General features: G+C 42.4%; 2 protein-coding genes across 2 annotated transcripts; both read right to left on the reverse strand.

The window, feature by feature from the left end:
* Nucleotides 1-1,964: 1,964 nt before the first annotated feature.
* Nucleotides 1,965-54,689, reverse strand: CMKLR2 (chemerin chemokine-like receptor 2). Its single transcript, XM_065880893.1, has 2 exons — nt 54,402-54,689; nt 1,965-3,513 (listed from the first exon to the last, which is right to left on the reverse strand). Exon 2 carries the CDS (start codon nt 3,483-3,485, stop codon nt 2,418-2,420), a length of 1,068 nt encoding a protein of 355 aa, XP_065736965.1. The 5' UTR covers nt 3,486-3,513; nt 54,402-54,689; the 3' UTR covers nt 1,965-2,417.
* Nucleotides 34,555-34,767, reverse strand: LOC136126127 (DBIRD complex subunit ZNF326-like). The gene has a single exon (XM_065881196.1). It carries the CDS (start codon nt 34,765-34,767, stop codon nt 34,555-34,557), a length of 213 nt encoding a protein of 70 aa, XP_065737268.1.
* Nucleotides 54,690-72,089: the final 17,400 nt, after the last annotated feature.

The raw sequence follows: 72,089 nt of genomic DNA on the forward strand, positions 1-72,089 counted from the left end.
TGTAACTTCCTGACCACCACCAGCTCTGTAATGTACTCTTGCCCCTGGTTGCTTCATCCCCTTCCTTCCTGCTCCTCAGCCTTCCTCTTTTCTCCCCCAGCCTTCAGAGTCAGTGTCTCCCTTTGCCCAAACTAGGGATGAACCTACAGAATTCTCTTTTCTTTCTTGGATCCTCCAGCTTTTCTCCTGCTCCTGAGAGCCTGTCCATTGAGGGTCGAGGGGGACACCAGAGTGGAATATCGCAAGCCCTGGTGGTGCAGGGGCGGGGTTCAAGGGTGCACAAAGGGCTGGAAACTCACAATGAGCCTTTCTCTCCTTGTCTTCCCTTAACCCATACTGAGTATGGCAGAAGCCAGGAATCTTGGGAACGACAGAAATTTGGGATAGGCTGAGCTATGCCACACATTTTTTTTCTTGGAATGATTTCCAAACCAGATCTGATTGTTGCATGGGGCTGACAGTAAAGAACAGAGCCAATAAATGATCTGATCTTAGCATTTTTAAAAACTATGAGATGAAATAAAAAAAGGATACCGATGCAAGGAATAACATAGCTCCCCTCACGACTTTCAAAATAAAACCGAGAAATTATAGAAAATTAAATGTTTTTAAAATTGCAGTAAATAGCAGAGTTTGTATTCATAAAAGACAGGGTACAAACAGAGACGTGAAAAAGGAGCAGGATCTTTAGGAAACCCCAACTGCAAGGACATAGATTTCCAGTGTTTCTTGACCTGCACACTGGAGGCCATCTCTTTCCTCCGAACAGTCTACATTTGTCTTCGCTCTCTCACGGCACTTACTACTGTCTACCTTGTTTTAGGATTGTTTTTATGCAAGTTTAATCTCACCCCCTATAAGTACCTTATGCATCTTGGCATCCCTCACAGTATCTGTCTACCATGGTTCTGTATAACTCTTATTCATCTATTTGCTAAAGGCATAAATGAATAGAAGTCAAAATACTATTAGTCTTAAGTGCAACAGATTTGCACCACGAAGAGGTCACTGACTTAAAGGTATGCTTTATTGGTCTTATAGGAATAGAAGGTAGAAATATATCAATACGTCATACATGCTTTATTTTCCTGAAATCATTCTGATATTGAGCTGGCCTATCTACTATCTGGATGTCAGTGTTTCATGTTTATAGCAATCTTATACTTATTTGCATATATACATACTCAGAATTTTCCAAAAACATTAATTTTTTTGGGGGGGGGCAGTACACGGGCCTCTCACTGTTGTGGCCTCTCCTGTTGCAGAGCACAGGCTCTGGACGCGCAGGCTCAGCGGCCATGGCTCATGGGCCCAGCCGCTCCACGGCATGTGGGATCCTCCCAGACCAGGGCACGAACCCGTGTCCCCTGCAACGGCAGGCAGACGCTCAACCACTGCGCCACCAGGGAAGCCCAACATTAATGTTTATAATGATATCATGGGGGATTAAAGATGGGCATATATCCCCATTGAGAGGTAGGGTGTATGTCCCCTCCCTTTGAATCTGAGCTGGCCAGTGACTGCTTTGGTCAATAGAGTACAGTGGAAGTGATACTGTGCCAGTGTCTGGCATAGCCTTTAAGAGGAGTAGAAATTTCCACCCTGGTCTCTAGAGCCCTACACTGCCATATAAGTCTGGCTAACCCTGAGGTGCCATGCTGGAATACCCGTGTGAAGAAAGGAGAGGAGAAGAAGGGAGGAGGGAAGGGGAGGAGAGAGAGGGGAAGGAGAAGGAAGGGAAGGGGATGGAGGGAAGGGAGGAGAGCCGCTCAGCCAGTCCCCAGCTGTTCTAAGCCTCAGCCAGCTGGGTCATCCTGGTCCAGCTGAGGCTCCGGATATCGCGAAGCAGAGAGGCAAACCTCCCTTCTGTGCCTTGTTTAAATTGCTGACCCTCAGAATTGTGAGATATAATAATAATAATCAATTGCTATTTTAAGCGACTAGATTTTGGGCCAGTTTTAACCTACTCTAACCAACTATTACTTTAATTCATAAATGCAAATACAGATTACATGAAATAAAGAAATTAAGTACATATGCTGTATTTTAAGACTGGGTCTAATAGGTTACTTGTGCAAAATTAAAGTGAGCTTAAGTACACATATTTTTATATTTTTGAAATTAGTCATATATTTAATATTAAGATTTAGAACTTTTAAAAAGTCATTAAAATTGAAAAAATAGTGTTAATTAATCCACTACAGTATAATTAGCAAGAATAACACAGATAATTTAAGTTGCTGGAAAAAAATGAAGATCCTTCTTATGTTTTATATCAATAGAAAAATATGAGGCCAATAAAATGACGAAAAACAATAAAAAGATACAGTCAGCTCTATGTCTTGGACCCAAACAATCCGAAAGCATCTGTCAGGGGACCCACACAAAAGCCATATGATCTGTGCAAGAGTAAGAATTCACTGGGCTGTTTCCGGGAGACACAGATTCTTGGTTTCAGAGCTCCTGAGCTGTTCGCTTACTGTGCCAGAACAGCTCACTTCCCACAGCGTATATTTTAGTATCTCAGCAACTGAGGCCCGAAAGCGTGCTTGGAACTTCTTACTAATTAAGACATAAAGAATGGGGTTCAAGCAACTATTGAGGAATGCCAAGCCAGTGGAGAGGGGGATTCCGGCCTGCAGCACCTGGTAGAAATAGCTATTGTGGTGAATCGTGAGCTCCCAAATGCTAAACAGGTGATAAGGAGTCCAGCAAATCAAAAAGGCAATGACCACAGCCAGGATGGTCCAGAAGTGCTTACTGGAGATCAGGATGCTTCGCTTCTTCACCTTGAAGATGAGGCACAAGTAGCAAATGCTCATTGTTAGAAGAGGGAAGAGGTACCCAACAATGACTTTCACCCAGGTCAGAATATGATGCCTCATCCACATGAGGTCAGGATCATGCTCGTGGAAGTTGTTATAGCAAAGAGTGTGGTTATTGAACTCCAGAGTGTCCCGGAAAAACAGGGCGGGACCACCCATTAGTGAAGCCAAAAGCCAAACAACTATAATAACAATCAGAGAGTTCCTTAGGGTCCGGTACCGATGAGATAAGACAGGGTGGATCAAGTAGATATAGCGGTCCAGGCTTATCACCGTCAGGAAGAAAACACTGGCAAACATGTTCAACTGGGCAATGAAGGAATTGGCCTTGCACAACCAGATGCCAAAGGGCCAGTGGAAATTCATGGCCACATAGGAGATGTACAGGGGCAAGAAGAGAAGAAAAATGAAATCTGCGATGGCTAGATTGAGGAACCAGAGAGTGGTGACTGTCTTCTTCCACTTGAATCCCGTAAACCAAATGACAAGGGCATTTCCTGGAATGCCCAGAACAAATGCCAAACAGAATAATACGAGGGAGACCCAGTGAATGACTCCTAGGTGTGCTCTCTCCTCCAAATCAGTCTCTGGGGAGTAATATTCCAGGGCATAGGAGTAGTTCTCAAAGTCTTCAAATAATGTTTCCTCTAGATCTTCCATGACCTTGCTAAATGCAGAATGAAGAAATCTATGGAAGCAAATTTAAAAAGAAAGAAAACAATTTTTAAAAGAACAAATGCTTAGTGAATGATACAGAACATAAGGATAAAAATATTTTACCTTAACAGACACTAATAACAATTTAGGACCAAAAGGGGGATGTAACCACAGAAGTAGAGGTTTTTTAAATGAGAGGAAGCTATGAAAAAAATACTTATTTGAAATATTTGGCAAAATGTTTCCTAGAAAAAAATGTACTCTTCCAAAATGGACACAAGCAGAAACAAAACCTGAATAGACTTACAACCATTAAAGAAATATCATATGTTAAAAAAATGTTTTTCATCTTATGAACTAGTATGTTAAAAAAATGTTTTTCATCTTATGAACTATTTCATCTTATGAAATAGTATATTTCTTGGTAGGACTTGTGATTAACACTCCAGGTGTCCAAGTCTCAGTGGACCTAAGTTTTGCTATAATTATTCTCAGAGCTGTGAGAGTTTATTTTTGTAAAGTATTCAGTAAGTGCTAAATTAAAATGATTGACTCTATAGGTACAATTCCTATGTTCATAATGCTTGTAGGGCTGACTAGAGAGAATCTAACATTCAACAAATATTTACTAAGTTCTTACCAGGCATTATTATTTTATGAAAGACGCAGAAGAAAACAGATGAATACTTATGTGGTGATGACTTCAAAATCCTTATTTGTACCCTGACTTCTTAAGATCTAGACAGAGTTCCAATTGCTTCTTTGGCTCATCCACCTGGATGTCACGGGCAAGCACTGGAGATTTTGACCCACTGTTTTGCACCCATGGATGTTTTGATTCTAGGTTTATAAATTCAAATATGTTCATCAGAATTATATCAATATGGAAGGCTTTTCAACTACAAGATATATTTTGGAATGAACTTGACTATGACCACTTAATTTCTATATTAATTTCTTATAGAGTGCAGTTAAACTTTATTTAAATTTTTTATTTTCCTGAAATTTCTTTGTTTTGAATGAAATCAAAGTAATTCTTTTCTACATTACAACAAAGATTTGATTTATTAATCAGTTGTATTTTGTTTATTTTTATTTTTTTATTTTTTGTGGTACGCGGGCCTCTCACTGTTGTGGCCTCTCCCCTTGCGGAGCACAGGCTCCGGACGCGCAGGCTCAGCGGCCATGGCTCACGGGCCCAGCCGCTCCGCGGTATGTGGGATCTTCCCGGACCGGGGCATGAACCCGTGTCCCCTGCATCAGCAGGCGGACTCTCAACCACTGCGCCACCAGGGAAGCCCTTCATTTTTTTAACATCTTTATTGGAGTATAATTGCTTTACAATGGTGTGTTAGTTTCTTCTGTATAACAAAGTGAATCAGCTATACATATACATATATCCCCATATCTTCTCCCTCTTGCGTCTCCCTCCCACACTCCCTATCTCACCCCTATTTTGTTTATTTTTATCCATACCAAATGTTATCTATTATAATTTCATGCAAAGTAAGTTTTCTTTTGTGGCCTTTTTGTTTTTTCCCCTGCTATCCAGTCCAGTTTCCTGCGTTAAGAAGACTTGAATGCCAATTTTTCAACCAAAAATGTTTACTGGGTGTAAATATAGCTTCATCAATTTATTTTGTGTTATTTCTATCTGTAGTATTCAAAATCAAGTAGAAAAAAGACTAATAGTTATATTCATTTCATGGAGCTCTAATCATTAATGGGGCAAATATGTAAGATTTGAGATTATAGTAGGGTTAGAACAAAGAGGTCAAAACATCTTATGTTGCTCACAGCCAGCTCAGACTCAATTTGACTAACACTAAATTCATCATCCTACCTAAAATCATTTGAGGAATCTAGCAGAGCATAGTAAAAAACAAAAGCACTTCATTAGCATTCTCCCAACCCCAGACCCAGCTAACTTCTCTTTATTTTTCAACATTCAGCTCAAATGCCACCTTTTCTTGGAAACATTTTCTGACATTACCTTCCCCCATATAATTATAATACATAATAACAACTATTATTACACACAATAGTCAATGCTATTGGGAATTTACTAGATGCCAGGCATGTGTGATCTAATTTGACCCGTGAAAGAATCATAAAGTGGATAAGTACTATTGTTATTTCCATCTCCAAGAAAAAATACTGACGCTTCAAGAAGCTTAGTGACTTTCCCAGTTTCACGCAACCTATAATTGGAGAGTCAAGACTAAATTCAAATCTGTTGAACCCAGATCCTGGGCTCTTAACCACTACGACATTCCCCTCTTCTGCCATACTTCTCTTATTGTACTTAATACACTATACTGTCATTGATTTCTCTTTGATTCCTGCCCTACCAAACTGTGAACTCCTTGAGAATGACTGTCATCTCTGTAACCCACAGTGCCTAGTACAGGTCTTAACATCTCACAGGTGCTCAACATGTGCTCAGTAAATAATTGGCTCTGCTAGAAAGCCTGTTCAGAACCAAATGTAATTTTAAAGCCTCAGGTGAGAGTTCGTGAGTTCACCCCTAAGTCACTCTCATTGCCAGAATCTCTCTGGCCTTGACCCACAGTTCTATCCTCAAGATCTAGACTTGTTCCTTGTCTTTGAGTCCTTTCCTTCATGTGTCCAAGACTGGCTTCTTTCCCGCTACCCTTTTCTTTCAGGTCTGGGACCTTACTCTGCCCTCTTCACTCCTTCTGGTAGCTGAAGCCCCTCCATGTCAAATCCTTGCCAGCCTAATCTCCAACTCCCTGTCTTGGTTTTCTGCCTGTATACTAAGGCACTCTTACCTTCCTGGTGCCTATGACCTATTCTTTTAGACTATGAGCAATTCTGAGGTCAAATGGCCCTAAATCACCTTACAAAACCCTAAGCAGTGAGTAGATGGAACTTGATTTCCCAAATACAGAAAAGCCAGTGGAGGACTTCTAATTACACAAAACCACTATCCTCAGCAAGTCAGGAGCTTACAAAGTCATTGCTGACTGTGCTGAGCCAGAATGGTCGCAGGGCCTGCTGAAGGATTCCAACCACCCCTCATCCCGTTTCTCTTGGGGCAGGGGGAGGTACCTTGAGGATGACTGATTTTTCTGAACAGAATCCCTTCAAACAGAAACCCTTGTTCCAGAGAAATTCCTAATCTTCCAGAAAGCAGATGAGTAGGTTAGATGCAATGAACAGTTCAGGCTTGGAGAAAGATCTTCAAGAGGAGCTGAATACTGTGTGGAGAAAAGGGAACCCTCCTGCACTGTTGGTGGGAATGTAAATTGATGCAGCCACTATGGAGAACAGTAAGGAGGTTCCTTAAAAAACTAAAAATAGAACTACCATATGACCCAGCAATCCCACTACTGGGCATATACCCAGAGAAAACCACAGTTCAAAAAGACACACACACCCCAGTGTTCACTGCAGCACTATTTACAATAGCCAGGTCATGGAAGCAACCTAAATGCCCATCGACCGAAGAACGGATAAAGAAGATGTGGTACATATATACAATGGAATATTACTCAGCCATAAAAAGGAACAAAGTTGGGTCATTTGTAGAGACATGGATGGACTTAGAGACTGTCATACAGAGTGAAGTAAGTCAGAAAGAGAAAAACAAATATCATGTATTAATACATATATGTGGAATCTAGAAAAATGGTACAGATGAACTGGTTTGCAGGGCAGAAATAGAGACACAGAAGTAGAGAACAAACATATGGACACCAAGGGGGAAAGCAGCGGGTGGTGGGGGTGGGGGTGGGATGAATTGGGAGATTGGGATTGACATTTATACACTGATGTGTATAAAATGGATAACTAATAAGAACCTGCTGTATAAAAAAAATAAAATAAAATTCAAAAAAAAATTGCAATAAATGCAGCTTTTTACAGCATTATACAAAATAAAAAAAAAGAGGAGCTGAATACTGCCTAGCTGAATCCTTCACAACAAATATAAGCTAGGAATTCCCCTCGGACTTGAGTAGATGTTTTTGTGTGCTGGTGATGGTGAGAGGGAGGGGTGGGATGAAGAAAAGTGAGAAGTAAGACAGAATTCAGCAACTATCCTACCAAGCCCTTGGCTAGAGGCAGTTAACCCTTGAGGGCATATTCTTGCTTAATTATTGTACCTTGTTTGTATATTGCTTTGTAGTTTATAGGCACCTCCAGATAGAATTTCCAAACCTTACTTAGACCTACCCAAATATCTAGAGACTAACTAACTGTATTAGTTTCCCAGGGCTACTGTAACAAAGTACTCTAAAGTGGATAGCTTAAAATAACAAAGTTATTGTTTCAAGGTCTGGAGAAAACTGAAATCAAGGTGTAGGCAGGGTTGTTTCCTTCTGAGGGCTATCAGTGAGAATTTGTTCCACGCTTCTTGTCTAGATTCCAGTGGTTTGTTGGCAAACTTTGGCAGTTCTTGGCTCGTACATGCAACAAGATGTTTTGACCTCTTCGTTCTATGCCAGAGTCTCGGGCTTTCCCCTACCCTCTTTCTCTTCTTCTCATTGGCTGAATGAGGATGCAGTGATGAGCCATCATGCACCAGGCGGATAAGGAAAACATGATTGTTCACAAGATAGAAGCTTGAGTCCCTGGATGACCTCATGGAGCAGAGCTGCCCTACTTCTCTGAACCACGTCCTTCTGGATTACTAAGTGAGAAAATATTTCCCCCACTATTCTTTTAAAGCAGCTGAACCTGTATCCTAACTAATATACCTTCTCTAGGCTTTGACTTTAAGCACTGTGGTGGAGACTTGTCAGTGCTCACCTCCTATGAAAGATGTTATAAGAAACCCTTGAGGTAGGAACTATTCCTAACAATCGTCATGGCTTCCGGAAGAAAGAGAGGGGAGCTTCCCTTAGGGAGAGGAGAAAGAGGGAAAACCTGGCTTTGTAAGGAGGATCTCTTTTACCCCAGCAATGGTCAGGGAGCCATTTAACGAACATGCTTTTTAGCCATCAAAAGAGAATGTGCGAGAGTTTTTGCAGTTGATTCAATTGATTACGGTGGGCTGGTAAGACTCCTGCTTTGTAAGGAAATGAGGGGCAGATCTAGAGTTGTAATAGACCTATGTTATTTGGGCAGAGTTAAACAACCTCTGCCCTTTATTTCATAATTTAAACGTCCCAAGGGCAGGGAACTTTAATGGATGCAACATTCCAAGTTGGGGAGACAATGGGATTTGGGTAAACCAAAGAGCAGTGGACTTGCTTTCAGTGGAGAGCGGCTACTCAGTTCCAGCCAACTGCTTCCACGTGGGAAATGAGGGCTTAGTGTTGCCAGAGTTTTTGACAAATGGCTGAATATCTATATTTTTAATGTGAAAAGTTTCCAACTCCTAAACTACTGTTTTAAAACGAAATAGTTGTGGGCTGTATTCAGCCCAGCTATAAATTTGTGACCTCTGGGGAAGGCAAACTCTTTGAAGGCTGAGCTTTTCAAAAGCATAGGAGGAGGCTATACATTAAATAAGACAGGAACAAAAGGACAAACGTATGATTGTTTTTGTATGCATAACTATTCAGGTTCATAGAGACAAAAAGTAGAATGGTTGTTGCTAGGGACTAGGGGAAGACTGGAAATGGGGACTTATTGTTTAATGGGTACAGAGTTTCAGTTGGAGAAGGTGAAAAAGTTCTGGAGATGGACAATGGTGATGTTTGTACAATGATGTGAACGTATTTAATGCTACAGAAGCGTACACTTACAATGGTTAAAATGGTAAATTTTATGTTACATGTATTTTCCCACAATAAAAAAGGAAAAGAAAAAAAGAAATTCAGAGAAGACTTTCTGGAAGAAGTGATCTCTGTCTTGTCTTATAATTAAAGAATTGAATAAACAACACACACATATATAGTTTTTATCTTCTGCGTATAAACATAGTAAAGGTTCATTGTAGAAAAGTTAGAAAAGTATAAAGTACAAAAGGAGAAAATAAAAATTGACTTCCATAATCTCAAAAAAACAAACAAACAAACAAATAAATAAATATAAAATGGAAATAGAAACTCTGAGTTGGCCTCTGAGAATGACGTGCCTCTTTGTCCCAGCAAGGCAACCATAAGATTTTATGCTACTCGGGGCCTCTCCATAGATCCTCATTTTAACCTTCTCCAATTTGATATAAGAGATTGACTATAAGAGTTGAGACAACTCTTTTTTTCTCCAGGAAAAAAGATGCTACGTACAAGTTCCTAACCTTACTGGCTTTCTGTTAGAGTTACTATGGAGGACCATGACAAGAAAGGCAAAGAAATGGATCATAACCTAGAACCAGAGCTATTCCTTGGAGCAGTAACAAAGCTGGTTCTCAAGAGGAATGGTGAGTAAACTCCCTGCTAAATGACCCTCACCCTGTCTTCTGCCACCTCTCATTAGATCCCTATGTCCCTGCCTCATCATTGCTCTAAGTCCCACAACTTGGGCCTTTCAACTCCTACCTGTAAGCTCTGCTCTGCCCCAAACTTGAACTCAAATATGCTCCTTGTTCAAAGTGTAACTTGGCAGTCATGCTGATCCATGGTTCTCTTTCTACTTCATTCTCTGATTTGGGTAACTGGGTTATTGCCTTGTCGCTCGTCCTTGCTCCCAGGTTCCAGTTTTGGATTGCCATACCTTAGGTCCTCTGGAGAACACTGACCTCTGTTACCACATTTCCGTGACACTGCTCCTTTGCTCTCTGGGAGGATCCATGCTTCTCTCCTACATTGGTTAGACTACTGACTTACCACCCCAGGAGGCATTGCTCTGACACTAATTCTCATCCCTTATTACCACCATCTGTACCAGCGGTACTCAACCAGGGACAATTGTGCCTCCCAGGGAATATTTGACAATGTCTAGAGACATTGTTGATTGTCACAACAGGGGATGGAGGATGAGGGGGGAAATGCTACTGGTATCTAGTGAGTAGAGGCCAAGGATGCTGCTAAGCACCCTGTAATAGACAGCTCCCCACAACAAAGAATTATCTTGCCCCAAAAGTCAAGGATGCCAAAGTTAAGAAACCCTGATCTACACACACTGAGCTCAGTCTGAACTCCTTTCTTCTATCTCTTGCTGCTGAATCTGCTCTTTTCCCGTGGGCACCTTCATCTTGGGAGTCCTGGCTTGGCCTGGTCTGCTCTATCCCGCTACCAACCAACTGTGTTTTATAGAGGTTGCAAACTGTTAGTCTGTGTGTTGGTCTCTGTGTCTGTGGTTGAAAAACTGTTAAAGATGTTTGGTGTAGATGCTAATATTAAACATTAATAGAGGGCTTCCCTGGTGGAGCAGTGGTTGAGAGTCCGCCTGCCGATGCAGGGGACATGGGTTTGTGCCCCGGTCCGGGAAGATCCCACATGCCGCGGAGCGGCTAGGCCCGTGAGGCATGGCCGCTGAGCCTGCGCGTCCGGAGCCTGTGCTCCGCAATGGGAGAGGCCACAACAGTGAGAGGCCCTGTGGGGCCTTTAGGGACTTTCCACCCCCTCACTTGTTCCCGTAAACCAATTCTTCTCCCTATCGTGCGCCACTCCTTCTCCCTATCGAAACCAATTCTTCTCCCTATCGTGCGCCACTCCTTCTCCCTATCGAAACCAATTCTTGGAGTTTTTCAGTTGACGGGGACTTGCCAGACAGCGGGTAATTTTCCAGTTGCCCGTAACAGGTATACGCCCTAACCGCCACAATGAACAGACAACTATAACGGCCAGAAGGTGGGACAAAAGTTCCTAAGCCAATGAATTCAAAAGTCACCACATTTACCCAATCATTGTGAGAATATACCCGCCCTATGAGTAAATAAACCTATAAAAAGTATGTGATTCCGCTTTTAGGGGTTCCCCATCGGCCTCCTGCGTGAGGTTCAGGGAACCCCGGTGCATCGGCTCCTAATAAACCTCTTGCATGTTGCAGCAGCTCTCGACTCTTGGCGGTTCTTGGGCGAGTTGGAATCCCTCGTAGACCGTTTGGGTCTAACATTTGGGGGCTCGTCCGGGATCCCCTCTCGCCCCCGGGTCACAAGAACATCGGGAGTCGGAGGTATCAGGTAGGCTCGAGCCCAATTGTCTGTTTGTTTGTCGTTTGTTTGTTGCTAGCCGCCATTAGGAAAAAGCCGTGCGAACCGGCTTGCTGTGGAATCTGTATTGGACTCCTGGCTAGGCAGACGTGCCGAAAGCTGGTGTCCACGGGCCCCGGGGGACGCCCTGGTGGTCCATCTGGAAGGAGAAACAAATTTTGTCTCCCCTTCATCTGGTTCTGGCAGGTTATATAAGCTGCCATCTGAATTTGAGTTGGTTTCGGGTTTAAGTTCGCGGCGGCTGGTTCTGGCAGGTTATATAAGCTGCCATCTGAATTTGAGTTGGTTTCGGGTTTAAGTTCGCGGCGGCTGGTTCTGGCAGGTTATATAAGCTGCCATCTGAATTTGAGTTGGTTTCGGGTTTAAGTTCGCGGCGGCAATATCAATGTGTGTCTTTTGAAATTTTATTGTTTTTCTGTACTATTATCTTTCTTTTGACGGACGACAATGGGACGAATTATGACGACTCCTCTTTCTCTTACCCTAAGCCACTGGACTGAAGTTAGGGCTAGGGCCCACAACCTTTCGGTAGAAGTAAGGAAAGGAAAATGGCAAACGCTGTGTACCTCTGAGTGGCCTACATTTCAGACAGGGTGGCCACCCGAAGGATCTTTTTTGTTAGATAAGGTTGGGCTAGTCAAGTCTAGGGTCTTTAACACAGGACCCCACGGACACCCAGACCAGATACCATATATCTTGGTCTGGGAAGATCTAGTTCTCTCCCCGCCTCCGTGGGTCCGGCCCTTTGTTTCCTCAACAGACACGTCTGCATGCGCTCCAGCACAATCGGAGATATTGGCCCTGAAGAAAACCCCAGACACGGAAAAGTCATCTGCTGCCCCGGACCCGCCAAAGGCGATATATCCTGACCTGCAGTCTGATTTGCTTCTTCTAGATTCCCCACCTCCTTATCCTCCGGCCCTAAATCCCATGTCGCCCCTAGGACCCCCAGCTTCACAACCCTCCGCACCAGTAGGGCCACCTGTTATGGCGGAAAGGGGGGGTCCCTCGGCGGGCACCAGAAGCCGGAGGGCTGTTTCCCCGGATTCTACTGCTTTACCCCTTAGAGAATATGGCCCCCCTGATAACCACGGGAATAGGCCCCTTCAATACTGGCCCTTTTCCTCTGCAGATCTTTATAATTGGAAGATGCATAACCCTACTTTCTCTGAAAACCCACAGGCTCTTACTGCTTTAATAGAGTCTCTTGTCTTCTCCCACCAACCCACCTGGGATGATTGTCAACAGCTCCTCCAGACTCTCCTCACAACTGAGGAGAGGCAACGGGTTCTCCTGGAGGCTAAAAAGAATGTGTTAGCCGCCAATGGACAACCTACCCAGTTGCCTAACGAGATTGATGCCGGGTTTCCACTCGTCAGGCCGAATTGGGACTTTAATACCCCGGAAGGTAAGGAGCACCTGAAAATGTATCGCCAGGCTCTGGTGGCGGGTCTCCATGGAGCGGCCAGGCGCCCCACGAATTTGGCTAAGGTAAGAGAGGTAACTCAGGGGCCCCAGGAATCGCCAACCGTGTTCCTAGAACGCTTAATGGAGGCTTTTAGACGATTCACTCCTTATGATCCAACCTCTGAGGAACATAAGGCCACCATAGCAATGGCTTTTATTGACCAGGCGGCCCCTGATATTAGAAAGAAGTTACAAAGGCTGGATGGCCTACAAGGTTTCTCCCTTCAGGACTTAGTAAAAGAGGCAGATAAGGTATATTATAAGAGGGAGACAGAAGAAGAAAGAGAAGAAAGAAAGCAGAAGGAACAAGAGGCTTGTGAGGTAAGATGAGATAAGAGGCAAGAAAGACATTTGAGTAAGATACTGGCCACTGTAGTCAGAGGAGGAAACAGTAGAGACAGAAATAGACAGAAAGGGCGAACAACGGATAGAAGGCGGCCATTAGACAAGGACCAATGTGCCTACTGTAAAGAAAAAGGTCATTGGGCAAGAGAATGCCCTAAAAAAAGGAACGGGGGAAGGATCACTAAGCCTTTTCATCTGTACGTGGCCGAGAATAAAGGTATTGCAAAGGGAGTACTAACTCAGAAACTGGGCCCCTGGAATCGCCCGGTTGCGTACCTATCAAAGAAATTGGATCCTGTGGCAGCAGGATGGCCCGCCTGTTTAAAAATAATCGCCGCGGTGGCCGCTTTGGTCAAAGATGCTGACAAACTGACTTTGGGGCAGAACCTAACGATAACAGCCCCCCATGCATTAGAAAGTGTAATTCGCCAGCCACCCGACAGATGGCTAACAAATGCCAGGATGACTCATTACCAAGCCCTGCTGTTAAACTCAGATCGTATTAAGTTTACCTCAGCCACAGGACTCAACCCGGCCACCTTGCTACCCGACCCTGACCTGGAAAGCACTACCGTCATCCATGATTGTCAGGAAGTACTGGCTGCAGCACACCGTAGCAGACCAGACTTGATGGATCAGCCCCTCCCCAACGCCGACGTTACCTGGTTTACTGACAGAAGCAGTTTCCTAGAGGAAGGTAAGCGTCGGGCGGGAGCAGCCGTGGTAGACGGGAAAGAGGTCATCTGGGCAGCCACATTACCGCAAGGGACATCGGCCCAACGGGCTGAACTAATCGCCATGACTAGAGCATTGGAACTAGCAGAAAACAAAAAGGTAAACATCTATACGGACAGTAGATACGCATTTGCTACCGCCCAGGTCCATGGGGCCATTTACCAACAAAGAGGGTTGCTCACCTCGGCGGGCAAAGAAATTAAAAACAAAGAAGAAATAGTGGCACTGCTAGCTGCCCTCATGCTCCCCACTAAAGTCAGCATCATTCATTGCCCCGGACACCAGAAGGACAATACCCCGGTGACAAGAGGCAACAACATGGCAGATAGGGTGGCACGAGAAGTGGCTCTATGGGAAATCATACTAGAACTATCAGATGAGAGTCCTGGGAAACCAAATGATAGGGGAACAAGTACCCCAGCCATAACTAAAGGAACATTATCTCCTCAACAAGCAAAATCCATGCTACAACAGATTCACAGATGGACACACTTGGGAACCAAAAAGATGATGTCCCTACTACACAAGACAGGTTATGATACCCCTGGACTAACTAAATTAGCTGAGCAGATTGCACGAGAGTGCATTCCATGCCAACAGGTAAACTCCCATAAAGGAAAACTTGAGGTCGGAAAAAGGCTCAGAGGAGACCGCCCAGGAGCCTATTGGGAGGTCGACTTCACTGAAATACGCCCTGGAAGGTACGGTAACAGGTATCTTCTAGTTTTTATAGATACCTTCTCAGGATGGGTAGAAGCTTTCCCGACGAAGGAGACAGCTACTGTGGTGGCCAAAAAGATCTTAAAAGAAATTTTCCCCCGGTTCGGGGCACCAAAGGTAATAGGATCAGATAATGGTCCCGCCTTCGTCGCCCAGGTAAGTCAGGGTGTGGCCAAATACCTGGGGACTGATTGGAAATTACATTGTGCCTATAGACCCCAGAGTTCAGGACAGGTAGAGAAAATGAATAGAACTCTAAAAGAGACCCTAACTAAATTGTCCATAGAGACTGGCGGTACAGATTGGACGGTGCTCCTTCCCTTAGCCCTGTTCCGGGCTAGAAATACCCCCTCCCGCTATTATCTTACTCCATTTGAAATACTATACGGGGCTCCACCTCCTCTTTTTACGCTAAGGAAAATATTAAGTCCTGACTGTCAGAATAACACTGACTTATATGCTAGGCTGTTGGGACTCCAGTTGGTCCAAAAGGAGGTGTGGTCCCAGCTGGCAGAGGCTTACCGACCAGGAACACCAGCAGAGGCTCATCCCTTCCAAGTCGGAGATTCCGTGTACGTCCGTCGGCACCGAACCCAGACTCTAGAGCCTCGGTGGAAAGGACCATACATCATCCTGCTCACCACCCCCACGGCTATAAAGGTAGACGGCATCGCTGCGTGGATCCACGCTTCACACGTGAAGGCCGCACCAGCATCTGCAACATCGGAATGGCGAGCCCAAAAGACCAGCAACCCGCTCAAGCTCAAGCTTCTGCGATCATCAGATTTATAACTTTAACTTTGTTACCCCTACTGACTGTGAGTAATTTTAGTCCTCACCTGCCCCAGCGTTTAACCTGGCAGGTAATTTCCCAGACTGGAGATGTAATATGGTCTGTTAGCAATATCGCTCCCCCATGGACCTGGTGGCCAAACCTTTTTCCTGATGTTTGTAAACTGGCCATAGGGGCTCCCGGTTGGGATTTAGAAGACTATTATGATCAACATAATGTTCCAAAAATTTTATCAACTAGAGCTGATTCCTCCGGAAAGGGTTGCAAAAACGGGATTCGGAGGACTGGGCTCAGAGCTCCTGCTTTCTACATATGCCCCGGGTTCCATCGCCACAGGTCCCTTAATTATAAATATGGAGGAACTGAAAACTTTTATTGCAAAAGCTGGGGATATGAAACCACAGGAGACACCTATTGGAAGCCCACCTCTGGCTGGGACTTTATTAAGGTGACAGCCAATTATACACACCCAACCAACCCCTTAACTTATAGGCCTGAATGTACTAAATGGTGCCATCCCCTTAAGATTTCTTTTAGTGAACCAGGAAAAAAAGATAAAAAACTGGATAAATGGCCATTCATGGGGAATCAGGTTTTATAAAGAAGGATATGATGATGGATTACTAATGACCATCAAACTAAAAATTGAAACCCCTACTCCAGTTCCTATAGGCCCCAACCCTGAGATAGGGCACTCTTTGCTACCTTTGGCCCCTCCCACAGCGTTACCAGAGATAAGAAACCAAACTTTTGAGCCAAAAGGAATGACAATCAAGCCCAAGACCCCCCGGGACCGAATGCTGTCATTGGTCCAGGCGGCTTTTGAGGTTTTAAATGCCACAAACCCGGAGGCTACCAAATCATGTTGGCTTTGCTACGCTGCTCCTCCCCCTTATTATGATGCTATAGGATATAATTCTAATTATAATAATGTTAACACTCCAGATCAATGTCGATGGAAACAAGAAGGAAATAGTAAATTGACCCTGGCCTCAGTATTAGGAAACGGTACATGTGTAGGAACGCCCCCCTCATCCCACCGACATCTTTGTGCCAATTTAAGCCTCCCACAGGGCTCAGGGTATCTCCTCCCTCCTCCGGATGGATGGTGGGCATGTAACACAGGATTGACCCCCTGCATTTCTTTAGAGGTCCTTAAAGCTTCAACCGATTTTTGTGTGTTAGTTCAGCTGGTCCCCAGACTCATTTATCATTCAGATTCATCCTTTCTAGATAAATATGAGGGCAGAGGAAGGTTTAAGAGGGAACCCATAACACTCACCCTGGCTGTACTCCTAGGACTAGAAATGGCAGCCGGGGTAGGAACGGGTACAACAGCCCTCATCCAACAACCCCACTATTATGATGCCTTAAGGCAAGCTGTAGATGTTGACCTCCGGGCGTTAGAAAGTTCCATAACTCAGTTAAAAGAATCCCTCACCTCGCTTTCAGAGGTGGTAATGCAAAACAGGAGGGGATTAGATCTGCTGTTCCTTAAGGAGGGCGGACTATGTGCTGCACTAAAAGAAGAATGCTGTTTTTATATTGATCATTCTGGGGCTATTACCAAAACTATGGACAAACTTAGGGAGCGCCTGGACAAAAGACAACAGGAAAGGGAAAATCAAAAAGGATGGTTTCAATCATGGTTTGATAAATCTCCCTGGCTTACTACTTTAGTTTCCACCTTGTTAGGGCCCCTCATTATTTTATTGTTGCTCTTAACTTTTGGACCATACATTCTGAATCGCCTGATAGCCTTTATTAGAGAACGCATTAGTACGGTACAAGTTTTAATGCTAAGGCAACAATACCAAAACTCGCAAAAAGAAACTGAAATTCCATGATTGAAATTAGTTACAAAAAAAAAAGGGGGGGAATGTGGGGCCTTTAGGGACTTTCCACCCCCTCACTTGTTCCCGTAAACCAATTCTTCTCCCTATCGTGCGCCACTCCTTCTCCCTATCGAAACCAATTCTTCTCCCTATCGTGCGCCACTCCTTCTCCCTATCGAAACCAATTCTTGGAGTTTTTCAGTTGACGGGGACTTGCCAGACAGCGGGTAATTTTCCAGTTGCCCGTAACAGGTATACGCCCTAACCGCCACAATGAACAGACAACTATAACGGCCAGAAGGTGGGACAAAAGTTCCTAAGCCAATGAATTCAAAAGTCACCACATTTACCCAATCATTGTGAGAATATACCCGCCCTATGAGTAAATAAACCTATAAAAAGTATGTGATTCCGCTTTTAGGGGTTCCCCATCGGCCTCCTGCGTGAGGTTCAGGGAACCCCGGTGCATCGGCTCCTAATAAACCTCTTGCATGTTGCAGCGGCTCTCGACTCTTGGCGGTTCTTGGGCGAGTTGGAATCCCTCGTAGACCGTTTGGGTCTAACAGCCCACGTACCACAAAAACAAAACAAACAAAAACAAAACATTAATAGACTTCACAAAGATATTAGCTTCTTTTGATAATTTGTATCATCTGGTAATAATGGGCCTGTATTTTCTGTAGCAGCATTTGCATTCCTCTCCAGACAAGGTATGTACTCTGACTTGCCATGGTCACCACCACTTCCAAATCACTCATTTATGACACTTTCCAGGATGCTGTCAGTACTTGAATTTGAAGTCTTTGCTAACACTATGCCTTGTACATAGTAAGAAATAAAATTACTGGGCTTCCCTGGTGGCGCAGTGGTTAAGAATCCACCTGCCAATGCAGGGGATGCAGGTTCAAGCCCTGGTCCGGGAAGATCCCACATGCTGCAGAGCAACTAAGCCCGTGCGCCACAACTACTGAGCCTGTGCTCTAGAGCCCACAAGCCACAACTACCGAAGCCCGCATGCCTAGAGCCTGTGCTCCACAACAAGAGAAGCCACTGCAATGAGAGGCCTGCGCACTGCAAAGAAGAGTAGCCCCCACTCGTCCCAACTAGAGAAAGCCCGCGCGCAGCAACGAAGACCCAACACAGCCAAAAGTAAATAAATTTAAAGAAAAAAAGGAATAAAATTATTGAAAAAAATAAAACTATACACATATGAGGGTGCAAATGAAGTGTGTGATAATGCAATCTCAAGGTAATATCTGCAATCTCAAAGTAAAAATGTGGTCTGCAAAGAAAGGTTGCTGCCTTGGGTATTTCTGCCAATTTAAATTTAAGGACGTACATTTAAGAACATGTATTTTTTTTTTTTAAGAACATGTACTTTTAAACTTTTAAAAACTGATGTTCTGCTGTATCATCCATCATGACGTGTTATACTGATCTGTTTATTCTTAATGAGATAAGAGAGAAAGAGCAAAAAGAGGTGCAGAAAGAAAATATGGGGAAATTTGCCCTCAGTTTCACCATGTGGCTATATATATACATACACAGGTACATACATATGCATATATGTGTAAATATATATATGTATATATATATACACACACTACTTTTTTTTCATATTTTATTTTGTATTTTTATTTATTTATTTATTTATTGCGGTACGCGGGCCTCTCACTGTTGTGGCCTCTTCCGTTGCGGAGCACAGGCTCTGGACGCACAGGCTCAGCGGCCATGGCTCACGGTCCCAGCCGCTCCGCAGCATGTGGGATCTTCCTGGACCGGGGCACGAACCCGTGTCCCCTGCATCGGCAGGCAGACTCTCAACCACTGCGCCAACAGGGAAGCCCCTTATTTGTTTTTTTATACAGCAGGTTCTTATTAGTTGTCCACTTTATACATATTAGTGTATATATGTCAATCCCAATTTCCCAGAGATGCAGAGGTGAAACTAGAGGGACATCTGGGCAATAGAAAAAAGCCTTGCTAGGCAGTAACCAGAAATGAAGATGGGTAGCAGGCAGACTTAGGTCTTTAAATCCAGGTTTAAAGGAAACTGTCATTTATTAAATAGGAAGAGTCAAACTGTCTTGGCTGGCAGTGACTTTCCATTGAGATGTCATATATTTTTCTCAGGTTAGAAGAGCACAATAACAATGCCAGGATGAGGCTTCAGACTTGACTGAAAAGAGGAAATAGCTACTGTATTTGTCTTAAACCATATGTGTTGCTGAAAGGCAAATAAATAATTCTGACTGAAATAAAGACTAATAAAGATCTATATAACCTTAAATCTTTTGAGTAGCCACTGAAGTGAGTGCCAAGCTGCATTGTGGACATGAATATAAACAGGTCCACCCAAGTCCATTAGAAATGTGTGAAAAATGCTTGGTGTGGAGCAAAGTTCAGAGAAGCATCCCTCAAGTTTGTGGTTTGGTTTCCAAAGAATGTGAAGAGGCATATTTACTACAGGGATTCAGCTGCTGTGAGGAACCAAGTTATCACATTCCTGGGTTACATTTACTTCGATACTCAAGTGACAAATATCTAGTTCTGGAGCACAGAACTGTTTATTGAATTAAACAAACTGGTTTCTTATCTATGCAGATTTAATAGATGGTAAAGCTGAAACTCTTTTCTGAGTAAACAGATTTCACTACAAAGAGTTCGGGCAGAAAGAATAGTGATAAATAGTCTATAAAATCCAGATGATTTGGGGAAAGGACGTCTGGTAGAAATGTGTATCATTAAACTTTTAAGTGTGGTTTTAAATGAGGCTTGGCTGTAGAGGGAAACATTTTGTTTATCCACCTTGACAAAACACAAAGATTCTTTGTGGCAGAACATTTGGTGAATGCAGAGGGGTTCAATTTAGTTCCATATCGTTGAGTTGGATGGGTTTTCATGGACCATTGCAGAAATGTATACCTAACAGAACCTTAAGAAAATTTAGGCTCTTATCTGCTTTGATCAGAGAGAAGGATTTGGTGTTGCTGACAGTTGTCTACGTGGATTGCCTTTGTAGAGTTCCCCATACACCCTGATAAAAAAGAACTCAAGAATGTATCTTCTGGGCTTCCCTGGTGGCGCAGTGGTTGAGAGTCCGCCTGCCGATGCAGGGGACACAGGTTCGTGCCCCGGTCCGGGAAGATCCCACATGCCGCGGAGCAGCTGGGCCCGTGAGCCGTGGCCGCTGAGCCTGGGCGTCCGGAGCCTGTGCTCCGCAACGGGAGAGGCCACAACAGTGAGAGGCCCGCGTACAGCAAAACAAACAACAAAAAAAGAAAAAAAGAAAAGAATGTATCTCCTGTAAAATGCATCTCCCGTGAAAAGAACAGGGGTGCTTGAGGGAACCTGTACTCTGCTTCTGATTGAATGACAGGAATGAGTAGAAAGAATCAATGGACATGAGAGAGAAACTCTGGTGAAAACCACAGATCCATTACCCGGCAAACATACATCGTCAGCAAACTTTACTTTTCAAGAGCCATCTACTTAGGGAAGAGAGATTTTGTTGAAAAGCATGTGTGTGTGTGTGTGTGTGTGTGTGTGTGAGGGTGGGGGGAGTTATTTGAGGTCATTGCTCAATATTTTCCACTAACTATCACATACAAACTGTATACCACACCCCAGTTTGTGCTCAAGACGTTTGGCACCAGCAGAATATTTTGCTACCCTTTGGAAAAACGATCTCTGCTTGGAAGGTGTTGGGGCACAGTAGTATTTTATAAAGATTCCCTGTTTATTCACCCAAGAGAAACAAGGGAGTTTTAAATGGAAATTGAAGGTTGAGTGTGATATTGATGGTTCCTGGGGTTGGGAGGTGGTAGAAAGGTAATTGTTGGATTGCACCTTCCCACCCCAAGGCCTGGCACAGCCTAATGTTGAATAAGAGAAGCGTCTTGCCTATCTGTAGCTCCCGTGTCATTTATTGCTTAATGCCATACTTTAAGACAAATGACAATATTCTTTGGCTTATTAGGATAAATGTAAGTGTTTTGGTTTGGCTGGAAAAGACACAACAAAAAAAGGGAGTGTTTTGGTAATGAAGGCCTTTGAAGGTCATACTTAAGCATTTGGATTTTATTGTATTGTCAGCTGGGAGCAAATAAAAATGTTTGTAGCAGGGAGTGGCATTGCTGAATTTTTGTTTTTGTAAAGATCATCTGGTAGCAGTTTGGGAGATATTGCCGCAATTGAAGTCAAAGATGGAAGGGCCTTAGGCAGTGAGAGTTAGAATGGAGATGAGGGAGACTTATTTGAAAGACATTCATTTAGGAGATTAATAGAAGCTTTCAGGAAGCTTAGCTAAGCTAGGATAACCTTCACAATAACTTTTTTTATTGAGTTGTCATTGAAAATCAACCCTGGATAGAAAAACTATAGCTAATTTCAGGCATACAAAAGTTTTATTCCATTTTAAAGGCAATGGGGTGGGGGAAGAGAAAATTTTTTCTTTATGAAAAAAATACAATTGAATCAAGTGCACATGAAATGATACCTATTTTCACTCTGCTGAGATCAAGGTCTTTTCATAAAAGGCACTTGCAGGCTGATTTGCATGTCCTACCTTCAGGCCCCACTAGGACAGTTTAAGAGAACACAGCACAGATTTGAAAGGTCAACGCCTACTTACATAACAGTTGATTTAATGCTCCACCCAGAAGTTTGTGTCCCGATTTGTACAATCTGTATGGCTCTGTTGATTGTGGGGAGGAAAACAGAGTGAATGATTAACCTTGGGTCAGGGAGAAACTTTCAGGCTTAATTTCTTTGCAAGACTTTAAGATAATGAACACATGGGTAAAATTTAAATATCAGGCCATAACGTGGTCTATCGCCTCTGGAATCAGAATGCCTGCTTTCAAATCCCAGTCTATTTCTTCCTGGCTGTGGAATCTTAGACAAATCACCTACTACCCTGAAGCCTCAGTTTCCTCATTTGTAAAATGAGAGTAGTAATAGTTCTAACTCATAGGGTTGCTAATGATCACAAAAGGAAATCCTCAGAAAGTGACTAGGTCAGTGCCCGGCCCAGACAGCATGCTCAATAATTATAGCTATTGATTACTACCAGTTGAAGACTAAAAGCAGTACACAATGGAGGGGGGTAGAGGGAAAGTAGAAAGGTAATGGGATTTCTTGGTATCACTTCAGGAGAAAAATGAGAAGATTTAAGTACAGATTTTAAAACTTGTTTTGCGTGTTTTATATTTTGAAAAATATTGATCTGTATTGAGATCACACCTAGTTAGATGCCTACCTTCTGAAGGCAGTTGGGGGACCCCTATGTCGAGCCCCCAAAGGCCACTATTATCCCCAAATCTGACCAAGAGTGGTGAGAAAATAGACACTGTAAAGCATTATATTTCTCTTACTTTTTAAAAAAGCTATTTTCATCTTTTGTTAAAGGTCTAGGTCTTTACCTCACTTTTCTCCAAATTTTATCTAGAGTCTGGGAAAGAATCACCACCATTAGCAATGTAATGTTTCAAAGCCTTGGTCAGAACAGAAATCCCTAAATTTCCTTAAAAAGTGATTTCTATGTATGCAAATAATTTTTTTGGCAAGAAGTAGGCACTTACTTTGGAAACCTTGATGCCATAGTACTTCTGTAACTCTATTTTTGTAGGGCATGTGACTAGATAGCTACTGGAGATCTGAATTGTTCGATTTATGTCGTGGATATTTTCGTCCACATAAGCAGTCAAAACTAGAGCTTTAATCCTTTTTAGGGTCTTCTGGGCAATGTTATGTCTACTGAAGAACTGATCTTGGAAGCAGCAGCCACAACAGTATACCTACCAGATTATTAAACTGCTCAAAGATTGATACCACCCATGGTTTAGACAGTAAAAAAAGGTTGTACGTGACTATGTTGGTCTGCGTCTAAAATCGTTAACCATGGCCTGAAATCTCTGCAAAGATATGCTTCAGAAAACTCAGGGACACCGAGTGGAAGTTTGTGCTGCTACCGTAATATACCTCTGTTTTCTGTTTCATCATTACTTGGCACTAAAAATGTTTTGGCCTTAATCACATATTGTCAATAACGTTGACAGAAATCTATGAAGAATTCCCAGTTGAGGATAGAAACTGAATTAGCAGCTATTATATGCTTATTCAATTTGTATCAAGATCTTTCCTTTCTAAAAAAAAGGAAGGAACAACACTCAAGTAATTTGCAAAATGTATTGAAGTTGCAGTCATATCACAAAACTATTCATCATCCAGAGAGGTAGTTAGTGAACTTGGTAAAGCAGGTGGAAGGGAAACTTGTTTTGGTAGCAACGGTAATGTTTTTCAAGACAGAAGCAGAAAAGTGGGGGGAGGTGGGAGGGACAACAATTCTAGAACTTCCTCCCATTCATACAAGATTATGCCTGAAAATATTTCTGCCTGTTTTTCACTTAGAAGGAGATATAGGAGGGAGTATAGGATCAAATGTAGTAGTGGAAGATAAAATAAAGCACCATTTGAAAGATTTGCCCATTGACAGTAAACAAACAGTTGAGTTCCACAATCATTATTGCAATGGTTTAGAGACATCCTTCATGTACACTTTTAATTATTTGACAGTAGTGAAAGTAAAGCTAGCAGGCTCAGCATTCCATTTTATCATGGTCAGTCTATATTAGGTGTAGTTTGTAGAGGTCTGCAAAAACAGATGTTGAGGAGACCACTGGAAAAAGAAGCAGTGCAGAAGAAAGGACTCCAGAGACTGAATTATATCTGTTGGAATGGTTGAAGGAATCAGTGAGAAAAGAAGACTAAAGGAGTCTGAGATTGCAGCGCTGTTTATAGTAGCCAAGATATGGAAGCAACTTAAATGTCCATTGACACATGAATGGATTTAAAAAAAGATGTGGTACATATATGCAATGGAATACTACTCAACCATTAAAAAGAATGAGATAATGCCATTTGCAGCAACATGGATGGACCTGGAGATTATCGTACTAAGTGAAGTACGTCAGACAGAGAAAGACAAATATCATATGATATCACTTATATGCTGAATCTTTAAAAAAAATGATAAAATGAACTTATTTACAAAACAGAAACGGACTCACAGACTTAGAGGATGAAATTATGGTTATGGACGGGGAAGGGTAGGGGAGGAGGGATAGATTGGGAGTTTGGGATCGACATGTACACACTGCTATATTTAAAATGGACAACCAGCAAGGACCTACTGTATAGTACAGGCAATACTGCTCAATATTCTGCAATAACCTAAATGGGAAAAGAATTTGAAAAAGAATAGATACATGTATATGTATAATTGAATCACTTTATTGTACACCTGAAACACAACACTGTTAATCAACTATGTTCCAATATAAAATAAAAATAAATAAACAAACTAATTAATTAGAAAATAAAGGAGTCTGAGAGCTGTTTTCAGATACTTGAAGATGAGGAAAAAGTAAGACAGTTATGCTGTCTTAAGGTCATGAATAGTAAGATATTTATGTTGATTCCAAAGTTGGAGCTAGGGCAAAAAATTAGTTGGCATAATAGCTAGGAAAAGTGTGACTTAGTGGATGGGATTTCCCTGGTGGTCCAGTGGTAAAGAATCCGCCTTCCAACGCAGGGGACACAGGTTCGATCCCTGGTCAGGGAACTAAGATCCCACGTGCCGCGGGGCAACTAAGCCCACGCGCCACAACTACTGAGCTCGCGCGCCTCAACGAGAAAGCCTGCGTGCCACAAACTACAGAACCCACGCACTCTGGAGCCTGTGCGCCACAACTACGGAGCCCGTGCACCCTGGAGCCTGCGTACCACAACTAGAGAGAGAAAACCCTCATGCCACAACTAGAGAGAAACCTGCGTGCCGCAAAAGAGCCTGCACGGAAGCAAAAGATCCCGCATGCCTCAACGAAGATCCCAAGTGCTACACCTAAGACCCAACGCAGCCAAAAAAAAAAAGAAAAGAAATAAATAAAATAAATATTTAAAAAAACGTTTGGCTTAGTGGAACCAAGAACTTATAGCTGTTCAAAACCTACCAACTGGAATTCCCTGGATGCCCAATGGTTAGGGCTCCATGCTTCCACTGCAGGGGGCCTGGGTTTGATCTCTGATCAGGGAACTAAGATCCCGCATGCTGTGAGACGAGGCCAAAAAAAAAAAAGAGAAAACCAACCAACAAACCAAAGAGATATTTATACATTGCACTTGAATGGCTGCTGGTGGGGACACTGTAGATGGCACTGACATCTGCACTCAGGGGGTCTTTAACATCATGCATTAAGGACAAGAGTCTATGATAATAGACATTACTTTTGAGCCCTTATTCTCTATTTACTGCTTAGGAAACTGAAGGTGAGGAAACTGCAAAAACCATTCAGTTGGCAAGTTGCCATGGTTGGATTCTTATCGAAATGTGTAAGTGCCCAAGTTCTTACCCTCTGGGCACCCAAGGTACAAGAATCCTTTCTCAAGAGTGTTTAAGGAAATAGTTTTTGAGAATGACACTGAATTTAGAGAATAATTCTACTTTCCTTTTCTAGAACTATACCTGTGGCTGAATAAAAAAGCAAAACAAAAATAAACCACTCTCCCCTGCAAATGAGGAAGACTACGTAGGAGGAAGCTCAGAATGATATAAGATAAAGAAATCCTCTTTGTTTTTTATTTAGACCCTTTCTCACCACTCCTCACCGCCCCCCCCCCCCAAGGCCCAGGGGACCCAGCTTGTGAGAACGGTTTTTATCTTTGAGCTTGTGTTGTGGCTACACAGTAGTGCTGTGCCAGAGGCCCATATTTACCCAGAATCTATTCTATTCCTGGGCCTGGTTCTAACTCTGCTGTTAAAGTTACTGCAAGTGTGGAAAAGTGAAGAACCAAATTACCAGACCAGGAACCAAATTACCAGACCATGGCTGGACTCCTATCCAGCCATGGCAGCTGGATTCTGAGGACATTAGGCAAACACATATTCTTTACTGCTCCATAGCAGGTTAAGTCTCAAGTCCCCTCGTGGTCTCTTATGGTGGCCTGGGCCATATATGGACTGCATTTGCCCAAGAGCCTCTTCTTTCTGCCGGGACCCCACTGTGATTTCTTCTTGTCCTACAATGGGCAAGGGTACTTTCAAATGGTGCATATCCACATCTTGGCTTAACACTTCAGGCACAGGACATAGGTGAGAGAGAAGAAAATCAGAAAGAGGGAGAAAAATTTAATCCAGTTTCTAGTTCTTTTTTTTTAAATTAATTTATTCTTTCTTTATTTTTTTATTTGTGGCTGCATTGGGTCTTCGTTGCTGCGCGTGGGCTTTCTCTAGTTGCAGCGAGCAGGGGCTACTCTTCGTTGTGGTGCGCGGGCTTCTCATTGCAGTGGCTTCTCTTGCTGCGGAGCACAGGCTCTAGGCACGCAGGCTTCAGTAGTTGTGGCTCGCAGGCTCTAGTGCGCAGGCTCAGTAGTTGCGGTGCACGGACTTAGTTGCTCCGCGGCATGTGGGATCTTCCCGGATCAGAGCTCGAACCCGTGTCCCTGCATTGGCAGGCGGATTCTTAACCCCTGCGCCACTAGGGAAGCCCCCCAGTTTCTATTTCTGATCAAAGCCCTCCAACCAAACCCCACTGTGAGGCTCTGAGGACTCCATTTTGTCCTCACCTAGCAGAGTCCTCAACAGGAACCAGGTTCTTCATGGGAGCAGTGCCCCCTAGAGGTTAGCATGACCCATCGTCACATTTCGAGATTTTCCTCTTATCTTAGATATGTTCCTTATTAAAACAAACGAGAGCTATTTTATCTCAGTACACTACTGTGGATACTTGTGACCCATCTCTGAACATCTGGACATCTTACTCTATCCATTCCAGGATTCCTTCACAATTATCCCCGGTGTCCCAGTTCCAGAATAGTTTCTTGTTGGTTTTCCCCATTGGTCCACCCACAAATTCAGATTGCATGACATAGGGTCAAGATTAGGGTGAGGCAAGTGAGGTTGGGTCATGCAAGTACGGAGCCAGATCCTGACTTCACTTAAAATTCTGATAGTTTGTTCAGCATGGATCTTTTACATACATTTTGTTTACTGAGATTTTTGGTGCCTGTTAAATTTTGCCTTAATTACCTCACCCTAGTTCCAGCCCTGCCATGACACCTGAGCCCATTGACGTCAGTGGAAGCAAAAGCCCCCGCTTCCACTGCAGGGGGCTACAGTTGAATGGTTGTAAGTGGACTGGTTGTTTGCCCTCGTGATCACATGGCTGCCTGGGAGCTGTGTCTGCCGCTGCTCCCCAGCAGAGGGTGTATCATATACTGCATATTGCTAGCTGGGAAAAGGTCAAAATCCAAAATTCCAAGTACAGCTTCTACTGAATGTGCTTTGCTTTTGCACAATCATAAAGTCAAAAAATAAGTTGAGTCATCGTAAGTCGGGGACGGTCTGTACTTTGGATAATTCAAAAGCCAAGTATTTCTCCAAGCACTCAAGCCTAAGAAAGCAGTCAGAAAATGTCCTGGCACCTATACAAGTAACACAATGTATCATCACTGAAACATAATGCAAGCAGTTTATTTCCTGACAAGGAGCTTGGAAGACACTGAGTAGCAAATCACTTGATACAATAAAATTTCTTTTTAAAAATTCTACTTTTAGAACACTTTCCTCTATCTTTTCTGTCCATCACAGATTTTCTCTAATAAGACAAAGTCAGACAAACCACTTCAAGCCTAAAGTCTGATTCCCTGAAACTATGTTTAATAGCTCATGTGACTAGTTATTAAAAGAAAAATCTTGGCAATTCTAAGCTCAACTTTAAAGCCACCTAAGAATAGTCATGTTAATAGTAACCATAGATATCTTGAGTCAAAAACACTTTAGTTTTGCTTGCATTTAAGATAAAGTTTTGAAGGTTCCGGAAAGAGATATTCAGAATGGTCATTCTGTTACTTCTAAAAAAGTCTAATTCCGGGCTTCCCTGGTGGTGCAGTGGTTGAGCGTCCGCTTGCCGATGCAGGGGACATGGGTTCGTGACCCGGTCCGGGAAGATCCCACATGCCGCGGAGCGGCTGGGCCCGTGAGCCAGGGCCGCTGAGCCTGTGCTCCGCAACGGGAGAGGCCACAACAGTGCGAGGCCCATGTACCGCAAAACAAACAAACAAACACACAAACAAAAAAACCCAAAAAGTCTAATTCCACCATACCGACCTGGAAAATTGACTGAAAGGCAGTGTCCAGAATGTTCTTTAGAATTTACCTGTCTTTCACTTCGGAACTAGCTTGTTAAGCAACACCTGCGTTGAACTTTATGCCAGTTACAGTGCAAAGCAAATCATCTTCTCAAACAGGTTTTCCCAGCTGTAACGTGCTTAGGCAGCAGTTACAGGCCCTGAATTATTACCCTAAAATGCATTTGGTAAGCCTACATTGAAGAGATAGATAATATGAACTAATGGCTTATTCAGTGCCTTTTCAACAACCATGAGAAGGGAGTCGATGTGATGTACCCAGAAGGTATCCCAATCAACCACTTTCACCTGCATTTCCACGAGATGGGCACCGTTCACCCAGGTACTGAGATTGGTGCCCTTTGGTGACCTCTTCTGACCTTTGGGCATGCTAAATTTCTGCTCAGCACAAGCTCTCTCCTTGACCGTGAGCTCAAGTAAGCCAAGAAAGCGATGTGGCAGCCTAAAATAAAAAGAGGGGGAGTGAATTTGCCCTTGGCTGTTTTCATAGAATTGGGGGAGTATTTGTCCAACTCTGCTTAAGCTGGTCAGAATGCACCCGGGGGTGCTGTGTTCTTTCCTTGGAATTAAATTTATGAAGAACAAGGATAAACTGGAGCATGTCCAGAAGAGAGGGAACAGGTTGAAGAGAAAGCTTAAAATGACACCATGGGAGGAGTGCTGAATGAACTGGTGGAAGCTATTTATCCTGGAAAAGAAAGAGCAGGATGTCGTTTTTCATGCAGAGAAGGGAATTGTTTTATCTGGCCAGAGAGTAAAGCTAAGAATATGAGGGAAAGAGAAATTTTAGCTCAGTATAAAGCAAAACTTTCTAGAGATTATAGTTGTTAAAAATTGGCATTTATTCATTTAATACATATTTCCTGAGCATCTCCTATGTGTTCTAGGCCCCAGTGAAACAGAAATGAATAGCAATGAACTGAAGCCATGGAGCTTTCAGCCTAGCACAAAGCTTTGTCAGATGATGGCACATTTCTCATACTTAGAGATGTTTAATGAGACAACCATAAATTGAAGGTTTTTCTGGCATCGAATGTGACTGGACTTAATGTCTAAAGTTCTGCCAACCCTGAAACTCTATGTTTTGTTTACTCTAATGTTACACTTGATGCAGTTTGATGGCTCTCCTGGCCATGGGTCAGGATGTACGGTTCTGATTCTGTGGCTTAGCCATGGTCTTCTATCAGTCAATGCATATATGCAGTGCTGCCTCTGCTGAGTGTAGCTTCATTTTATTTTATTTTGTTTTATTTTATTTTGTGCTAAGAGGGATGGGGTGGCATGGAGAGAAAACACTATAAAAGTTCTTTCATATGTGACGTACAGTGAAGGGAAACAATTTTCTTATGTCCCATATTCACCCCCAAAGATCTGGTTGTCATTTCTATTACTTTTATTCTTTTTCAACTTGCCATTATTGCTTGGGGAATGGGAGCTCTTCCTTTACAGACCAGTTTCAATTCTTTAATCTCTTTGAAGGAGGAAGGAGTCAGGTGGCTAAAAACCACAGAATCATAGTCCTTAAAGTAAGATGAGATAGTAGAGATAATCTACTCTAGTCCTTTCATTTTATACACAAGAAAACAGAAATTTAGCAGAACACTTTAAAAGACCTGAATACAAAGACAGAAGCACCAAAAACCACTAGAATTTTAGGCAGAATATCGACTTTGGGCAAAGAAAGTTTTATGAAGAATCAAACAGAGGGACTTCCCTGGTGGTCCAGTGGTTAAGATTCTGCCCTCCCAGTGGAGGGGGCACGGGTTCAGTCCCTGGCTGGTGAACTAAGATCCCACATACCGCATGGCACGGCCAAAAAAGAATCAAATAGAACTTCCAGAAATTACAAAGTTAATCTTGAAATTTAATTTAATGGATGCATAAGATGTAGCTTAGACCCAGCTGAAGGGAGAATGTAAACTAGAAGACATATCTGAAGAAGTTATCCAAAATGTAACACAGAGAGACAATGATATGAAAGGTATGAAAGGAAGGCTAGAAAATGAGAAGCAAAGAGTAAGAAGATCTAACATATATCAACTCAGAGTTTCAGAAGGGGATAAAGCCTTGTGTTAACCAGGTGGTTAAAAGTGGATGCACAGGGACTTCCCTGGTGGGCCAGTGGGTAAGACTCCGTGCTCCCCACGGAGGGGTCCTGGGTTCAATCCCTGGTCAGGGAACCAGATCCCATATGCATGCCACAACTAAGAGTCTGCATCCGCAAGGAAGATCTCACGTGCTGCAACTGAGGCATGGCGCAACCTAAATAAATAAACAAAAAAGAAAGAAAGTAAAAGCCAAGGATCTTTAAAAAAAATTAAAAAAATAAAGACAAAAGAAAAAGTGTATCCACAATCAGAATCTAGTTTATATTCAGATGTTTTGATCATTCAGTAATAAAGGATTATAAAATAATGTCCATAATAGTCCTAATCAGGACAGAGGATGACTGATTTGGGTACCACTCAATCTGGTGGTTCTCAGAGGTGCCAGATATTCTCTGGAGAGGAGAGGGTCCCCCATTGTCTTGAGAGCATCCACAAACCCTTACATCTGTGGTTTAGGAGGAAGGGTTCCTGTGGTCCTCATCTAACTATAGAACAACTCTTTAAGAGAATAAAATTGGAAGACAAAGATCATCCTAAAAGGAAATGAGAACCATGATTTGTAAACTTACGAAATGCCTGTAAATTTCTCATATTGATCATGTTTTTGCTATCTAATTATTCTCCTCTAGTGAGTAATAGTAAAGTCCTTAAGACAAATATAAATTTTTGCGGAGCAAAGAATATGGAAGTTGGAGAGATTTGTAACAAGGGAAGTAGGTAGAGTCAGCTACTGAGAGAGAGGAAAGTGCTGAGTTTCTGGGGCTCCTCAAGGATAAGAAGAGAAAACCGGCAGCTGGTTCAAGCCTGGCTCTGAGGTTGAACAGTAGAAAAACACAAGCAGGATTCCCCAACAATGTATCACAGCAGTCAACATAATAAGTTTTTCCTCCTTACTATAGTCAGATAAGAAATGACAGTGTAGGTAGAACCTTCCTAAGGACAACAATAATATCTCAAAAGCTAGGTGGAGTTGTGTTTCTGGCAATATGGTATTATAGATATTCTTTTAAATCTTTTCACTACAAAATCTCTAAAAGCCACTATACTAAATGTAAAAATCGTCTTTTTAAATGTATGGCTGAGCTAGCAAGAAAGTAAGGAAAATCCTTAGTGGCCTGAACTGAAATGGGAACAGGAATCTAGAGAGACATTAAAGTTTTTGGCTGTCTTATCACCCATGTGATCTTTCCTTTGTTCTTACCTCCATGCAAAGCTCAGAAGGTATAAGGTAGGACCTGGAAATTTCCTTAAATGCCTAGAACCAATAAGCAACCCAGTTTTTGGTGAGAGGCTCTGTGTGCATATTGGGGGTGCATTTTCAACTCTGCCTTAGCTTCCACTTTCCTTGCACGGAATCTCAAGGTCATCCAGAGGTGAGAGCTTAGGGCCTTTTCGGGTCTTTCTTGTCAATGCACAGAGCCCTGGGCATGTGCACCACCCTATACATGCACGTGGCCTTCTTGATTCAGAAGCTTCCCAAAGCCCCTCTGTATGTCTCATTCTGTTTTTAATTTTTTGTTAGTCTAATGTTTTCCCCCAACTGGTATCCATCACCTCAGACAGCTGCAAGGTTAAGTAATTGCCTGTAATTGTTTTCAACAAATGTTTATGGGGAAAAAGTTTTTCACACTTAATGAGTTCTGAGTTAAATCAGTCTTGCAAGTGGGATTTTCCAGGGAACAAACAGGTCATGTAATAAGTCTCTGGGGATGAAGCTTTGAAGGAGCTCCAGCCCCTTTCTGTTCCTTCCAGTGGCTGTCGGGCTGCTGGTCTTCACCATGAATGCAGGCTGTTGGTTTTCAAGGATATCACAAAGCAGGAGAGTCCGAGATGGGACTAGGGCAAGTGAAAAATGCCACAGAGCTCATTGCTTTTACTGAGATTGAACAGTTTTTTCCCCTCCTTCTCCTCCTCCTCCTTCTTTTTAAACACTCCCCGGATTGTTGCAAGCCTTTGGGAAATTTCCAGAGTTCTGAAACATTTGATTCTGACCATTAGCCAGTTTCTTGTTACTTCTGTGGAAGAGAGAATTTTCTGAGGTCCTTACTCCACTATTTTTGCTGATGTCACCTCGATAGGGAGTTTGAACTGGCATACTCTGTGTGTCTGGAAACCACTTGGCCCAAATAGCATGGTGTTCTTTTAAAAATTAGGCTTATGAAATCTAGGAGGAATGTAGACTACTTAATAGTTAAATTCCTATGGAAAAATGTGTATTTTCCCACCATTTCCTTCTCCTTCTTAAGCTTGATTTAGCCCTAGAGACTATAAAAGTGAATGAATAAATAAATGAATTAATCAGTTAAATTCATGACTCATCAAAGGGTCCAGGACAGGGACTTAAACATAACGGACACTCAAGGAATAGTGCTGAGGCAAAATGGATTGGCTCAAAATAGGCAAAATTGACCTGTTCTCTATTATATCTTATCCTATTCATAACATTAAATATTTGGATTTATATTTATCCCACATGAAATTGTATACTTTTTATATTGAAGATTTCCCACTTCCTTTAGTTTTTATGGGATATATATATCTTAGTTCGGGTAAAAAATAAGTCCTATAATATAGATTTTTGGGTTTTTTTTTTAAACTTACAACATAGTTTTATAAAGGCCCACAATTACATGAGATAAATGATAACATCTACATAGTTTATGCACGTTACATTTACAATGTAATAGGGCAGGAAGAGATATGGTAAAACATTTAAATGTGTTACATTACTTCAATTATTTACAGATCACTAAATAGAAGGTACTATTTACTTCTGAATCCTAGTAACCATATAAAAATGATTCCTCTTTTCAACTACATTTTTCAAAACATCTATCACGTAAACAAAATTGTTGTATCTATCTTCTTGATTTTTCTCTACTATAAACCATAATGGCACACTTGAAGCAGGAAAAAGAAAAGTAAGCATCATTCGGTCCATCCTTAAGGAATCCAGATCCTTCAATTTATGAAGAAGGACAATACTTTCAAATGTTTCCTAACTAGTTTTACTTATATCTAGTAGGAATCTTTGTGCCTCAAACAGTAGACCCCCCCTTGACCTGAAATGTCAACCCTAAAGCCTGTAGGAGTTCAACTAGGTTTAAGCTTTATACAGCATTGACAGTGAAACATAAGTACAATCTAAATTCTACTGCATTAAAATAAGCAAAGGTATCATACTCATGGCTTTAATATAATGTTCCTAGTCTAGAGCACAAGTGTTTCTGGTATAAGCAGTACCTGCCAATAAGTAATCTAGACATGATTTAAAGAACACTTTTATTATTACAATATGCTCTTGTAACTTACTCTAAAATTAAAAGAATAACTATTTTAAATGTTTCTTAGAAATTGAATGTTGCTAGACTGGTTCAGTTAAACCCATTCTAGTCAAAGACTGCTTTGCTGCTTTATAGAGTATCCCACAGTAGTAAAGATTTTTGGAGATTCATAACAAAAAGCTTCACAAATAATATTTCCAATAACATTTTTATATCATTTGTTCAGGACATTCTGATTGATAAGCAGTTAAAGGTAAAAGAAGGAAAAAAAATGCTCACTGCTAAAGACAGAAAATCTTACTCTATTATAATGAAATGATAAAGGTTTTCCTGAGATTTTCCTAATGTCTGCCAGTGATGCTGAGATAATTTTTAGAACCACTAACACCTTTCAACATTTAAGGTGATTCTAAATAGCAAAGTTCAAGTAGCGTCACATGCCTAAGGAATAGGAAATTAGAATATCCAGAATCTTACAGTCATCTAAGTATTTGGCCAAGTGATGAAGCAATTTACCTGCTACCCCCACCACCACCACTGTGACTGTCCATGCCATATGACTGGTTTAGGTAGGAGTCTATGGATCTTTGACCCCCACAGGATCCATGGCCATGGTCACGATCCATCCCTCCATAAGATCCGGGGCCATAATCACGATCCATTCCATTAAAGCTCTGATAAGTATTTCTGCAAGCAAAGTGTGTGTAATCGTCCTCGAAGTCCATGGCGGAGGCTCGGGGCCGACGGCCTCGGCAGCGTTGGGCTGGGCTGTGGCGGGAGGCGAGTGCCCGTGACCCGCGGTTACACACAGCCAGTCAACGCGACCAAGAACCTATAATATAGTTTTAACAGTAAATTCTTTCCATTAAAAAAAAGAAGAAAGGAGAAAGGAGGGAGGAGACAGGAAGATATTCTTGTCAGTTGTCGAGGTGGTGGCCACTGACAAATTTTGCAAGTATTTTGACAAACACCTAGCAGAAATAGGCTTATTTTCCTTCAGAAAACTCATAACTAACTCAATTGAAGGATATTAGGTAAAGAAGCCTGTTTGGAAATAATCTGAAAAGATTCTTGTGTCTCATGTCTTTCTTAATTTGTTATAATGAACGAGTCATAATATATTAAGAGGATTAGAGCTGCTTATAATAAGAGCACTACAGTTAAAGGACTAACAATATAATATAATATGATTATGATATAACATAATATGATGGGATAAGATAATATGATTCTTTCATTTCCTGTTCTCACTAACACATTACAAAAACAACTAAGTGGCTTTTTATTTTGCTTTATTTTGTTAGAGAAGATGTGAACGTTAAGTAGAATCTGGCTATGTTTTCACACACAAACACATACGTGCACAAATAATGACAACTCAATTTTATAAAAATGTAATGAAAACCGTTTTATAAAAAAAAAACAAAATGTTGTATCTCTTTACTTCTCTTTAACTCTCCTTAATTAATAATGGATATAAAAGCAGACCTTTAATTATTATTCTAACAAAGATAGTCCACATCTTTAAAAATTCTTTCATCTGTATTAATACTTAAAATCATCTAAGAAAAAGCAAATGGTATTTTCCTCAGTTCTTGTGACATTATGTCTTATGCCTTTCAAATTTGAAAAAAAAACACTCTGAAAAATAGGAAGCTTCTTCAAGACATCACACCCAGTCTCCTTAGAAAGTCTTTGATATGGAAAAACAGAGGGATTGTTCCAGTTTAAAAGAGAAAAGACCAAAAAAAAAAAAAAAAAAAAGGAATTTAACATGACTATTGAGTAGATACTGATTTTAAAACACTATAAAACATATTTTGAGGATAATAGGGAGAATTTGAATATGAATTGAATATCATTAAGATATCTTTTCATTTTCTTAGGTATGTTAATGATATTGTTTTGTACGAGAATCTTCTTTATTATAGGTGCATGCTGAAGTTTTTAGGGCTGAAGTCTACAACTTAACTTTCAAAAGATTCAGAAAGATATATATATACATATATATATATATATATAGTCCTGGGATAAACCATAATGGAAAATAATGTAAAAAAAAGAATGTATATATATGTATAATTGAGTCACTTTGCTGTACAGCAGAAATTAACACAGCATTGTAAATCAACATTGTAAATCAAAAGACAAGAAAAGCAATATATATATATATATGTACACACACATAGTAGTTGTCCAGCTAGGAATGTAAAATCTGATTTCAATCATGAAATGTGGTAAATGGAAATGCATTGTCCAGATCCCCCTACAAGGACAAACTAACTCCTGGGAGAGGTGTCAAGAGGCCACATCCAACTAATAGCCCTTCAGAGACTGCTGCTACTACACAGAGCCCCTTTGCCCAAGGTCATGCCTTTCTAGGATAGCCAACTGTCAGCGATGATTGAGGTGGAAGTAGAAAGGCCTGGTCACTTTGGACCAATGGGGGATAATCCTGATGGGTCCATTTTAGCTTCAGAGGTCCATTTGGAGTCGGCTCTGTCAGTCCTACCTTACAGCTCAACTTCTCCCTCTGCCCGGTTGTGTTGTTCCCCCAATGCCCCGCCCCATTCCACATGCAGGTATCGATCCTAAGGGCACAACCTAGTAAATATCTGACCCTTAAATTCTGTCTCAAAGTCTTCTTCTAGGAGAACTGAATCTGCGACACAAGATTGATATCAGACAACCTCTAAATGATGAACACTTATTTTTAAAGTTCTGTTTTCTTAAAAAATAGCAGTGTCATCAAAAACAAAGAAAAGCTGTGGAAATGTTCTGAATTAAAAGAGGCTAGAGGGCTTCCCTGGTGGCACAGTGGTTAGGAATCCGCCTGTCCCCGGTCGGGGGGACAGGGGTGCGATCCCTAGTCCGGGAGCATCCCACATGCTGCGGAGCAACTAAGTCCGTGCACAAAAACTACTGAGCCTGTGCTCTAGAGCCCTCGAACCACAACTACTGAAGCCCATGAGCCTAGAGCCCGTGCTCTGCGACGAGAAGCCACCGCAACGAGAAGCCCGCACACCACATCAAAGAAGCAGCCCCCGCTCTCGCCAACTAGAGAAAGCCCGCGCACAGCAATGAAGACCCAATGCAGCCAAAAATAAATAAGTAAAATAAATAAATTTATAAAATAAAATAAAAGAGACTAGAGAAACGCATGACAATAAATGAGATATGTGATGTTGGACTGCACCCTGTACTAGAGGAAAATAAAAGACCAAAAAGAACACTGCTGGATCAATTGACAAACTAGAATGTGGATTACAGATGAGATTTAAAAAAGTATTGCATCAAAACTATTACATATAGAATGGATAAACAGCAAGTTCCTTCCCTGTGTATAGCACAGGGAACTATATTCAATATTCTGTGATAAACTATAACGGAAAAGAATATTTAAAAAAAGAATGTATAGGGACTTCCCTGGTGGCACAGTGGTTAAGACTCCATGCTCCCAATGCAGGGGGCCTGGGTTTGATCCCTGGCCAGGGAACTAGATCCCACGTATATGCCGCAACTAAGAGTTCACATGCCACAACTAAGGAGCCTGCTTGCCTCAACTAAGACCCAGCACAACCAAATAAATATATTTTTAAAAATGTGTATATATGTGTAACTGAATCACTTTGCTCTACAGCAGAAATGAACACAACCTTGTAACTCAACTATACTTCAATTAAGAAAAAGTACAGCATCAATTTTAAATTTCCTGTAGTTGGTAAATATACAGTGGTTATGTAGGAAAATGTCCTTGTTCTTAGGAAACAGACACTGAAAAATATAGGGGAAAGGGGGCACATTGTATGCAACTTCCTCTTGAACGGTTCAGAAAACGTAGATACACACATACATAGAATATAGTAAAAGAAAATGGGGCAGGGAATTCCCTGGTGGTCCAGTGGTTAGGACTCTGCACTCTCACTGCCCAGGGCCCAGGTTCAATCACAGGTTGGCCAAAAAAAAAAGCAAATGGGGCAAGAGTTTAAAAATTGGTGAATCTAGGTAAAGGGGGTGTGAGAGGATTCTTCTTATTTTTCTTGCAACTTTTCTGTAGGCCTGAAATTATTTTCAAATAAAAAATTAAATATATGTACGTATATATGTACATATAAATATAAATAATAATAGATCAACCAGCTGTAGCAAAATGTTAACAATTGATTTATGTTATAAGTATATAGTTGTTCTCTGACCTATTCTTTGGACTTCTCTGAATGTTAAAAATTTTTCATAATGAAAATTTGGAAAGAAAATACAGGCCAGGATGTTTGCTGTGGCTTACCTCTTTAAGGCTTGCAAGATTATACCTTTAGGGCTTCCCTGGTGGCGTGGTTAAGAATCCGCCTGCCAATGCAGGGGACACGGGTTCAAGCCCTTGTCCAGGAAGATTCCACATGCTGCGGAGCAACTAAGCCTGTGCACCACAACTACTGAGCCTGCGCTCTGCAACTACTGAAGCCCAAGTGCCTAGAGCCCGTGCTCTGCAACAAGAGAAGCCACCATAATGAGAAGTCCGTGCACCTCAACAAAGAGTAGCCCCCGCTCGCCGCAACTAGAGAAAGCCCGTGGGCAACAACGAAGAACCAACACAGCCAAAAATAAAATAAAGAAAATAAATAAAAATTAAAAAAAAAATAAAGATTATGCCTTTATTTCAGGTTGCTTCCACGAGTTTTTGGTCACTCTATTTGTGATTAACTTAGAGAACACAGATTAGCATACCAATTAGACTCTAAAAATTTCCCCCTCTATAAAGTAGAACTCTGTAAATCATTAACTATTTACCTCCTCACTCTAAGAAACCCTGTTAGATATACAGTATAAACTCTGAGTACCAAAACTTTGTCTTCTTTTATTCTCTACTATGTCCTTAGTTGCTAGATATCAAGTCCTAGAACATGGAATATGCTCTGTAAATACCTGTTAAAGGAACAAGTGAGGAAGATCTAAAATAACTATGATTTTGGTATGGATGAATAATTTTACCTACCAAACTATCAAATCAACTCTTTTACCTACCAAATCAACTCCTATCATTATGGCCAAAATTAAATTTGGTTTTACTGTTTTTTGCTTACTTTCTCTTTCTTACTACAAGTTGGGAGAATCAGAATTTTGTAATTATTTCAGCAAACAAGTAGTTAATCAGGGTGAAGCTGAGCCGGGAAGTAGTTTGAAGTAGTGCTTCTGGGTGGGTTCCTGGGGGAAGCAGCAGAGAGCCTTTTGAATGCAAACCCATTAGGGTGCTCAGGTGCAGGGTGACCTTGAGGAAAGAGGTGCAATGGTAGCTAAGGGCTTAGGAGGGGAGGACCCACCACACAGGATTGAGCTGACTTGAAACAGGAGAACCAATGCTCCACTACATGTGGAGGATTGAAGTCAGGAGGCTCTATGAAGCCGCACGTCAGAGAATATAGCCCATTTATTAGCAAATTGTCAGTACTCACTCAGTGAGACTGGAAATGAATAAAGCTGCAGGAGACAGAGTAGCCAGGAATCAGAATGCAGAAATTAGCACTGGAGCAGGAGCCAAGAGGAAACTAAACCGATGTGGAAATAGGGCACAGCAGCTGGAGGCATCAGTTTTGTCCTGTTTGGATGTTTCCCCACATGGGCCTGGGCAGAAGTGTTAACCATGAAACAAGAGCCTTCCCATGATCATGACCTCCTGACAAACCACTGGGGCTGACGGTGCTTGTGGCTAACTGGGGCTAAAGTGTCCCTCTGAGGCACACACTGCTGTTGTTTCAGGGCACCCTTTATATTCTGCTTTACTATCCTTACTGTTTCTACTTCCAGCTCAGAATCAGAGAAAGTAGAGCAAAGTATCACCAAGAGCCTGCAATTTTTCATCTTTATCCTCCCATCCAGAGCCCACCTTCTCATCTGCAAATCTAGAAAGCTGTTTTCTCCCTAGGCAACTTTTATTCAAAATAATTTGTTTAAAGTTATAATTATTTTGCATTGACTAATTTAAAATTATCTTTTAAACTAACAGATCAGCAAATTATCTGAAATGTTTTCAAAGTGACGTCTTATCATACTGCTTAAAAAGGACCACACTCCTCCATTTCTTGACACACTGAGGTGGAATATTGGAAGTAAAATCAGTACAGTGGTCTTAATACAGAGGTACGCTGTCAGACATGACTTATGATACTTAGGCATCCTGAAAAATATGGTTTATGGTTGGGTTTTATTTCAGGTTCTCTCTGCTTGTCATTGTCTTCGTCTATTTTGCAATCGTGCAATAGTCTCATCCAGAGAAATACAAAGGAATTGTGTCTAATGGAATGCAATCAGTTATTGCCCTGTAAATATCGACCAGTTCTGCCAGTTTTGTAACTGTTTATAAATCCATTTCAACATTCCTGATGGTCTACACATTTGTGAGACTGTGAATTCTTTTTACCCATTGTAACATCTTCTTTCTTTTTTTTTTTTTTTTTTGCGGTTACACGGGCCTCTCACTGCTGTGGCCTCTCCCGTTGCGGAGCACAGGACGCGCAGGCTCAGCGGCCATGGCTCACGGGCCCAGCCGCTCCGCGGCACGCGGGATCATCCCGGACCGGGGCACGAACCCGCGTCCCCTGCATCGGCAGGCGGACTCTCAACCACTGCGCCACCGGGGAAGCCCCCCATTGTAACATCTTAACTGATTCTATCATTAATAGAGTTAAATAAAACCTTTGAAACAGGTTAACTTTATATTTGTGAGTCATGATTTACCTGTTTTGAAAAAAATGGTCTTTTAAGAGGCCTTTAGTCTAAAAGTATTAGTCTGACCTTAGGAGGACAAATGAGTAGGGAGAGGTGGGTAGGGATGTGAAGGTTTTTTAAAAAGTGTACATGAGGGCTTCCCTGGTGGCGCAGTGGTTGAGAGTCCGCCTGCCGATGCAGGGGACGTGGGTTCGTGCCCCGGTCCGGGGGGATCCCACATGCCACGGAGCGTCTGGGCCCGTGAGCCATGGCCGCTGAGCCTGCGCGTCCAGAGCCTGTGCTCTGCGACGGGAGAGGCCACAGCAGTGAGAGGCCCGCGTACCACAAAAAAAAAAAAAAAGTGTACATGAAGTTTTTTTCTGGCCCACTCAATTTCCAAAACCCAAATTTACCTTCCACTCCTAGGATGATGATGGAACTGAGCATCAGGACAGGGGGAAGCACTCATTTAGGAGAAAGGGGTGGGGTAGGGCTGGGGGCTTGGTTTAAGTGCAATACCAGGCAAGCAGGGAAGGGCTGAAGGAGAGAGAATTCTGATACCCCCCCCCCCACATTTGTATTGCTGAGGCAAATTCCTTCTTTAGGGATCCCAGCCTCTTTTCCCTGCATCCTTCATTCCTATCTGCTCTCTTTAAGGCCATATGTTAAAGCCAGGCCCTTGATATGACTGCTGGAAGATTAATACAATTGTTTGACACAGCCAGGATATTAGCACAGCATTCAAATATGTGCAGCTTTCCTTTTATCTCTCTCTCTCTTTTATTTTTTTTTGCAGTCAGACTGAGGCCTCTTAATCCCTTCAGCTGCTACTCAGAGGAAGGGAGTCAAGCCAGTGTTCTAGCCACACCAAACTCCAAAATAATTGGTTAGATATGGCACTTTGCCTGATCAGCGCTGCAGCTGGAGAACACAGAATGCCTTCCTCGGCCTGAGGATGGATACACTGTCTGCCTCACCGAAGAGGGATGAAGAGAAGTCCCAGTACTATCTGATCGGCTCCTGCCCTTGCCTCAGCTCTCCCTTGGGATAACAAAACCCATCAGGGTGTTTATGCAGAGTGGACTTTTATTTCTACATTCCCTTCTCCAGTCCTCCCGGTCTGTCTTCTTTCTCTTCTGTCCCCTTGGTTAAACTTCCCTCTTCCCTACCAGTCCCTCCTCACCACATGCTTCGATGTAATCCAGAAACAATTACCAACCTTTCTGGGCAGTATTTTATGGCGGTTAAGAATGAGAGCCCTGGGGTCAGACAGGCCTCGGTTTCTAACTGCAGTGCCACTTAGCACCTACCTGTGTGGCCTTGGGAAGTCAGTCAAAAGCTCTAACCATCAGTTTTTCCATCTGTAAAAATGATACAGGGACAATAATATCTACTTTATCGGGCAGCTGTGAAGAGGAAATGAGGCAATGGAGTGAAGCTCAGTGTTGGACACAGTCATCTGTTATGACTGTAACCTTCTTCTCAGTTTCCAGTCTCCTATTTCCTATTTTCCCTCTGTTTCTAGTGTACTTCTATTTCCTATTTTCTTTACTTTTTTTTTTTTTTTTTTGCGGTACACGGTCCTCAGCTCCGGATGCACAGGCTCAGCGGCCATGGCCCACGGGCCCAGCCGCTCCAGGGCATGTGGGATCCCCCCGGACCGGGGCACGAACCCGTGCCCCCTGCATCGGCAGGCAGACTCCCAACCATTGTGCCACCAGGGAAGCCCAATTTCCTATTTTCTTATTTGTAGGTAGTACTTCACATTTTCCCCCTCAGTCCAACATAGAAACTGATGAGGTTCAAGACATGCTATCCCCAAATATGACACCTTGGCATATGGAACAGTTTTTTTTTTTTAATTTTTTATTTTATTTAATTTATTTTTGGCTGCACTGGGCTTTCATTGCTGTGCGCGGGTTTTTCTCTAGTTGCGGCGAGCGGGGGCTACTCTTCTTTGCGTGCGCGGGCCTCTCATTGTGGTGACTTTTCTTGTTGCGGAGCACGGGCTCTAGGTGTGTGGGCTTCAGTAGTTGTGGCTCATGGCCTCAGTAGTTGTGGCTCACGGGCTTAGTTGCACCGAGGCATGTGGGATCTTCCAGGACCAGGGCTTGAACCCGTGTCCCCTGTATTGGCAGGCGGATTCTTAACCACTGCGCCACCAGGGAAGCCCTGGAATAGTTTAAACTGAAGAAATATGAGAAACAAAAGGTACAGGAAGGATTTCTGACCTTCCCCTGAGTCAGGACATGAGATCCTCATGTGAGACGTGCCCTCTCCATACCCTTAGGAAAGGAGCATCTTTATCTCCAAAGAAGGAGGGATGCTGAGAGGAATCTGAATGAACAGGCCTTGCTAAGTTTCCCCCAATTTACCGCCCTTAGCACATACCCCTTTTGTCCTATCACATTTCTTGATGACTCTCCACTTTTCATGAAACCTAGTACACATAAAAATACTCAGGTGGTGCAGTGGTTGAGAGTCCGCCTGCCGATGCAGGGGACACGGGTTCGTGCCGCAGTCCGGGAGGATCCCACATGCTGCGGAGCGGCTGGGCCCGTGGGCCATGGCCACTGGGCCTGCGCGTCTGGAGTCTGTGCTCCGCGACGGGAGAGGCCACGGCAGTGAGAGGCCCGCGTACCACAAAAAACAAAACAAAAAAACCCAAAAAAACTCAGGTTTAACTATTTCCTCGGGTCTTTATTTTCTTATGAAAGCTCCCATGTCATGTAAAACTTTTATTTAAAAATGTGTATGCCTTCCCCCTGTTAACCTGTCTTTTGTTATAAGTGCCCCAGCTGAGACTTTAGAAGAGGAAGAAATGATATTTTTTTCCTCCCCTACATTAGCAAATCAATGACAGTGGTCACATGTACCGTATTTTTTTATTACAAGCAATTTCAGTTTCTTCATCTGTGATCTGCGGAGAAACACCATCAGTAAACCATTGTAAGGCTGTTGTAAGAATTAAACAAGATAATGTATATGAGTGCCTAGCACAGTGCCTGGCTCCTAGTAAGAGCTCAGGAACTGTGTTATATCTTACTTTATTAATCCTTTCATTAGGGTGTATTATGAAATAATTCACATAACTAACATAACGCTTTGTTGAAAAGTAGGGAATTCTTGGGCTTGCAGCTAGTTTAATGATCACTGGCTCTAATCAGAGAGCTCGTTTGATGATATTATTTGTAATTAGTTTAGATATCATTTTGGACTTATGTTTCATCCTAAAAGAAAACATTAGCTGAAAGATACCACTCTGAGCAACAAAATAATGGTTTCCTACTCTTACAGTAAAGCTACATTATGCTCATTCCTTCCTTTCCAAAGGGGGACATTTTGACCCTGTGATAATGTTTTACTTAAAGGAGTTTATTTTATTTTACATCAAATGACTCATGTAGATGAGTTCATTTCTTGTGACGAAGATGGAAACAAAGTAGCTGAGCTTCTTGCTGTAATCTCACTGACTTGCTGTAATCCAGCTGGCTAGAAAATACAATTGTCTGGCTCAGAAAAAAAAAAACACAAAAAACGAGCTTTCCCAAAGAAATTCTGTTTGGGCATTCTCTTCAGTTTGATGAATGAGTTGTTTACTGAGCTTGAGAAAGTGTAAAAAGGAAGAAATGGCCTTTTAAAAAAAAATTTACTTATTTATTTTTGGCTGCTTTGGGTATTCACTGCTGTGCACGGGCTTTCTTTAGTTGCAGCGAGTGGGGGCTACTCTTTGTTGTGGTGCACAGGCTTCTCATTGCAGTGGCTTCTCTTGTTGTGGAGCACGGGCTCTAGGCACGCGGGCTTCAGTAGTTGTGGCACGTGGGCTTCAGTAGTTGTGGCTCGCGGGCTCTAGAGCGCAGGCTCAGTAGTTGTGGCGCATGGGCTTAGTTGCTCTGCGGTATGTGGGATCTTCCTGGACTAGGGCTCGAACCTATGTCCCCTGCATTGGCAGGTGGATTCTTAAACACTGCGCCACCAGGGAAGTCCTGAAATGGTTATTTTCAAGAAAATTATTGAAGTGCACTCAGTGAATTTGAGCAGATTGCATTTGACGTGGCTTGAAAATAGACGTAGTTTTTAACAAATCAAGCTTTTGTTTAATTAAGACTGAAATAAAATGAGTGAATATTCTTGTAAATAATCTAATAAAACGTTAAAATGAAGAGACACTCTCCACAGTCATCTCCACGCCTGCCCGTGTTCTGGGGGATAGAATACATTTCTGAGGAAATCTGAGAATACCACTTTTATACTGTGTTTGGTATATTATAATTCCTCTTAAGAGATAAACAGTTTTAGGTGTGTGCTGAAGTTCCCCCTTCCTTATTCAATCTCTCAAAAACCAAACCAAGGAGAAACGCTATGCTTATACATGAAATATCATTCCAGAGCAAGGCATCTCTCCCAGACAAGGAAGGAAGAATTTAGTCATTTTACTATCTTCTAAGTTTTTCCATCTTCTTGGTTGGTGCATGTAAAGAACTGAATTAAGTACATTGTGTGTGTGAGTGTGTTGATAATGATAAAATCACCCCAGAGGTGAATGGTTTTATTTTGAATAGAGTTAATGAAATGAAAGCCCATATGGGGCAGAATGACAATCAAACAGAAGGGTCATGTTTAGTATTATCTATACAGTTGGGTAATAGAATAAACAATTTGTTTACACTTAGTATTTCCCATAAAGTAACCAAACAATTGATTTGAATAAGCTCTTGTTTCCTGAACTTGCTGATGGTTTGGTATTAAGGAGAAAACCACCATTTCTTCTAAAGGGTAAGCTGTGTTTTTAGATATTACTTTCCTAATGAATTCTTGCCTGATCTCTACAAGCCTATCCCCCAACTTATTTCAGGGTCCCTGCTCTACACTCTTCACACAGAATTTTTAGTTATATATTTGAATGCTTATTTGATGAATGTCTCTCCTCCACCAGAATGTAGTTTTGCTTACCTTATACTCCCAGAACCTAGCACAGTGCCAGGCAGAGAATAGAGCTCAATAATATTTATTGACTAGAAGAACAGCTATTCAGTGGGTTTTGATAAAAGGCATTCATGCTCACGGGCATCGCAGCAACTCACATTTATTTATATTTGTCTGAGAAGGCCAAGGTGAGTTTGAGAAGGAAATTTAAGCTCTTAATTACCATCAAATCCATTAGGTCTTGTTCTCAGTTCCTCGTCTTATTAAAGGTGTTAAAAGAATGTTGAATCCCACTCCTTAGAGATGTATTAAATCTGTCTGGCCAATTAATTAGACCAGGACTTTTTTTTTTTTTTTTTTTTGCGGTACACGGGCCTCTCACTCTTGTGGCCTCTCCCGTTGCGGAGCACAGGCTCCGGACGCACAGGCTCAGCGGCCATGGCTCACGGGCTTAGTTGCTCCGCGGCATGTGGGATCTTCCCGGACCGGGGCATGAACCTGTGTCCCCTGCATCGGCAGGCAGACTCTCAACCACTGCGCCACCAGGGAAGCCCCAGACCAGGACTTTTAAATGACAACAGGTCCCACTTACAGGGAAAGATGATGAGGTTTTTCTCTAAACTATTATCAGGAGCAAATTACTTCACTATAAACCAGTTGTCTAATAATGTATTACTTATAATTAAGACCAGTTTACCTAATACATGAGGAAGCAAATACCAAGCACACCTAAGTATATAATACCTTTTAACACATTACAGTAATACGGTAACATCTCCTGAGTACTTGTGAAGCACACTACAGTGCTAAGCAACGTTACATGCATTTTCACAACAACCCTGCGAGGTACTATTATTATTTCTATAAGGCGAAGAGAGGTTGGGCAGTTAGCAAAAGTGGTGAAGCCCAGGCGAGACTTCTGGGTCTGTCTGACTTCAGGGACTTCCTTCTTAATCCTTGTACACAACGTCTCTGTAGTAATCATCTGTTAATGTGTTCACCTCCCTTGCTTAACGTGACAGCCTCAAGGGCAAGGTCTAAGTTTTACTCATCCTTGTATCTCAAGTACAGAATAGAGTGCAGGAAACATAATAGGTGCTCAATAAAAGTTTAGTGAATGAAAGAGGAAGTACTTTCTTTTTTTGTTTTTTTTTTTGTGGTACTCGGGCCTCTCACTGTTGTGGCCTCTCCCGTTGCGGAGCACAGACTCCAGACACGCAGGCTCAGTGGTCATGGCTCACGGGCCCAGCCGCTCCGTGGCATGTGGAATCCTCCCGGACCGGGTCACAAACCCGTGTCCCCTGCATCAGCAGGCGGACTCTCAACCACTGCGCCACCAGGGAAGCCCCAGGAAGTACTTTCTCATCCTCAAAACTATAGTATGTTTAGTATAGTTTTAGTGTTAAACATAGTTAACTATATAATGTGCATAAATAAAATACACAAATCAAACAAATACTTATGTAATAAAACAAATAATATATGAATATATCTTACTGTTTTTGTTAAATTAGTAATCCATATTTTATGTTGAAGCATACGACATTGTCAAGGTCAAAAACAGCACTTTTATATGGTATAACTTCATAAAAAAAAAAAACCTATGTCAACTCTTAGCTACATAATTAAGCAGAATGCTCCATTACCAGATGTTTTCCACTGAAACAGAGGTTTATCATTATAAACTGCCAAAGAGAAAGTTTTATGAAAAATTAAGGGTGTCATATCTATAAGCACTTTCTTCTAGGTCTAATGATCTAATTTCATATACAAATTATTTTTCATGCCCTTAGGTCCTAATGAAAATTAACCCAGCACATATTACACTTGGCTTTGATTCTCTCTTTTCTAAGCTGCCAGGTTGCATACCTCCTTGCAGAAGTCCTTCTTCATGAAGTTCTCCCTTTTTAGTATTAACTCTGCCTTTATCCCAAGCCCTGATGCACCCCCTAGTGTTCCTCAAACACTTCTATAATTATTGTATCTGTTTATAATGATCACTTTTTGTTGAATGCTGGGGTCTGTTATACGCGATTGTGTAAAGCATTTATAATGGAGGAACTATACTGAAAGGGAGCAGAATATGCCACCCCCAAATATGCCACTTTGGCATATTAATATTTTGAATTAAAATTACTTGAGAAACAGTTGGTACAAGAAGGACACTCTGACCCTCCTTTGTCCTCCTGAAAGCAGAAAATAAAGTTCCTATGTGAAAGGTACCCTCCCAGTATCAGGAGGGTAGAAGATATCCTTATCACCAGAAATAGGGAATTTAGGGCCAAGAAGGCAGTATAAACAAATGTTACTTCTTCACTAATTTACTACCCCAAACCCAAACTTCTTTGTACTGTCAATTCTTCACAAATTTGTTGTTTCTTTGTCTAAAAGGTATAAAATCTGCCTGCCTTGGTTACTTCTTTGAATCTCTTATTATATGGACTCCTGTACACATGACATTAAATTTTTCTCCTGTTAACCAGTTTGATGCTAATTTAATTATTACACCAGCCAAAGAAATTAGAAGGGAAGAAGGGAAAAGTTTTCCACCCCTACAATACCCAACTGATTTGGTTATTATACTAAGTGACTGGCTGGTTGACCATGGACTGTTCTTAAATAACTTTTTTGTTTCTTGCATAAAAAGAAACACAAAATTAGAACTTCAGAGAGTAACCCTTGAGGGCTTTCAAAGCACACAGCGAACCTTTGCTTCTGCATGATTCCTGAGTGAAGACTATGACCTCTCCTTACTGAATTCTTCATATGCTAAATTTTATGAAATAAATTACTTTCTTGGTTTCACCATGCTTTGAACTTTGCATCTAGTGATTGCATTTTTGTCAGCAGTACCAACAAGGTGTCATATTTTTGGTGTTCTAACTTAGTCCATCTAACCCCCTGGTGGGCCTGAATTCTTTTTCTACTCTACTTCAGTCTTCAGTTTAAAAGCTACACCCTGGGACTTCCCTGGCGGCGCAGTGGTTAAGAATCCACCTGCCAATGCAGGGGACACTGGTTCAAGCCCTGGTCTGGGAAGATCCCACATGCCGCGGAGCAACTAAGCCTGTGCGCCACAACTACGGAGCCTGGGCTCTAGAGCCTGCGAGCCACAACTACTGAGCCCGTGTGCCACAACTACTGAAGCCTGTGCACGTAGAGCCCGTGCTCCGCAACAAGAGAAGCCACCACAATGAGAAGCCTGCACACCACAACGAAGAGTAGCCCCGGCTTGCCGCAACTAGAGAAAGCCTGCGCGCAGCAACGAAGACCCAATGCAACCAAAAACAAATAAAAATAAATAAATAAAGACTCCGAGCTCCCAATGCAGGGGCCCCCAGTGAGGGGGGCCCAGGTTCAATCCCTGGTCAGGGAACTAGATCCCGCATGCCTCAATAAAGATCCCATGTGCTGCAACTAAAGACCCGGCACAGCCAAATAAATAAATAATTTTTTAAATTAAAAAATACAATTAAAAAATTAAAAACTACACCCCAAGCAAAGTCCACTTGAGAATTTCTTGGTCCTAGTTGGGTTAGCCTGGCTTTGAGTTGCACCTATATTATCTGGCTTGGTTAAATTCTGAAATACTGTATGTATATCAGCAACACTGGTATTACAGGTTTTCAGGACACAATGAGAACCTTCAATGCAGAATTTAATTAGGCATGGATTTCCTAGAGAACAGAAATAACACAGTGAAAACTGTAAAGTGCTATGTAAGTATATTTTTTTTTTTTTTTTTTTAATATTTATTTACTTATTTCTGGCTGCGTCGTGTCTTGGTTGTGGCATATGGGATCTTTCGTTGTGGTGCATGGGCTCTCTAGCTGTGGCGCCCAGGCTTAGCTGCTCTGCGGCATGTGGGATCTTAGTTCCCCGACCAGAGATTGAACCCGTGTCCCTTGCATCAGAAGGCAGACTCTTAACCTCTGGGCCACCAGGGAAGTCCCAGTATATTTTTATTGTAACCTGAAAATCTCCCCTGTTGACAGTGGGCACAAATGGGGTAGTATTTAGAATTTTAATTCAGGATTCATTAAGGTGTCCCCATTGGCTGATGTAATATCCACTATGTTTGCCCAATAAAGAGATCATACTTGAGAAGAGTTCACTGAAAAGTATTTCCAGGGCCTCCAGAAGATGCATTACATGTGTCTGTAGACATGTTTGCTCCTCTTGGGTACCACGACTCCATCAGGTGTGCTGCCAGAGTGCTGGCTACTCGCCTTGTCAAAGCTGGCTAGAGACTGGGGATGAAGTGAGGGCAGTGGGCTCAATTCGCTTCCATTATATAGATTTTTTTTTTGTTAGAGGAGACCCAAAATTGGCCTGCTTGTGCCCTGATGTTTTAGTGGAAACAACTCTGCATTTTTCTTTTTTTTTTTTTGCGGTACGCGGGCCTCTCACTGCTGTGGCCTCTTCCGTCGTGGAGCACAGGCTCCGGACGCGCAGGCTCAGCGGCCATGGCTCACGGGCCCAGCCGCTCCACGGCATGTGGGATCTTCCCAGACCGGGGCACGAACCCGCGTCCCCTGCATCGGCAGGCGGACTCTCAACCACTGCGCCACCAGGGGAGCCCAGTTTTAAAACTTTTTAGTTTAATAACTTAATTATGTCTCCCAGGCAGCCCAACTCTAAGGTTACTGAGGGCAAGAACTTTCCATTAAAATCCTTGTGTCCTCTCCTAGCAAATCAGCTGATGGTTCAATATTTGCTTGACTGAATGTGATATGTAAGATGGTTTCTCTTAGTTAAGGATAAACAAACAACTTCCTTCACCACCCCCAAAATGGAAAATAGCAAACCTCCAAAACAAAACAAAACAAACTTCCAAAACAAAACAAAACAAAATTTAAATCATTCAGAAAGCCCTAACATACCTTCTTTATTTGATGTGATAAATTCCTTTATCACAAGCAAATTCTTCATTTGTGCTCATCCTGCAAAGACTTGCTGTGTGCAGTGTTTCACACACTCGAGTTCACATGGGCTGGTTGATTGTGTTTGCTGAACAAGGGGCCAATGAGACTAAGGTTGGATGGTTGGCTCTTGCCTGGGTCAGTGTGCTTCACACAGAGAGAAAGTCTTCCAGAGGCAAAGCCGGCGTCTATTTAACCCCTGCCCTTCTACCTTCTAATGAATCATCTTGCCCATTATATTCATTAGGCTGAAGGTTGGACTTGCAAACAATTTCTAGCAAAAAGTTTGTGCCTGACTTATATTTACTTTGTTCCAACTGACACCAGTTTCTTTAACAATGAAGAGCATTTTTCATCTTATTTGAGTATCTTGGAATAATCAGAACATACTATGATAACTGAAGAATATGAAAACATAGAATCTGAATAAAAGATTTGTCTCACCAAATAATTGTTAGGCACCCACTGTATGTGCTAGGAACCCATTATATATATCACACTGAGCAATGACTTAGTAAGCAGAGGTTGAAAAAAGGGGAAGGGGGTGAGATTGGAGTACTGGAAGGAACCTTGCCCGTCAGGTTTATTTAAGAGGAAAGGAAACTGAGGCCCATGAAGTTTTCTCTGCCTCAAGCCATGAAACAAGATAGAGGCATAGTTGGGATTAAACTCTGGGGTGACAGACAGAAGCAAAATAGCAAATATAAAGATATTGTGGAACCACAGATTGGGGGCATGTTTGGAAATTGTCCAATTTAAGATAATGCGTTACTAACCTTCATTTAGCTACTTATGCTTTTTCTATCTTTAAAATTTTTATACTATCAGTTTTTATTGTGGTCTTGGCTTTTACTACTTTCATTAGAAGTTTAATGAGGCAGTGGGGGTGGGGGAGGGATGGATTGGGAGTTTGGAATTAGCAGATGCAAACTTTTATATGTAGGATGGATAAACAACAAGGTCCTACTGTAGAGCACAGGGAACTATATTCAATAGCTTGTGATAAACCGTAATGGAAAAGAATATGAAAAAGAATATATACATGTATAACTGAGTCACTTTGCTGTACAGTAGAAATTAAAAACAAGGGGACTTCCTTGGTGGTACAGTGGTTGAGAATCCGCCTGCCAATGCAGGGGACATGGGTTCGATCCCTGGTCTGGGAAGATCCCACATGCCACGGAGCAGCTAAGCCTGTGAACCACTGACTACTGAGCGTGCGCTCTAGAGCCCGCAAGGCACAACTACTGAGCCCGCATGCCGCAACTACTGAAGCCTGCGCACCTAGAGCACGTGCTCCACAACAAGAGAAGCCACTGCAATAAGAAGCCCACGCACCACAACGAAGAGTAGCCCCTGCTCGCCACAACTAGAGAAAGCCCACGTGCAGCAACGCAGCCAAAAATAAATAAATAAATGAACTTAAAAGAAAAAAAAAAGAAATTAGACACAACATTGTAAGACAGCTATACGTCAATAAATTTTCTTTTTAAAAAAGAAGTTTTATGAGGCAGGAACCTTTACTAAGTTAAATGCCACCAAAGAAACCAGGTGAATTAGAACTGAAGACCCCCAACCAGATTGAGGGTTTAACTTTTTGTGGTTTATATGAAAATTGAGACCTGAAGAAAAAAATAGATGGGACTTTTCAAGATTTTAAAGTTTTAAAATTATACAAGTAATGGACTATTAGAGAAAATTTGGGGAAAAAAGAAGAGCTATATCATCTGAAGGGGTCCAGCACATGCTACTGTGGCATAAAAATTATTTTGAGCAGAAGGCATTTGAGGTCCCAAAAGAACTCAATTGTCATAAATCCCCTCCCCAGGAGCAACAAGAAAAGGTTGACGCATCACCGTAGATGAGAAGTCTCCGCATCATATCTAAACAGACAATGTCACAAAAACTATCACATCGCCTATCTATTCTCCTAAAGCCCATTTATATTTCTAAAAAGTCATTTGTTTTCCCATAAGTCCCCTTTCTCCCCCTCCCCTTCCCTTATTAAGAAGTCACTTGTTTTCCTCTAAGTATCCTTCTCTCTCTTCCCTCCCCCTTAAGATGGTATATAAGCTCCAAATTCTAGCCTTCCCTTTGAGTCACATTTTTCTGTGAACTCCCCTATGTATGTTCATAAAAATACATGATTAAATTTTGTGTTATCTCTTGCTAATCTGTCATTCGTTAGTTTAATTCACAGGCCTTCAGAAACGGAACTTAAGAGGACAGAGTAAAAGTTTTTCCTCCCTGATATACCATCAGTTCACTATCAGCTTAACACAACCATTTTCAATTTTGCATATTTTTCTTCAATTTTTTTCAGCTCCATTTACTTTTTTACATAATTATAATTATTGTTAGTATTATGAGTACTCATCCATGATGCTACATATCCCTCCAAATTATAACTTAATGACTACTAAATATTTCCATTAAGATAATATACAAGATGTTTCTTAACTAGCTTTCTAGTGCAACCATAGATTTGGGTTGCACTAGAAAGCTATTTGTTGCATATTTGTTGGATATTTAGATAGCTTCTGACTTTTTAAAATTATAAGCAATTCGGAAGAAATCTTTTAGCATAAAACTTTTTCTTCTTTTAAAATTACTTCCATGAGTTAGCTTCAACTGCTGTAGCCTTTGAAAGGGGAATGTTGGGTTAAATAGCTATCTCTCGGGGAGATGACAGTGGTAAAGTAACACAGAAAATGTATGACATTCTTTTATAAACTAAAGGACTTAAGTCTTGGGTAAAATCATAAATAAAGGCCGTGAAAAAACTTAAAAATCATTTAGTGTTCGGAAGAAGTGCAAACATGATGAGAATTATTTAGAAAGAGGAATTATTTGAACTAGGTAATTTGAGATTCAAGAGCAGTCCCTTGAATTTTTCACGAAACAAAACAAAACATACTAGTGGATTAATTTAGCAACAAGTCTGTGGAAGCTTGGGTGAACGAGTTTTTTTTTTAAGTGAGAAGGGCCAATTTAAGAGAATAATTGCTGGTGAAAGTTCCGTTATCAAATTTTCATTTGGTTTTCACTAGCTTTCATTTGGAGGGAAGGGTAAACTATCAGACAAAAAATAATTGGTACTCCCAGTTATCTGACTACCAAAAGAACAGTCAAGTTAGCTGAACCTTTTCTTCCAAGTACTTGCCTTCAATTAGCCATTTGTCCTTCATTAGATGAGCCCAGATACCAATTATTCTAACAGGCAATTGATTAGGAGATTTCAAAAAACGCAGCAACAACAAAGAAATGTTTGTTTTGAAGAGCCACAAGCTATTCATTTTAAAAAGACAGGAGAAAACCAAGCCACATTACAACTCAATTTAGAACTTTTTTCCTGCCTTGTAATTGAAGGAGGGCAAAGTCAGTTTTCATCTTGAGCACCATTTCCTCCTACTGGATTTCACTACAGTGGGCTTTCCACTAATGATGTTTGACATTTCCAAGTCAAGACTACATTTATGAGCTGTAATTTGCTAGGTAAAAGCTGAGGAAATGACTGAAAGTTCATTGTGCCCTCCCAACCCCTACCCTACCAACCTCCTCCTGTTCTCTCAGTGTTTTAGATTTAATCACAGCTGTTGTAAACCCTGTTACACTCTTCCTAAACACTTTTGACAGGACCAAAAATATGAATCTGCACAGAGAGCTTTTCATAAACTATCAGGAGTCCTTTTCCTTTTTTGCCAGCTGGTAGTTAGTCCAAATACCGCTTTATAAATAAATCATCTGCAGGCATCCTCATCAGGTCAGTTCCAAACGCGGCAGTTCAAAGAAAACAAGAAAGCACTTACCGGTTAATTTTCTGCGAGGAGAGAAGCTTTTCTGATGTGTGGTGTAACCTCCCTGCTCCAGAATGAAATGGAGGGTGGTTTTCAGAACAGCTACGTTGGACACTTCTCCCAGCCTCCTCGTTTGGCTTTTATCATGACACTGTAGAGAAGAATGATGTTGGGTTTCACTTGAATGTGGTTCTTCCCTTCCTATCCTACCCTCCATAAAAATTCATCATGTATTCCAGGAGAAAAGTAAGCAATGAACACACTGCACAAATTCTTTTACTCAGCGTGTACACGTGTGTAACTGAGGTTTGTTTTTTGAATAGAAATCATTACTGTTGGCTGCAGTGCCGCAGGCTGAAAACCAGTGATGGGGGAGGCACCAATCCCTCCTTTGTTTGGGTGGACTTTTGCTTATGAAAAGTCAATTTAAATTTCATTCCAGACTTCCCTGGTGGCAGAGTGGTTAAGAATCCGCCTGCCAATGCAGAGGACACAGGTTCGAGCCCTGGTCTGGGAAGATCCCACATGCCGCAGAGCAACTAAGCCTGTGCACCGCAACTACTGAGCCTGTGCTCTAGAGCCCACGAGCCACAATTACTGAGCCCACGTACCACAACTACTGAAGCCCGTGTGCCTAGAGCGCGTGCTCCACAACAAGAGAAACCACCGCAATGAGAAGCCCTCGCACCGCAAAGAAGGGTAGCCCCGGCTCGCCGCAACTAGAGAAAGCCCATGCGCAGCAACGAAGACCCAATGCAGCCAAAAATAAATAAATAAAATAAATTTATTTTAAAAAATTTCATTCCAACAATGGGATGAAAAGAACCTTAGAATGTCAAAGGAGAGCTCTTCAAATGCGCCAGGGCTCATTAGGAGAGAGATTTTATTTCCTGGGTTTCAGTGTATTTCTGATAGGGAAGAATCAAAATCACACCTTAGTTAGGTATGTTTTTTTTTTTTAATTTAATTTTATTTTTTTAGACAGCAGGTTCTTATTAGTTATCTATTTTATACATATTAGTGTATATATGTTAATCCCAATCACCCAATTCATCCCAGTTAAATATGTATTTTAATTTTTATTTCTTTACTTAGGTGGGTTGAGAATTTTCCAGGCTTTGAGGAAATTAAAGGTCTGATTCTTATCTCTCATCTTATCTGTGGCCCTGGCAGATGAGGGCATGTCTGTGTACCTGAAGCAGGACTCAGAATTCAGAAACTCACGGGGTGAGATGTGTGGAGGCTGACAGGAAGCCAGCCTTGATGCGGCTGACTTGTCCGTCTGCAAAGCTAATGTGATTTTCATAACGTCTAACATCAGCTTGAGAAACTGAACATTATTGAGTCATAAAACGTTGTTAAGCAAGCTAACTGAACACTGTTAGCTGAGCAGCCAGAACACACAATTTGCATTTGTCTGCTGTGAATGCTGAGGGCTTAGCAGAATGTGCCACTGCGAAATATGCCTCTTCGGAAAGTAAGAATTATTTTGAGCTGTTTATTTTAATGAACTGCAGGCATAGAAGAAGCTCTGAAAACAGAATAGAAGTTACCCATTTGTAAGGGAAATTTTACATTTGTAAAGAAAATTTACATGAGAAAAGGGGTCTGTATCAGGAAGACAGCTATTATACTTCTTCATCTGAGAGACTTATCTGCTTGACCCAGCCGCCTTTGTTTACCGAACATTCCTCTTTTCACCTTCTGGTGAATTGCCTTCCTGGACCTTTAAGCCCCAGACCCCATCCCTTTCCTTAGCTTAGGATGGAATATAATCCTCAATCTTCTGGCCACCTGTTAAGTGGGGCTCCTGTATGTATATAATTTAAAAAATTTTTCCTCTAGGGCTTCCCTGGTGGTGCAGTGGTTAAGAATCCGCCTGCCAATGCAGGGGACACGGGTTCGAGCCCTGGTTCGGGAAGATCCCACATGCCGCAGAGCAACTGAGCCCGTGCACCACAACTACTGAGCCTGCGCTCTAGAGCCCACAAGCCACAACTACTGGGCTGCGTGCCACAGCTACTGAAGCCCGCATGCCTAGAGCACGTGCTCCGCAACAAGAGAAGCCACTGCAATGAGAAGCCCGTGCAACAAAACGAAGAGTAGCCCTTGCTTGCCACAACTAGAGAAAGCCCCCGCGCAGCAACGAAGACCCAACACAGCCAGAAATAAATTAATTAATTAAAAAAAATTTTTTTCCCTCTATTATTCTGTCTTTTTTACGGGGTGGGAGTGGGGTACTTAGCCAGGAACAATGAAAGGTAGAAGGAAAATTATTTTTCCTCCTCTAAAAGACAAAGTCTAGAAAATCGAAAGCAGCAATCTCCACTGAGGGTGGGGTGGGAGCAGATCGGAATAACCCTGGGGGAGGGAGTGGGTACGCTTTTTCAAATTACAAATATCCCTCAGCACCATAAGGATGTACACTCTCCCACGTTTGCCCCTAGTCCCTTGATTCCACAGAAATAATCACTATTAATAAACAGGGCGTATCTTTTGTCAGTGTTATCTGAGTTGGTGAAGGAGGTCATAGTAAACCATCTGCTGGAGGTGATATCCAGTCACCAGTTCCCACCCCTTGGCATCAGCTATATTAGTATTTACCGAGTTATATGCTGTCTTCTGTAATCACACAAAAGCACAATTTCATCTATAAAAGACATTTTTGAGGAGAATTTCAGGAAGTTTTGGTTACTTTATATGGTTTTGGGTTTATTTTCCGGTAGTGGAGTGAGAAGCATTGAGCAGCAAAGGACAGAGAAAGAAGACAAAAGAAATGACATTTCACAAGCATTTACTGTGTGCCAAGCATAGTTTAAACACAGCCCACCCTGAAACCCAGGAAAATATGTCAGCCTTTTTATTTTTACGTTTTACCTACCACCTAAAACAACCGAGTTGTAACAGAAGTTTATTTAGCTTTGAAATTGGTCCCCCCAAATCAAGGACATTAAATAAAATCTCTCTCCTAATCAGCCCTATAGTCTATAGTCTGCTATGTGTCTGAGGAGCTCCCTCTGACATCCTAAGGTTTGCCTTATAGTCGATCCTTTATTCAAAAGTAGTTAAAGCTGAAGTGCTCAGGTGTGCTAGACATAACATACTTGCGTTGGTTAAGCTGGTGAGTCTGTTCATTCGAGGTCTGTTAAGGGAACCTCTCCTGTAAATTGCAGAGTTGGAGTTCAGTCCTGAGCATTCTGACTCCAAACACCATGCTCTTAAGACACGTAACTCTTAGACTGTGCAGCTCTCTGTGAGAGGAGATGTTTCCAGAATTGAGAGACTAGGAGGAAGGGGCAGGAATGACTTCTGCCAAATGAAAGGCTTTCAGGACCATTCCAGCACGTTCTAAATCACTGCAAGTTCTCTGAAGCCTCGTGTGGTCAGGGTTTCAAGGGGTCTTCCCAGAGGGGCACATGTGTATAAGCAGGTCTATAGGGCCAGCTGGGCTCAGAGGGGAAGATACACAGTGCCTCTATCATATTGTTTTGGGGAATGGGATCTTTCTCTAAAATTAGCTTTTCTCCACTGATGCTAGAAATTTCACTGTTAGAAAATTGTTCTTTTGAAGAAATTCCATTTTATTTTATTATTGATTTAATTTTTGGCTGCATTGGGTCTTCGTTGCTGCATGTAGGCTTTCTCTAGTTGTGGCAAGCAGGGGCTACTCTTTGCTGCGGTGCATGGGATTCTCATGGCGGTGGTTTCTCTTGTTGCAGAGCACAGGCTCCAGGTGCGCAGGCTTCAGTAGTTGTGGCTCGCGGGCTCTAGAGCACAGGCTCAGTAGTTGTGGCACACGGGCTTAGTTGCTCCGCAGCATGTGGGATCTTCCCGGACCAGGGATCAAACCCATGTCCCCTGCATTGGCAGGCGGGTTCTTAACCACTGCACCACCAGGGAAGTCCCGAGGTTCCATTTTAAAAGACAGGCTTTCTATTAATCAAGTGAAGCTCTAGTAGTTAGAATGGACTGGGTAATTTTAAGATGATCATCCCCTCTCCTTACTCCAACCCCTCCAGGAAAAATTGGGGTCAGCAACTTGGCCTCCCATCTTACGATATGATCAAGAATATCTTTATTCTTTTCTTTTCTTGTTTGATGTTAAAATAGCACACTTGCCCCAAACACCTGAATACTCTGATGATAGAAATTTCAGAAATAGACACTTGGGAGAATATAATCAGGTCATATTGGTTTTTGTTAATGGTCATTTCTAGCCTTTTTGTTGTTGTTTGCAAAAAAAAGAAAAAAAGAAGAAAAAATTGACCCAGAACATAACCACTAGAAAAGAGATAATATGATACAGATGGACATTTTCTTTTAAAAGAAACTAATTTGTGAAAAAGGGAAAGACTTCACTTCTTTTGAGTTTTTTTCCTCTTATACAGGGAGATGACTGCCTTCATGTGTAAATGCCCTTCTTAGGCCTGTTTCTTTGTGGTAGACAGAGTCAGAGATTAGACTTTGGGGTCTTTACTGGGTTAACAGTAAGGCTTGGGACCATGCAAAGTTTTTCCTCGGGACTCACAGTTGCAGACTCTGGTGTTTCTGGGAGGTCACATAGAGAAGCCATGCCCACCTGGCCATACGGGGCAGCTTCCATGCAACTTAAACCAGAGAATTCTTAATGGGCACAGAGGACAAAGGCTTCATCAAATTCTTGCTTTAAATTCTGTTTGGCCCCTGCAGGAACCCAACCTTGAGGATACTTAGAAATTCTGTTAAAGGATTTAGCAAATAGCTTTTTAATTAAGATACACAAAGCTTTAACTCCCTGTGGAAAAGGGGGGGGGGGGAACAGCTTCTATTGTTTTTCATTTGAAAAAAACCTTCTCTTTTAATATGCCAAATGCCAAAAATCAAATGAAATCTACATACAGGGATTTAGAATGATGTTCTTAACTATCAATCTCAGATGCTCAGGGCCTGAAACTTTTGGAGGCTAATAAAACACTCACCTCTCAGAAGGTGCCCATGCAGTGCAGCGGCAGGGAGGCTGGTGGGCAAAGGCTTCCGGGCTCTGTGCTCTGAATCTTTGTGGTAAAATAATTTCTCCGGGAGAACTGGCCGCAGCTACCCCGAGTCTTGGAAGAAATATTTCCTCTTTTTGTAACCAAGGGAGGTAAATAATCTTTTAACTTATTGCCCTAGGGGAAAAAAAAATGCGGTTTGCCAGTGGTTAAATAAATCTGGTGTATGTCTCTTAGTTAACAGGCATCTGGGTGACACCATCCTTGGCTCTGACGCGAGAGAAAGGAGGGCTCTGGACGTTCAGACTCTTTACTCTAATTATGCTGCTTTTCTTGTTAAGCTGCAGATTATGGATATGATGTAAGTGTATCCGGATTTTTCTAAAATGTCACATTTGGGGAAAGGAAAAGGATCGAAGAATAAAGCGTATTTTCTTGGCTTCTGTAACTGGTTCAATCACTGCTTGCGTTTTTCATTAGGAAATTGGTAGCCTGCGAGCGTACTGCAGCTGCAGATGTGTTTTGTTTGCAGTGCACAGTGTTTTCTAGAGTTTGAATTAATTTCCATCATTTAAAAATCAAAAGATCTTACACAGACATCAGATTGTTGGCTCCTCATGAAAAAATTCCCGGATCAGGGTAACCATGGGCCTGCATCCCACAAGGAAACATTTGGATGAGGCTGAGTAGGGGCCGCGCCTCATGCCACCTGGCCACTTCTGGCAGGGCGTTTCTTTCCATGTCGACACTTTTCTCCCCTGCCTCACTCACTCACTCATGGACCACATTCATCTGGATCTTCTGGGAGTCTGCACTTGCAGCCCTCATGTCCCTTTCTGATTCTTTTCCTCTTGAGTTTCTTCAGTTTAGGACAATTGTGTACACAGAAAGGTAAGTCATTGGGCAATCATTTTTATTGCATAAGGAATTTTAGGTTTGGTCACTTAAAAAATATGAATTCCCAGTGCTTCCCTTCTAAAACCTGACTGCATTATAAAGTATGATTAAATCAACAAAACCGGCTTCAACTAGCTTAACTATGGAACACTGGTGGGTGAAAAGGAAGAGCAATGGAAGAGATCTGCCCCGTGCAGACAATAATAGAGAGCTCTGTCTTTAGTGAATTTTAAACCAGTAATAAAACCAACTAAAGCCCTTCTGCTTTTTGTGATCACTGTGTGCCAGCAATTCTAAACAACTGAAAAAAAATCTTTAAGTTCTTTAAAATCTTTAAGTTCTAAAAAATATTGCTGTGATTATGTCAAGGGAACCACTGACTGAAACTGCCTGCCGTGGCCAGGCGTGATAGTAACCACTTGCATGAGTTATCTTAGGACAGGAGTTCCTGGTAAGGAACGAGGAACTAACAAGCTACCACCCACCAGAAGAATTCGGGAAAGGTCAAAAGGACAGAGGAGATGCCAGTCCATATGTCCTACCGACCTCCTAGAATCCTTCTCGCTGGAATCCATCTTGGCTGAGCAATGCATGTGCCATCAGGATGGACCCTGAGTCAGAATGACTCGCCAGAGACTAGCTGGAAACTAAGCCCATTACCGTACAACTTGAGACTGCAGGCCACATGGCAGAGCGGTTTTCCTGGGCTCCCTTACCCTCCTGCTCTCCGCCCAGGTGCCCCTTCCCAATAAAGTCTCTTGCTTTGTCACCAAGTGTGTCTCCTTGTACAACTTATTTCCAAGTGTTAGACAAGAGCCCAATCTCAGGCCCTGGAATTGGCCCCCCTTCCTGCAACGATTATTCTGACTTTTAATTACATATACATAATTAAGTAAATTTTATGTTTTGGGACTTCCCTGGTGGCGCAGTGGTTAAGAATCCACCTGCCAGTGCAGGGGACACAGGTTCAAGCTCTGGTCCAGGAGGACCCCACATGCTGTGGCAGCAACTAAGCCCGTGTGCCACAGGCTTATCTGGAGAATGGGGATCGTGATATTATCTACATCAGAGTGTTGTGAGATTTCTATAAGACAGTATAGTAAAGCACATAAAGAGTAAGGTCTCAATAAACGTTTATATTATTATTACTTGCTATGAATTGCCCAAAGTGCTTTTCACTTATACAATCTGTTGATGAAGTGCTATTATTACCTATCCACTTTGTGGCAGGGACCATAACTGCCTCCTCAAAATCCATTGCTTTCTTCTTTCTTACCTTCAGAACCACAATTTTATTTAGGAAATAAATATTGTTGTTGTATCCAGATAAAACGCTACATTTCCCAGCTTCCACGGATGCTGAGAATGACCACTAGGATTTATGTAGAAAACATGGGCTAGGGCTTGAAGAAAAGCTGGCTCTGCTTTGGAGGTATGCTTTGGAAGGTCGACCAGATGACTGAAGATTCAGCAGCTCTTTAGGAACTACAAGGGAAGGAAAAGTGCAGGAGAGATGTTACAAAAAGCCTAGACTCCTCGAGACCTCAGCCTGGAAATTCTTGAGGCTGTATTACAATCTCCCACCTCCAAACTTATTGTTCATTAAAAATATAAGCCTTTATGTGTTTGGGTCACTACTACTTTGAGTTTGTTGTTATTGTATTTTATTATATTTTGCCAAACCAAATTGTAACTCACATACACAACACCATGCTAAAATCCTTAAAAAATAATAATAACTTCATCATTCGAGGTATCATTATAGGGAATTCCTTGGCGGTCCGGTGGTTAGGACTCCACGCTCTCATTGCCAAGGGCCTGGGTTCGATCTCTGGTGGGGGTACTATAATCCCACAAGCCATGTGGCGCAGCCAAAAAAAAAAAAAAAAGGAATCATTATAATTATATTAAAGTCTCATTGTGTGAGGTAACCCGGGTAAGTTTGTCTTGAAACAAACAAAAAACTTTGGGAATATACCTCACAGTGTTGTTGTAAAGATGGAATAAAAAGAAAGAAAGCACATGAATTGACTTGCCTGATACAGTCCCTGGCATGTAGTGATTATTTGGTTTGTAGTGACTAACATTATAGGGCTATCCCAAAGGGAATCAAGCTTGAGAAAACTTTGCCTTGTCCTTGGAGTAGAAAGCAGGGACAATTATGTTAATAGCTCATCAGTTGACAGTATGTATCATTATCTTTTTTGTCTGATAAATTCATTATTCAAGAGGATTTCAGTTCAAGAGTGATTGAGAAGATAAGTCATAAAGAAGGGTCAATAGACTTCCTGAGTCTGGAAGCAGAAAAGGAGTGACTTTCTAGTCAAAGATGATGCCAGGCCACAATTTGTAATCTCCTGATGTTGTGTTTCTGGGATATGAGGGAAAACGTATCCTTGTACCCTGTATCTAAGCTCTGAACTGATTATGTCATAATGTCTAGGTAGGATGTGTATTCAGAAAAGCACAGCTGTGCCTGGTCCAGAGAGCTTGGCTCATCACTGCCTGATGCTTTACTCCTATTTGCTGGTCATACAACCAGCATATCACAACACAGAACAGGAATGAACTCAGTGGCTCTGTGTGTTTCTGAACAGTGGAAACATCTACAAAGATTGTCTCCCTAACCTGTGGTGGTCAGTGTGATTAATGGGTGACTTTGAAACTTTCAGACAGATGGTCATTGCCAAAAACCCTCAGTGAAGTCACAATTCACATGCTGAGGAGAACTTTTTTAATTGGCTCAGTCTGTTTCAGCATCATACTCTTTTCAGTTAAGCTATAAAAGAGAAATAAAATGTCAGAGACAGCGCCCAGTCGATGTATATTTATCTCATCTTAAGTTTATTCTCACTGGACTTAGGAAACAGGCCTCTCTGAAAATTGTTGGCCATGTCATGAGACGTCTTTTGTGAAGCCACAGTGTCCAAGATGACGTGCAAAGCACATAAGACTACTGCTTTCCCAGCATTTTGTCCTGCTTATCCAAACAATGGCCTAATTTAAGTGGAAGGAAACATTTTCTATGGCAGCCATTCATAGATAGTTCATACATAGATAGTGTAGAATTGGTAATCACATTCTAATGTTATAAATTGTTTTATGACATTAAAAAACAAGCTAACTCAATTCTATGGTATATATAGGAGACACACCTAAATCAAAGAGATTATGCCACCTCCATACAATGGAGTCTTCTGCAGGTGACAAAGGAATAAAGAATATCTCTAGGGCTTCGCTGGTGGCACAGTGGTTAAGAATCTGCCTGCCAATGCAGGGGACACAGATTCGAGCCCTGGGAAGATCCCACATGCTGTGGAAGCAACTAGGCCCGTGTGCCACAACTACTGAGCCTGTGCTCTAGAGCCCACAAGCCACAACTACTGAAGACCGGGTGCCACAACTACTGAAGCCCGCGCACCTAGAGCCCGTGCTCCGCAACAAGAAAAGCCACCACGATGAGAAGCGCGTGCACTGCAACGAAGCGTAGCTCCCGCTTGCCGTAACTAGAGAAAGCCCGCGTGCAGCAACGAAGACCCAGTGCAGCCAAAAATAAATAAATAAATGTATTTTTTTTAAAAAAAGGAATATCTCTACATACTGATGTAGAGTGTTCAGCAAGATAATTTCAGTAAAAAAAAAAAAAAAAAAAAAAGATGGGTCCAGAACTATATTACAGTATGCTACTTTTTGAGTAAGTGTTGGGCTATACTCTGAAGGCCTACAAGGCCTGCACTTGCTCAGCTTCAAGACCAAAGAAAGAGCCTGGAGTCAGCAACAGAGACATCAATGGTTTAATGGATGGGGGATCCTACACCTCTGAAGCAAGGTCCTGGAGCGACATCCCACTGTGTGCTGCAGCCTGTGGGCGGTCTTCACACCCAGGGGAAGGGAAGATTGCCAGTTATGGGGGCAATTGACATTAGGTTGGTTCATTAGTTACCAGGGAAACCAGCAGAGGGGCATGCCCCTCACTGTCCCTTTGGTAAGAACAATCTCTATGTAAAACAACTATACCCCAATTAAAAAAACAACAACAATAATCTCTAGCTGGGGCCTGGGGCAAGTGCACAGGAATGTCAGTCATGTGAGTAAGGTATAGATGAAGCAGACACTGGTAGGGCAGAGGATGTACAGAGAGCAAGAGAATAGCCATCTTGAGTGGTCTGACCATACAGTAAGATAGGGTGTATGTGTATGTATGTATCTACATGTGTGTATGTATACGTATATATTGACAGAGATTCTTTGCTTGACCAAACTTTACTCCATCTCCCCTGAACCCTCTCTTCACCAAGGATTCTTTCTTGCAAAATCTAGTTTTAGCAAGAATCCTGCTAAGTCAGTTTAGGAGAACTCCCCGCAGCATGCCTGATATATCTGCTAAATTACCAGCCTCTTTCTCAACCACCCCCAAAATTTAAGTAGTTGCCAAGCTTCTGGAATATGCCCCTAGGTTTCATTTTGAGGCTCTAGACCTTTGGTGGGATTTTCGCCCTCCCCTGAGGAAGAAAACTTCACATTTTTTTTTTAATTGAAGTATAGTTGACTAACAATGTTGTGTTAATCTCTGCTATACAGCAAAGTGATTCAGTTATACATATATATACATTCTTTTTTAAAATACTTTTTTCCATTATGGTTTATCATAGGATACTGATATAGTGCTTTGTGCTATACAATAGGACATTTTTGTTTATCAATTCCATATATAATAGCTTACATCTGCTAACCCCAACTTCCCACTCCGTCCCTCCCCCAACCCTGTCCCCCTTGGCAACCACAAGTTTGTTCTCTATGTCTGTGAGTCTATTTCTGTTTTGTAGATAGGTTCATTTGTGTCATATTTTAGATTCCACATATAAGTGATATATGGTATTTGTCTCTTTCTGACTTACTTCACTTAGTACGATAATCTCTAGTTGCATCCATGTTGCTGCAAATGGCATTATTTCATCCTTTTTTATGGCTGAGTAGTATTCCATTGTATATATGTACCACATGAGGAAGAGTACTTCTTTAGGATGACTCCTAAGGAAATCAAAAAAGAGATCTACATGGCTCAAATAGCAACTTCAGACTCAGAAAGAATTGGATGGGAGATAGCTGGATGTTTGATCCACTTAGATGGACTTTGGAAACACCAAGATGGTTGTTTGGTTGCTCCTATGTCTATCTCTTGACTCACTGTATATGGTTTACATACACATGACTCAACATGGAAAGGACAAATGTGGGATGTATTAGACAAACACATTTTTTCTGTGTTTACAGAGAAGGTTTTTACATATCTTGTCACAGGAAGCAGGATGAGACACTCCAAACTTTAGGAAGTGTATAGAGGACTTGGTAAGCATTCAAAGAACATGTTTAAGGGAATTCCCTGGAGGTCCAGTGGTTAGGACTCTGCAGGGGGCATGGGTTTGATCCCTGGTTGGGGAACTAAGATCCTGTATCTTGCATGCCATGTGGTGTGGCCAAAAAATTAATTAATTAAAAAAACAAGAAACAAAGAACATTTTAAAATATATTATTTATTTATTTTTTTGGCTGCATCTGGTCTTTAGTTGTGGTATGCAAGATCTTCATTGCCGTGAGTGGGCTCAGCAGTTGCGGTCTGCAGGCTTAGTTGTCCCAAGGCAGGTGGGATCTTAGTTCCCTGACCAGGGATTGAACCCGCATCCCCTGCACTGGAAGGCGGATTCTTAACCACTGAACCACCAGGGAAGTCCCAAAGAACATGTTTAAGGCAAATAAAATGGTTGGGAAATTTGACGCAGTCCAGGCCTGGAAACTCTGAAACAATCATAATGGAATATTAGGAATTCCTTCCCCATCTTCATACAGGATCTGGAATTTGTTATCTGACTTAACCTTTTTTTTTTTAATTTTATTTATTTATTTATTTATGGCTGTGTTGGGTTTTCGTTTCTGTGTGAGGGCTTTCTCTAGTTGCGGCAAGTGGGGGCCACTCTTCATTGTGGTGCATGGGTCTCTCACTATCGTGGCCTCTCTTGTTGTGGAGCACAGGCTCCAGACATGCAGGCTCAGTAATTGTGGCTCACGGGCCTAGTTGCTCCGCGGCATGTGGGATCTTCCCAGACCAGGGCTCGAACCCATGTCCCCTGCATTGGCAGGCAGATTCTCAACCACTGCGCCACCAGGGAAGCCCTCTGACTTAATCTTGATGTCATAATTCAGGAACTGTGGTGGTAAAGTACTGGCTCTCCCAGTTTTCCCTCTGCGGAACCCCACTGTGCAGGAATGCCATTAATTTGCCCATGGCATAAAATCCTAGCTAATGCTTCAAAGGACCAGGCTTTGTCTTAGAAATATTTTCCAGTGGATAGAAAAACAGCTCTTCCTGTTTTATAGCTCACTGCAGGCTCTGTCCCTGAGAGTGTCCGTGGAACTGCTGATGTAGAAGTTTATTTCAGTGAGGCGGTATTAGGCAGCTGCTATGAGGGTGAGACTGACTCCCCCTGCTGAGTCTATGACTAATCACTTTATCCAAAACTTTGTTCCCTTTCTTGTTCCACCCATGTATTCCCCTCAGGATTGAGAAGTATCAAAGAAATGGTGGGGGGTGGGGGGTGGGGGACGTGGGTGGGGTCGGGGTGGGAGTGGGGGGGTTGGGGTGTGAAACCAAGCAGAACTGTGCGGGGCCTTCTCAGGTACAAAAGCCCCTTCACATCTCCCATGTCTTGTTTATAGAAAAAAGGCATTAGTCTCTAAGGCCTTTCCCCAGTTCCAAAACGCAGACTCAAGCAGTTACTTATTTGAGAGATGAGGGAATGCAGAAATGAAGGAAAAGCAGTTAAACAAGAAAAGTAATGACAGTTGAAACAATGTTCAGCGATAAAACAGATACCGGCTGCACGATGGTGACTACATGCTGACCACAGCATGTAGAACCCAGACTGGGTGGAACCTGATGATTAAAATTCCCTAAACATCACCCTGTTACCTCACCACCAACCAATCAGAAGAAATTCCACGAGCTGCAACCCTGACCCCAAAAGATGCCCTGAAAGCTATTGAGGAATTTGGGTCTTTTGAGAAAGAGCTGCCCTTTCTTCTTGCTTGGCCTTGCAATAAACCTGTATTTTCCTTTGCCACAGTCTGGTGTAGGTAGGTTGGCTTTGCTGAGCAGCACGCAAGAGGACCCAAGTTCAGTTCCAAAAAAATGTTGGTTGATTACTAAGGGACAGCTATCCTGGGTGAGTATCTTACCCTTGGCACATAGGCTCCCGGCTGGTGGTGTCCCTCGGATCCTCTCCAGCACTGCCGCAACAACTCTGCCTCACAGATAGTCCTGAGCACTTGCTGCATGCCCCCATTGTGCTTGCAGCAGACCATCACTGGCCCACGGTGCTTTCGATTCCATGATGAAGGGAACATTTCTAATGCATGGTGGAAGCTGCTGTGGGATGACACCAACATATTTTTCCCTGCTGGGTGGCCTTGATTGGATTTTCCTTTTTTGGGGGTTGGGGGTGGGAAGAAAGGCAAAAGACTTGGTCATCTGATTTTGAGTGGAGTGCCGCTGTTGCAGGAAGGGGGACCAAGAGTGGGTTCTTGTCTAACACTTGGAAATAAATTGTCTGAGGAGACACACATGGTGACAAAGCAAGAGACTCTATTAGGAAGGGGCACCCGGGCAGAAAGCAGGAAGGTAAGGGAACTCAGGAGAACTGCTCTGCCACGTGGCTTGCAGTCTTGAGTTGTATGGTAATGGGGTTAGTTTCCAGGTTGTCTCTGGTTAATCACTCTGACTCAAGGTCCTTCCTGGTGGCATGCACTTCTCTCAGCCAAGATGGATTCCAGCGAAAAGGATTCTGAGAGGCTGGTAGGACATATGGACTGGCATCTCCTCTCTCCTTTTGACCTTTCCCGAATTCTTCCGGTTGGTGGTAGCTTGTTAGTTCCTCGTTCCTTACCAAGACCTCCTGTTTTAAGATAACTCATGCAAGTGGTTACTATTGTGCCTGGCCAGGCGAGCAGTTACAGTCAGTGGTTCCCCTAACAATTCCCCCCGAGAGACTTCATTGTCAAGGTACTTGTTGGGAATTGGGGTGGAGGTCTCTTCTTCTGTAACTACTTCTGAAACAGGAGGGAAGTGGGCAGGGCACAATCTTTAAAAGAATGACATAGCCCAAGAACATGACATAAACTGATTAGAACCATATAGGTCCAAGATGGCGGACCAGTCGACTTCCACTAGACCTTGAGCCTCAGTATACGCTTATTGTAACACATCAGCAAGCTAAATGACACACGCACAGGCGCCATGACAGTTCCAAGGCCGACCATAAGGGTCAAAAAGTGGGCAAGGGCCCAATTCCTGGAAATCTCCACCCCTTCCCCAAAGTAGTTGGAATACTCCTCCCACTCATTAGCCTATGAAATTACCCAACCCTATTAAAAACTGACACCCCCATAACCTAGGGCCACTCTCACCTTCTGAGATGGCCCACACTCTGTCTGTGGAGTGTGTTTCTCTCTAAATAAATCCACTTCTTACCTATCACTTCGTTTCTCACTGAATTCTTTCTGTGGGGAGACATCAAGAACCTGAGCTTCGTTAAGTCCTAGACCAGGTGTGTAATCTCAATTAAAAGACTGTGGGTTCGACTCCCAGTCTGAGTTGCATGGTTTCACCACTTTAACTGGATTTTCCCTTCCGGGTTGAGGAGTCCGTTGGCCATTGGGCACCGCTTGAGTGGTAATTGGGAAACTCCCTGTTAGACCAAGGCTTGTTTGCACTTCTGTCTGGAATGGCAGGTAGGAAACTTTCCATTCTAGTGCTAGGGAACTTGCCACCCTGAGAAGCTGCTGGATACAGATCTGCCAGTTTTTGTGCCTCTAGTAATATCGGCCGTGAATAGAAACAATTGTTCTATTCCATCTTGTAGTCCCCTAGTATTTTGCAAAGCTGGGGGATCTTCAGCTAGGTTCCCATGAAATAAAAAAAATGGTATTTTATCGTAACACTGCTTAGCTTCAGTACTCCTTGGGATGTGGAGAACAACAGCCCCTAATGGCTCTCTAAATTATAACAGCATCTTTCAACTAGAACTGTCTTGTAAAAGGGAAAGCAAATGGATGAAATTCCTTATGCATAGGCTTTTTGTGCTATAATATCAAAGTGAGCCTTTTGGAATTGGTTTGGCTTTTACCTTGGGTGTGTGTGTGAGTATCTGGGTACATGAGTCTGAATCCTGTTTTCTCTTCCTGGTTTTGACCCTCCTTAGGGGGTCCTGGTTTGGGGGGAGAACCCACTGGTGAGGGAGAAAGGGACTGAAAGGATTAATCATTCTCAGAGACACTCCTAGTACTGACCCTCATTAGAGGGCCATGGTACTGACCTTCATTAAAGGATCCTGATAACTTTCATCAGGCTGTTGAATGTTCTCCTAGGCTCATCTGTGCACTTCTTTGCAAGGTCCAGTTTTAGCAAGAATCCTGCTAAGTAATTTCACCAAAACCTCCCGCCCTCCGTATCTGACCACCCTGGATATCTGATCAGAACCCTCATTCTGAATTCACCCTCAGATGATTCATCACCCTGGCCTGTCTTCAGCAAATCGTGTTAGGTGGGTTTTGCCATAACCTTCCTTATTCCTGATGTTTCCTCTTAGTAATTTTCCCTTCACTGTCCCCCCTCCCGCTCCGTAGCTGTAAATTTCCCCTTGTCCATGCTGTATTGAGAGTTAAGTGCAGTCCCTCCTTCACTGTGAAGTCCCAGCTGGAGAGGTTCCCATACCTTTGCTACGGCCCTGAATAATGCTTGTCTTCCCATTTTAACAAGCTGTCAATGACAGATTAATCAGTCAATCTAGGAAAGAAGTGGAAAATTGTATTCAAGCCAAATTTGAGGATTATAACCCGGGAAGAGCGTATCAAAAAGCTCTGAGAACTATTCCGTCCATTAGAAGTCAAGGCACAGTTACATAAGTTTTTGAGACAGAGGGCTGTACATCAAATGACGTTTATCGACAGTTTATATGATCCAGATCTAAGCATCATCAATGGTGGGTCATTGATCCTTACAAGATCAAGGAGGAATGTTATCTTTGGAGGAGTTGTCTTGATGCTAGGAGAAGGTTGCTCTTTTTGGTTGAGCAGGTTTGGTCGATGCATGATGTCTATACAGTGGACAGTGCGGAGAGAGGAGACCAAAGGGCAAAGAAGAAGATTTTTTTTTTTTTTTTGCCACTCCCCGCAACATGCGGGACCTGAGGGATTGAACTCGGGCTCATGGCAGTGAAAGCACTGAGTCCTAACCCCTGGACCACCAGGGAACTCCCAAGAATTCTTTTGTTTAACTTTTTCTTGTCTTGCCATAAAATACGAATTTTATTTCACATAGCATCACTGAATATTCTTCTTCACGGCAGCACCATAAGGGACACCGCGACACCTTGCGGCCAAACTGCAGTGTCGCACGGACCTCAACACCTGGAGCGAGTGCAGATCTCGGAGTCTCATGGAACTCTGCACCTTGGCTCCCTAAGTGATACTTCCTATCACTTCTCCCTGCTGAATACTTCCTCCCTACTGGATCGCCCTGTACCTCTGCTCGGTACGAGGGGTCTTCCCCAGGCACTCTTTGGTGAGTCTTTGCTTTGCCTAATTTTAGTCAGATCCCTGAAGCTTCTCGACTCATGTGTGCAATTCCTCTAGAATCCTGTTCTGGCAAGAACCCTGCTAATCAGTTTCACTGGAACTTTCCACCCTCCATAACTGATTACATTAGATATCTGATCAGGTTTGTCATTCTCCAGCCCCCAGGATGAGTCTGACCAGCCTGTTGAGTGTTTAGAAGAATTCGGTTGGATTGGTTTAGTCAGAACACACCTTTTCATGATGTTTCCTCCTCATAATTTTACATCCACTGCCCCCGACCCTGCTCTTGGCTGGAAGTTCCCACTTGCCCATGCTGTATCCGGAGCTGACTGCAGTGTATTCCCAATCGTAGAGGTCCCTATCCCTAGGGCTATGGTCCTGAATGAAGCCTGTTTTACCGCCTTAACAACTGTCATTGAACTTTTGTTTTAGAGTGACACCGCATACTACACTGTAAACTGCATTGCGGGCAACAGGCATCTATGGCATCGCACGTGTCTCGTACTTGGCCCAGTCCGTAGGTACTGCAAGCCGCTCCTTTCGCGGCACTTTGCACGACACTGTCAGGAAGAGCGAGAGGAGGGAGCTCAACGTTCTTTTTGAGCTCCCTAAATTTTTTTTTTCAGGTAAAAACCACGTTTTCCTTTTTATTGACACCTTTTCCTCTCTTGGCTGCTACTTTGGTAATAATTAGGTCCCCACCTCTCAAGAACACTGCATCTGAACAGGCTGAGTATTGCATGTAAACACTGCATGTGAACACAGTCTCCAAACCAGGGCTTTTGGAATAACAAGAACAACATAACTAGGAACAAATAACAAGAACAGCAAAACCAGCCTTTCTCTTCACTTACAAAGGAGTCACTCAGAGGGGCTTCCCTGGTGGCGCAGTGGTTAAGAATCCACCTGCCAATGCAGGGGACACGCGTTCGGGCCCTGGTCTGGGAAGATCCCACATGCTGCTGAGCACCTAAGCCCGTGCGCCACAACTACTGAGCCTGTGCTCTAGAGTCCGTGAGCCACAACTACTGAGCTGCGTGCCACAACTACTGAAGCCCGCAAGCCTAGAGCCCGTGCTCTGCAACAAGAGAAGCCACCGCAATGAGAAGTCCACGCACCGCAACGAAGAGTAGCCCTCGCTGGGCTTCCCTGGTGGCGCAGTGGCTGAGAGTCCACCTGCCGGTGCAGGGGACGCGGGTTCGTG

The sequence above is a fragment of the Phocoena phocoena genome, chromosome 7 (assembly GCF_963924675.1).
Source record: "Phocoena phocoena chromosome 7, mPhoPho1.1, whole genome shotgun sequence".
Classification (NCBI taxonomy): Eukaryota; Metazoa; Chordata; class Mammalia; order Artiodactyla; family Phocoenidae; genus Phocoena; species Phocoena phocoena.

Bases quoted from the DNA above. Each gene is read 5' to 3' on its own strand.
- LOC136126127 (XM_065881196.1), bottom strand. From the start codon at position 34,767: ATGGACTTCGAGGACGATTACACACACTTTGCTTGCAGAAATACTTAT.
- CMKLR2 (XM_065880893.1), bottom strand. From the start codon at position 3,485: ATGGAAGATCTAGAGGAAACATTATTTGAAGACTTTGAGAACTACTCC.